General features: G+C 38.3%; 1 protein-coding gene across 1 annotated transcript; it reads left to right on the top strand.

Annotated features, from left to right (window-relative positions):
- The first annotated feature begins 21,208 nt into the window (after nucleotides 1–21,208).
- LOC149074166 (xaa-Arg dipeptidase-like) lies at nucleotides 21,209–46,628 on the top strand. Its single transcript, XM_089246632.1, has 6 exons — nucleotides 21,209–21,573; nucleotides 32,513–32,670; nucleotides 37,695–37,844; nucleotides 40,573–40,714; nucleotides 43,740–43,988; nucleotides 46,237–46,628. The coding sequence occupies exons 1-6, from the start codon at nucleotides 21,318–21,320 to the stop codon at nucleotides 46,524–46,526; spliced, it is 1,245 nt and encodes a 414-aa protein (XP_089102758.1). The 5' UTR covers nucleotides 21,209–21,317; the 3' UTR covers nucleotides 46,527–46,628.
- The last annotated feature ends 4,292 nt before the right edge of the window (nucleotides 46,629–50,920 follow it).

Here is a 50,920-nt window from a genome sequence, read left to right as displayed (position 1 = left end):
ATTAGATTTTACGTGAGCTTTCACGTTGTCGTGACGTCAATAACCGCCGTCGCCGTTATAGAAAACACCCATAGAGGACAGCTGTGGTCATTTCCATCGAGCAACCATAAAAAAAAGTCTTGGTGACCGCATTTAAGCAACTGGCAAAGACGTGACATTGTTTACGTAGCATTTATCGGCAATCATTTATCAGGGGCAAGACCTTGGTTGCCGAAATTCCATGGATAAAAGCAAGTTTTTTCGTCAGCAGGTTTGTATTTTGAAGTTTTTAAAATTGTTTCCTCCGATTAAAAATGTCTTTAGAAAGAAAATATAAAACTTTAAGCTATATAAAGCTAAATATATAAAGCTTTTAAGAGTTCATATATATCCAAGATCCTTATAGCATCCACGAAAGGAAGCACTTATGTTTTATGAACAGTATGTAGATGTAGATGTGATTTCTCTGTTCTGCATGGAAAGACTGACATGGAATTATATTCTGCTCAGGGGCAATGCAGAACCTACCTTGGGGTGGAACTTTTTCTTGTTTAAAAAAAAAAAAAAATCGATTTTTTTTTTTTTGATCTAGTCTGTGAGTGCCGGAGGGAGGGGTACCCCCCTCGGGAGAATCTCCGGATTCCAAAAGTTGGCACATCTGCGCTCCGGTTTCAATATTAGCACCAAGCCCGTTAGCCTGATTCGTAACATTGTTTTCCAATATATCTCGCGCAGTTCGCCGTTTTTAGGCGGGTTTTCTTCGAGCATAGAAGAGGAGAATATGTTACTGCATTATCAACGCTGAATTTTTTATTACAGTAAAACTTAGATTAACCGTCGCCGTCCGGACCAAGGCTGTGACGGATAACAGAAATTTCTTAATACATACGTACAGTAACGTACGTTTCACTGAGGCCTTGGGACGAAAATCAAATCCTTTAAAAGTGAATAATGCATACATATTGTATTTAATTATACACAAAACGATGAATATATACTTCAATATAAAGTTAGCCCAGCAGTGGCGACATTAAAGATAGCGTCCTCTTTGTTGTATCTCTTCCAAAATTCTTTGACAGTTATGGCATCAGTTGAAAGCAAGCCTTCGATAAAAGCTTTTCTGTAATGTCGCTTCATATTTTCAATTATGCCCTGGTGCATAGGCTGGACAGGTGGAGTTGTATTCCCTTGGAGAAAGAGGCATGTTATTTTGCCATCATCACTTTTGATTTCACAAGAGGGGTGTGTCGGGGCATTGTCCATAAACAGCAGTGCTTCCTGCGAACTAACTTGCTCCTGCTCTAACTTGAGGCACGAAAACGCTGTAGAAGCATTCTGAAAAAATTGTTTGGTCCATCCAAGCACTTTTTTGGGCATAATAGTTCACAGGCAATGCGTTCATATTTAAATTTTTGAAAGCATTTGGTCTTTTGGATTTACCAATTACAAGAAGGGGTGCTTACCGGTGGCATTTGCACAGACCATCATAGGCGTACGTAGAATTTTCTCAGGCGGGTTTTCAATTTTTTTTTCTTCTCGGGGGGGTGTTTACGTTTTTTCCTGCAAAATAACACTATAACCTCGGCTTGAGGGTGAAGGGGGTTAGAACCCGAACCCCTCCCCCTTTGCGTACGCCAATGCACACCATAGCAGTGATCCGATGTTTTTGGACCTTAAGACCTGGGACTATTTTGCCCGTATATTTTTTTCAGAAGATGACGGATAACAGAAACTGACGGTTAATCGAAGTTTTACTGTATTTATATGGGCTTTTATAATTAACTTCCAGTAATCCTGTGATTTCGCTAATTCGGCACACCCTAGTATGATATGTGCCAGATTAGCGCGAGTGTACGGTATTGGTCTGTCACGTGAAATACGGGACGATCCTATCTTTCGTGAATCCAGGGGGGGGGGGCAATTGCCCCCACCAAAAAATTAAGGAAAAATTTATCTTTCCTGTAAAATAAGGGACGACAAAACGAACCTGATTGTGTCTACCGCCACTACATCCGCAGCTGAAGGTGCTTGTCTTGGCTTCATTCACAGATGATGTCTGCCTCAGCTCCATTCACTGCTGAAGATGACTACCTCCGCTTCATCTGTAGCTAGAGATATCGCCTCGGGTTTATTTCCGCTGATAATGTCTGCCTCGGCTCCACTGAGTAGCTGGAAATATCTGCCTAGGTTTTATTCACAGATGAATATGTCTGCCTCTGCTCATGCGTGAATCCGAGGAGATCGTCAACGATTCGGCAACTGCCCCTTCAAGAGCCAAAAATGCGGGGAGATTTATCTGTCCCATAAAATACGTGACGATTCAACGAATAAAGAACTCAAACATTAAGTCACCCCTCCCAACGCATAACTAGATCCTCGCCTGGATCCTATGAACCTTCACAAATAATCGTCTCTCCCGACTTATCAACCTGGATCCTAGCCTGGCCGCGTAATTACAATTCCTACTTTCTTAGTAACACAGGAAGCATTAGCACGCCAGTGATTGGTTACTGCGAGCAAAAAAGATAGCAAGAAGTTACGAGAGGCGGAGTTTAGGGCGAAACTGAGTTTCAAGGTTCATTAACGAAAAATGAAAGGATTTTTTATTGAATCAGTAAATGTGTGTGTGTGATAGCTGAGCCCAGCTTCGCGAGCTATTATTATTGTCTTCTCGATGCACGCGAACCGCATTTGATTAAATCAGAAACAAAAATAGAAATATTGTTTGGTAAATCAGTAAATGACAGCAAAGATGAAAAAAAAAAAATTGGATGGGTTTCAGACCGGGGAATCGAACACAACTTTCGGTACGTGAGTCTCGTACTATAACCATTACTCCAACGGTGGTTGCCGGATTAAAGCACAATTAAATGTATCTATTGTTAAACGTCGAAAGCAAAAATTTCACCGGAACAGCTTTGGTATAAGGGACACGCCAAATTGGCGACTTTTTTTCAGGCGATAAGTTGCCATCGTTGGCGCACTCTGGTTTGTTGTTGTTCTGCTGGGTTGTCGTTGTTCCAGAATGTTCGTAGAATTCTGCCAGTCGGTGGCGCTGACTGTTGTTTTTCCATGTTCTTAGCGTCCTAGCGCGTCTTTCAAACGGGTTTCACTGCCATTTTCAAACTGGTTTTCTCTTTTTCTCATTCTATCCTCTCTCTTTTTTTCTTCCAAATGACGTCACTTAATAGCCGCGGCGTTTTGAAAAACCGTTGGGATAGTTCTTCATATTTTCTCTTCCTTCCGTATATATGATGTAGTGTGTGTGTCGGATTAATTGGAATTTTTTTGGATATCTTTTCCCTCAGGTTGTACCTTTAATATTTTCCAATATTTATTCTTTTCTACATGCAGGATGCCCCTGCATTCTTTTTATTTTATTTATTTATTTTATACCGTTGATTATTTATAAGAACCCGGATTCTCGGAAAGAGAGTCCGGGCTTTAATTTATAATACATAGAATATTTTTATTTATACAGCAGGACCGTTATTTATTCACAACGGTCCGGGTTTTATTTAAACCCTGATTTCATTTTTTTTTATCCAGTTTTATTTTTTAAATACTCCACAGCTTATTTTTGTTTATGCCATTTGTTTTTACTGTTTTCTATGCTGGCGACTTTTTTTTTCTGGCGCACATAGTGTCTGGCGGCTTTTTCTCGGGCCGTCTGACATATTTGGCGCCGGAAAAAAAAAGTCGCCGAAAATCGCCAACCTGTCCCTTATACCAAAGCTGTTCCATTTCACCATGTGTGACATAATGGTTCATCACTCATTTCGGCCAATCATGATGTGCTAAATTTCTACAATGTAGCTAGAAATGTAAGGATTGTTTATAAGCCGCCTGGCCCTCCCGTGATGTCACTGACGCACGTCAAATTTTATTTTTAAATACCAGAAATTGCAGAAAAGGACGTGTAAAATTTATATTCACCAACGCCAGTATATTCAACATTCAGCATACTATACTTTACCTCTTCAAGAGTTGAATTTTGTGATGATGTTGTGTTCTGGGAGATGTCACTTTATTGTGAACATCACCACCATGGGCGTACGCAAGATTTTCTCAAGGGGGGATTAAAATTTTTTTCTTTTTCTGAAGGAGGGTTTTTTAAGTTTTTTCATGAAAAATTAACACTATAATTTCGACTCGCGGTGAAACCACAACCACTCCCCCTGCAATGGACATCTCTGCAACCACGAAAAGACAGGAGGGGGTTGCGCAAAAATGCATGCACGCAGAGAAAATTTTTGTTTATAAAATGTTTTGAACTCTAGCTTAGATTCATTACGAGCAGGAATTTTAAGGAAATTCGAATAGACCAATCAAATAGCTTCATTTCACAAGCAATCAATCGGAACGTTGCATTAAGGCGGAAACACATTACACTGACGTGACGTGTAACTACGCCACGTCAGATGGCACGGGATCATATCGGACATTATATGGTGTGTACACTGGTCTGATGTTTTATGAGATGCATTAAGGCATGATGACGAATTTGTGAAATCTTATTTGTGGAAATTCTGTGACGTACAAATTATGCGACGTGGAATTTTCACGAATCAGAATTAACCACTCCTCTGGCATGATGGGAATTCACGTCACGTCAGTGTAGTCAGGGCCGATCTTAGATCTAGTGGCGCCCCTCCCCCCAGGCGCGAATCCAGAGTGATGTGTCGGAGGAGGCAATTTTTGGAAGAGTTGATGAAATTTTTGCTAGTTATTACTGTCCCGGATTCATTCGACCATATCACTCTTGGTGTCGGGAGTTTTCTCCATCGCCCCCACCTCTTGGTTGGATATTACGGGACGATGAAGTCGGAAAAGCTTTCTTCCTAGAATGGGATTACTGCTATTTAACTTGTAAACAAGCATAAAAACCCAACTTGTTTAAAAACATTAAAAAAGCAAAACGTCACACATTTATGCATAATTATTTTAATTGAATTTTATGGTAAAATGCGTGTGTGGGTGTACGTATCACGTACGGGCTAAGCGGCTAATAAAAGTGGTTAAATTAAAGTGACATTTTCGCATGATTTCTTTCATATTTATAAAACTCGTGAACTTCATTTGCAATTATCCCTTTCAGACCTAGTACTAAGAAATACAAGGGGCAGGCAAACACCAGCTAAGGGCCCTTTCACACGGAGCGGATGCGGGTCCGGAAGAAGTTTTAACAATTGGAATATACTGCGCCTTTCAGACGAGCCGAAAAATCTCCGCACCTAGGAAATGTTCATGCGGGTCCGGACGTCGTCCGCATGTGTCAAAACCTAAGTGCGGGCTCCGCATCCGCACATAGAAGTTTTGACAATAGGTTTATTCGGAGCTATTCAGACGATGCGGATGCGGAGCGAATTCGTCCGCATCTTTGGCTACTTTTTGAAGGTGATTTTTCACGGAATTTTTTTAATTATTTGCCATAAATACCCTTAAAAACACCATATGATGGTCCCTGCTCATTAATATAATGTACCTACATACGTGTATCCCTTCGTTTCCTTCTGAGATTGAGATATAGCAACTTTAACTGCCTTTTGTCCATATTTCACAATTTTATACAATAAAACCTGCCAACAACGGCCACTGACGGGACCAAAACTATAAGCCGTTCTGTTCATTACGAATATTTAATTGACTGCATACCTTAATAACTTTTAAATTTAATTTAAAAATTTTAATTTTTTTCTTTTTAAATTTTTAAAATTATTTAAAAATATCAATATCTGAAATATTATTTTAAATATTTGTTATGTTTTTAAATTTTTAATCTGTTAATTTTTTTAAACTTTAAAAAAAAATACTTTTATTAAACAACGTTATCCACGTACGGTGTTCACTCAGGGACGGATTAAGTCGTTTGAAGACCCTAGCGCTTGAATATTTTTGGTGGTTCCCCCGATACCTACAAGTATATTTTACTCAATATTCAGTCTATAAACTGAAAAAAAAATGAAATTTTCTATTTCAGAAGTGAGACTAATCTAATGATGGGATTTCACTCTAAAAGGTTTATGAAAGTTATTTTATAAAACTTGAAAAAAGCAACTAATAAATTTATCGGTAGCATTTGCTCGAATGCAACTGATAAATTTATTAGTTGCTTTTTTAAAAGAATTATTATAAAATTTTTATAGTGTAATCCGTACTTGAGGCCGGGATTATACTATAAAGTTTTGTAAAAGATCTTTTATAAAACTTTAAAAATTCAACCAGTAGGCGCATCGGTTGCATTCAAGCAAATGCAACCGGTGATCTTAATGGTTGAATTTTTCACGTTTTATCAAAGAGCTTTTACAAAACTTTTATAGTGTAATCCCGGCCTAAGACAGAATTGTGATGTAAATATTTCTAAGCACAGGCATTTTGAAAGTCCCAACCCCTCCCTTTTTTTATACTTGCAAATTCTTTGATATTTGCTGAATTTTTTTTTTTTTTTTGGAACATCGAATGTTTTGGATGTTTTTGGATTGGATTTTTCGAACATTGGATGTGTTTTTGGAATTTTCTTTCATATTTTTCGAAAATTTTTTGAAAATATTTTAAGATATTTTCTCCCATCGACTACTTGTGAGGATCGGAATGGAGGCATCTTTAGGCTCAATGATAAAAACCACCAAAGAATGCCTCTAGGCTGCCTATGGGCACTGAATCAGGGGTGAAGGAGAAAATAATTACAAAAATTGCGAAAAAACAGTTTTTATGCACGAATTTCGAACTAAAGATGCGGGCGATTCGTCCGCATCTTCAGTGCTCGTTTGAAAGGGTATGCGGATCCGCGTTCGCTCCGTGTGAAAGGGGCCTAAAGCACCGGGCCCTGCAACTTGGGCAGGCCCGTAATTATTCTGAGGCGAATGGGGGGGGGGCCCCCCTTGTAACTCCTCCTTTTTCTGGGCATAACCATTTCAAGGAGACTCCAAGAAAAAACTGCCCCCGAGAAAGCACGCTACGGCCCTGGGGAAGGGGCTCCCGAGCCAAGTGGTTTTTCTGAGGCCCTACCTAGTAAACTCTAGAAAATTTTAACTAGATCTCATTTTCGTGAGGCCCCTCTACTCTTGAAGTTTCCGGGCCACTCCTGGGTGGGCCCATGCGTTAAGACGGCACTGGGAAGGGGTTGTTTTTTTTTTCTCTGTAGATTTTTTTAAACCTCGGGGACTTTGGCTTTAATTTCCACGATAACGCACAATTCTTGAAGTTTGGGCTGAACATCACTGAGGTTAAAAAAATATCTAAAGTGAAAAGAAGCAACCCGCACGTTTGTGCATACATTGTCTAAAAGGATTATGCATAATCGCCGGTACAAATTATAAATGTTGCGAACTTTATCAAACTTACCGAGACAATTAATGATTATGCATTATCGATATGCTTTACGGATTCAACGCACATTTACCGTAACATACATTTAATTCTATATTTCTTCAGCTTCAAAAAATCTCATTTCAAATATACGAAGACACATGTCCGAAATTTCTCTAATTCGAAATGGATCTGCCGCCGCCCCCTCTTTGTTTTGGATGTGAGCTACATATTTCCATGGCAGTCCCAATTAACCTAACTATTCTGCTGCGTATAGTCCGTGGATTATACATTGAAATAAAAACAAAACTTCGGATCGATTGGTAAGAGACAATTCTAGGCTATGGTGTCGCAAGGAATTTTTCTCTAACAGGGTTGTTAATAAATGGAATAGCTTATCCCGCGGGTAGTAAATTCAAACACAATCGACAAGTTTAAAAAGAAATACGATAAACATATTGGGGTAAATCAAGAAGCTATCCATACTTAGAATAAGACAACCATAAATACATTTTTATGGGCATTGTATAATATTTTATCATGTATATATATTGTTTGTAATTGCATTTTTAATTGGGTTGCTGTACATGGGGCATCCATACTTGTTATGGGCCATCTTTTTCTCAGCCACCTCGTTGGGCATTTTGTCTGTTGTGGATTTGTATTTGTATATGAATTTCTTAGTGTGGATCAAAGCTACGAGTTTTAACTTCGAAGCGGCTTTAGCGTGGATAAACCACTGCATCTTATCTACACATTTTTTTTCTGAGAGAGAGGTTTCATTAGTTTACGTTAAAAATTTATTTTCAAAAACATATATTTTTTAAATATTTATAGATGGGGTAGATGTTAGTACAAAAATTGACATTTTCTCTACAAAACCGTATTAAACAACCCCCCTCCTCCTTGAGAGCGATTTTATATTGATAAATGAAATTTTCTCATGTGGGTTATATACCGCTGCGGTATATAACCCACGGTGCCTTTTTTCCTGAAACTAGCGAAGTTTGTATCTGCGGATTATAAGCAGCAAAATTCGATAGGTTTTGTTTAATTCTTATTCAAGACTAACGTCTAGGGACTGAGGAAAAAAGAAAGAAATAACTTACCTTCAAAATGACTCTTTAAGATAATTAAAATTCTTACAACTCTTATAGAAAAGTAATGCAACGAAAATTAAAATCGAAAATTTCACCAGGATCAACAGATTTTCATTTCGATGGAATTTATATAGACGTTTTTGGCCCTTCTTGAAAGTCGGTTGGCATATCTTGTCACGCAATTTCGGCATTTATTTGTGATTACTACCTTACTGCATCCTTCATGCTGACCGACCACTCCAAAGCAGGGCAGGACTGTCACCAAAATATCCCCTCCAATCAAGCATTTACGAATTTGAAGTGCTAACAGTCTCTCGCGATAGGGGGGTATATATTATTATACATATCTACACTATTGTTTTTTTAGATTTGAACAGCAACCGCAATGGCCCAACCCCACATAAAAATTCATAAAAAACGGAGAAATAACAATCGTTTTACATTCCTATCTTCTGACTCGACAGACATAGCTGTGTCCAGCTTCCTATAGTATTACACTGCTCAAAACAATTAGGGGAGCACATGGTTTTAACAAAATTACGCAAAGATGTATACCGATAAGTAACATAAAATGAATCATCTATAATTTAAAGCCCGCATTAGTTCGTGAAAGGTCACAATACAGACGAGCTGGTTGGATGGTATGGGGTGGAATCAGCATAGGCGGAAGTACGGACCTGCATATCATTCGGAATGGCATTTTGACGGCCCGAAGGTATGCAGACGAGATACTGCGACCTCATGTCATCCCTTACGCTGGAGCCATTGGAGATTCCTTTGTTTTCCAGGATGATAATGCCCGACCGCATAGAGCTCGTCTGGTGGAGAACATGCTTGAAGCTGAAACAATACAGCGTACGGAATGGCCAGCGTGCTCTCCTGACCTGAATCCAATCGAGCATGTTTGGGACATGCTCGGACGACGCATTGCTGCGCGACCAAGACCGCCTGTTACTGTCCGAGACTTGCAGATTGCACTTCTTGAGGAGTGGAACAGTATTTCCCAAAGTCTGATCGATAGCCTCATCGCATCCATGGCAAACAGGTGTGCAGCAGTCTTAGCTGTTCGAGGAGACCACACGCCCTATTAAAACTCATGCATCATGTCTAAACAGTACTTTTTTTTATCCTTTACATGTAACCAAATTGTTGCCCTAAATCATCTTTTCATGTTTTTTTCCATATTTTCAAAGAATTAAAGCTTAATTCCAAATTTTTTTACGTCTTTTTTCTGTATTGCGCATTGATACGCGTATACTATCCATTGTATGCCAATACGTGGCTGTCTCGCACGGTTTTCTTCACTTTTTTGCTTGCTCCCCTAATTGTTTTGAGTAGTGTATGTACCGTTTGTAGGTCTGTTGCTCTCTGTGGCGAGACTTTTTAACGGGGAGATCGGCTTGCATTCGCACCCCAAAGTTAGGAACCACAGAGTGGGTATATATATATATATATGTACTGAAATTTAATACTGAATTATTTCATATTTATGGCTTCAGCGAGTTGTTCGGCTCAGTGATACTTGTTCGATATAACGTTTGAACTCCCCACCTTTAGAAAAGGTTGAATTTTGAAAAAATCATTTCTCAGTGAGTGTCTACATTACAATATAAAAATACTGACCAAATTTCATGTTTATAGCTTCAGCGGTTCGGCTCGGCGTGATTTCTACATATGCCCCCTCCCCCCGCCCATTGAACCCTTTTATCATCCCCATAGAGGCCGAATTTCGAAAAAACACTTCTTACTTAGTGTTTACGTCATGAAGTAAAATTACGTCTGATCAAATTTCACGAATTTCAGTTGTTTCGGCTCTGGGTGATTTTTCTGTTACATTTGAACCCCCCCCCCCCCGTCCCCCTCTTTGACCTTTAGCGTTAGAATTTTCACAAATCCCCTTTTCTCTCTTATTCTTCACGTCATGAAATAAAACTTCTGGCCAAGTTTCATGAATATAGCTTCAGCGATTTCGGCCAGCACCTCCTAGAGATAGACCTCCGCACGGGTTGCCATAATCGTCATTCATACTACCTTTAGCTCATTTGAAACACATCATCCTATTTAATTTCTTCTTTTTTTTTTTTTTAAATAATAAATAGTTTATTAAGAAAGAAAAAAAAACAATATATACAGTGTATAAATACAGTATTCTACTCAAGAGATCGCTTGATCTGTCCAGAGTATACAAACAAATTTCTGTGGTGGCGAATACTTTCATACTAACAGGTACTAAACAAAATACAAGTATACAAATATTACAGAGGCCTTGGTGTGACAACACTGTATACTGGGGGCCGAGAAGTACCTTCCTATTGTAGTAAAATATTAATATAATTGATAATTAGTTTTTTGAAAGCTCTTAATTCATTTTCATATTTTATTTCATTTGGCAGGTTATTAAAATATAATGGAGCCAAATATATGAATTGCTTTTGGGTTAATGTTTTTTTAGGTTGTATAATATTATATCGAAAATCTCGACGGAGACGTGTGTTTGTTGGGCATTGCTTGATTTCAAACCAAGTAGGATTTTTATAAATAAACATTAGACTTCGGTATATATACAATATTAAATCTGTAGTCTGATTTATAATTATAGGCAGATGGTGTAGGGTTACGAGAGGAAATAATATTTATAGTTTTTTTCAGAGCACTTATTAAAACATTTAAATTGGACTCATAATCACCTCCCCAAACACACATAGCCTACTGAATAAGTGAGTAGAACCAAGCAATATAAAGTTTATGAATAAATTGAGGATATATATTTTTTAAGCAATATAAACGAACATTCGTGTATTTTATTTTCTTATTAAGAGCAGTTGCACGAGAGTTCCATTTCAAATTTTTGTTTATGCTCTGGTGCACGGCAAAGTCCTTTTTACTTTTTCCTTGCCTAGCTCCGGGGATTTTCATGCTACAGGTGCCATTCCAACGCTATTTAGTGTTTTTCAGTATGGAAATCGCATTCCAATACAAAAAACTTGGTGCTGCCATTTGATATTTTCGAAATTTTCTCACTGTAACCGTAACTGTTAGAGTGACACTGTTGTTTTCCATATCATTCTTGAGCGCATACCTCAAAATACCTTATGCCAAAATTTCATTCAGTTTCTGTGAATGGTATGATAGTTAGGGGCCCATATGTCGGGATAGTTTTTTTATAATCACCCCGTATTTAAACTCTTCAGTTTCCGAGACAATCGGACAAAAACATTGGTCATCAGAACATCCCAACTCATGGCATCGAATTATAAGTGTTCAAATATTTCTATTATATAATTGAAAATTTATATATTTAGTTTTGTTGAGATTCAAGGTTAACTTATTATGCTTCAACCAAGTGTTAATTTTTGTTAAATCTTCAGTATCAGATTTCAGCAGGGTATACGTTTGTTCTAACAAAACAATAGCTGTGTCATCGGCATAGCTAATCAAATCAGCATGTAGATCGAGATTATTGATATAATTAACAAAGATTAGAAATAAAATTGGTCCAAGAACAGATCCCTGTGGGACGCCATTTTTAATAATCCTGTACCTATTGTATCATTTATTTTAACTGCTTGAATTCTGTTTGACATAAGTTTTAAACCAGTGATAAGTGTTGCCTCTTAGACCTGAACAATATAACTTATGCATAAGAATTGGATGATCGACACTATCAAAGGCTTTTTTTAAGTCTAAAAACATAGCAAGGGTTCTATTACTGTCATTAGCACTTTCATATACTTTTTCTGAAAATTTCAAAATTGCCATCTCGGTATTTTTATTTTCAAGAAAACCGAACTGATTTCTCGAAAAAAAATTTAATTGATTTAGAAAATTTATAATTTTGTGTTTCATTATTTTTTCCACATTTTCGAAAAAACAGGCAAAATAGAGATCGGACGATAGTTTTTGAAATCATTGACATTACCTGATTTACGAATGGGTATGACGAGCTCATTTTAATTTATCAATAAAAACTCCACTGAGAATTTGAAGAGTTTATAATGTGGGTTATAAACTTTAAATGGTATTTACTGACAATTTTTATCATTTTTGGCGTGATTCCATCATAATCAACCCCTTTATTATTTTCAAGTTTTTTTTTTTTTTTTATTAAATTCTTTTTACATTCCTTTCCTCTATCTCAGTAACGACTATAGAATTATACTGGTTTCGTACTAAAAGCTCTATTTCATCAATTAATTCAGAATCTTCAGGTATTGCAGAATTAATAAAAAATTCATTTCATTCACTAATGTTTTAGAATCAGTATTTACTGGAAGTACTATTTTATTTATTTTTTTCGATTTATGATATCATTAGTAACTTTCCATTGTTTCTTGATGTTGTTACCATATTTTATAAATTTATTATAGTAAAAAGCATCCTTTGCAGCTTTTAGTTTTTTTTTAACTGTTTGTTATAGCTTTTGTAATTATTTTCCTTATCACGATCTGAAGGATTTCGTTTAAAAACTTTATAAAGTCTTTCTTTAGTATCGACCATACATTTCAATTCATATGTAATCCATTCACTTTTCAAATTATTTCCTGTTTTGCATTTAGACACTTTTGTCCAGAAATTACTATGCCTGAACACAATATCAAGAAATTTGTCATATAATACATTTGCATCAGCCTCATTGAAAATGTTTACATCAAATTCATAATTTTTTTACATATATTTCAAACTTGTCATAATCCACATTTTGACAAAACCGATTACTATTATTTTGATTATTATTTAAAAGTTCTGTATCAATTCCAAGATTACATTTAATAACCAGTGGTAAATGATCCGTTATCTCTAATTTTGATACTGCTGTTTCATATCGATAATTTAGCTTCGCGTTACGAATGAAAACGTGATCTAAACATGCTGACTTTCTTGTTGGTGTATTTATGTATGATAACCAAATTCAGACATGAGACTCATGTACACATCACAGTCCGTGTCCGACTTCAATATATCCATATTAATATCTCCAGTATAGATAATATTTTTATACCTTAAATTGCTAATAATTGATCTGAATTGACTCTCATTGGTATAATCCATTCGAGAAAAATCATGGGATCTGTAAATTAAAATTATGCATAGATCTAACATTTCACTGTACAAATATAAGCCTTCAGCTGTATTAATATTCAAGGCAGTACTTAAAAATGAATATTTGTTATTTACGTATGCAATAACACCGCCTGATCTATTTCTATTTCGACATTCAAAAAAGCTATTATAACCAGAAATATTGTACAGATCAATTTCATGATCTTTGATCCAAATTTCAGACAGTAATACAACATCACACAAATGGAACTACTAACCTTTCTAAATGCAATAATAAGTTGTTAAAATTTTCACGGACGCTTTTAATATTTACGTGCAGTATATTGAAAGTTTCAGAACTGTTTGAAAAACTCACTAAATCATCGAATGTTTCAAGGCAAGGTAAATTGATACGTACATTACTTATTCCTGGGAATTCTGCTGTTGAATAATTTTATCTAAGTCTATATATATATATATGTTACGAATATGATAAAGTTTTTCACCCTGCCTTTTCCTCAGTAAGACCTTGCCGTCTCTCACCCACGCAAAGTCAAAACTGTTATCCTTCTTGAACTTCCGAACATTATAAAAAGATCTTTGAGAGTCTTAGTAAGATTTTCATTTTATGAATAGCTTTGAATCACCATAACGCGTTCATCGATTTCACTTGCATTTAATCCTTTCTTGCTTCGGCTAGCTTCGATCCATTCATCTCGCACCCCGGAGTCTCTAAATCGGACAATAATTGGCCTAATCTTATTTTTGTTTACCGAATTTACCCTATGTAGCTTCATTATATCACTCGGTTTATACACGTGTAAAGTTTTATTAATTTCAGTCACTATTTTCATCACATCCTCCCCCTTTTCCTCCGGCATTCCTTGTATCTCTATGTTGCTTGATTTCGATCGTAACTCAATTTTATCCAGTTCATCGTAAATGTTCTTGATTTTTTCTTTCAAAACATTATTTTCACTTCGCAACACTTTTCATTCGATCTCTTTTTTTTTTTTCATTGTCTAATTCTTTCTTTACCTCCATCATTGAACTCGATTGATTTTCTCAATTCCATCATTTCGGCTTTCAACACACTGCATTCTTCAGAGAATTTTTTTTCCATCTGTTTAGTCATAATTCGACATTCTTCACGAATAATATCATGTATTTTTTCAAGCCCCAATTTTTCCCGTTTTTCGATCTTTGCTGATATTATGCAGTCAGTACACCGCCATTTTTATTTCATTTCAGCAGACTTTTTTTGAGTCTGTGGTTCCAACACATTTCGGATGAATAGAAGTGATTCACAACCAGAACATATGAAAATACCTTCTTCCCTTCCAGTACTTCGCCTTCACAAATTGAACATGTATCCACCATTGTTATAATTGATCAAAACAGATATATTAATATAAATATCAATTTGAGATTGGGGGAAAGGATTGCACTGAGTTAAATACATTCGTGACATATACAGGGTGATTATAAAAAAACTATCCCGACATATGGGCCCCTAACTATCATACCATTCACAGAAACTGAATGAAATTTTGGCATAAGGTATTTTGATGTATGCGCTCAAGAATGATATGGAAAACAACAGTGTCACTCTAACAGTTACGGTTACAGTGAGAAAATTTCGAAAATATCAAATGGCAACACCAAGTTTTTTGTATTGGAATGTGATCTCCATTGTGAAAAACCCTAAATAGCGTTCGAACGGCAACTGTAGCATGAAAATCACCGGCGGTAGATAGGCTAAAAGTGAGGACTACCAATAGGGACAGAGAAGCAGCATAAAATAAAGCATTTTATTGTGTTTCACAAATTTTCCACATGACCTTGTGGAGGACTAATCAGGCTGGGATCGAAGAAACGGTGTGACGAATGAAACGAACATTAATGCTCTGGTGCACGGCAAAGTCCTTTTTACTTTTTCCTTGCCTAGCTCCGGGGATTTTCGTGCTACAGGTGCCATTCCAACGCTATTTAGTGTTTTTCAGTATGGAGATCGCATTCCAATACAAAAAACTTGGTGTTGCCATTTGATATTTTCGAAATTTTCTCACTGTAACCGTAACTGTTAGAGTGACACTGTTGTTTTCCATATCATTCTTGAGCGCATACCTCAAAATACCTAATGCCAAAGTTTCATTCAGTTTCTGTGAATGGTATGATAGTTAGGGGCCCATATGTCGGGATAGTTTTTTTATAATCACCCCGTACATTACAAACAATACATTGAATAAAGTAAGAAAAATATACATAAAAATATTTTATTAGAAACATTAGAAAATTCTTTGAATAGGAAAAAAAAAAATACACATATATATATATCAAAGAGTGCATCAAAATATATTTATGTCTAGGATTCATTCGCACACTCGCTCTCCGCGAGAATAAAAATTTTTAGTCTTTCAGCAGCTACAATGAAATTGAAAATTGAGTGATATTGTTTATGAGATAATTTTTTAAGAGACATTCAAATCAAAATGACTTATGAGGTTAGACAGATATTTCCGTCTATATGAGCGAAGATTGAGCAATTGAAAAAAACATGGTGCCAGGTTTCGAGTTCGTTCAGATTACGCATATTGCAGAAATTGTGGGGAGATATTGCAAAAATTTTGCAATGAAAAAAAATTGAATTATGTTTCATTCTAAGTTGAAAAAAGGGACTCTTTCCACTGTGATAGAACACATGCTTGGGAGGAGAGTGAAGAGGTAGAAGCGAGCGTCGAAAACAAATGTATTGTCTTGTTCTGCTCCTCACATACTCGGGAAGCGAGAAAAGGAGGAGAAAGAGGCAAAATCAAACGCTATTTGAGGATTGGTCAGTTTTTTCTCCAATTGTTTTCCTCTCTTTCTCTTGAAAAAAAAAAATCTTTTGAGGGTGGGGGGGATCATCACACACACGCCCATTTTGGTTTGGAGGGAGTGTTTCGGATTCTTTTCCACTTTTGGAACTCTCTCTTCTTTTCAATTTCCACTATGATTAACCTAACCTATCCTAATTTAAAAGTTTGACGATTGTTGTGGTGGCAGGCATTTAACGGATTAATTCCTCCCGACGTCAATATTTTTCAAAATTTTACTGGGACTTCGAGATAATTCTCAAATTTCCACCCATACCATTGCGATTATTGCATGGAGAATTACACTATATGTGCAAGAGAACTTCTTTCTGACGAACGAACAGTGCTGCAACTATGAGGGGAGCAGGGGAATCTGGTTTCCCGGGTGCAGTATCAGAAGGGGAGCAAATTCCATCCTTTCAATTGTCTCTGAATAGCTTCTAATAAGAAACGTACTGCCATGGGACACAGGCACCAGAACCGGGGGGGGGGGCGAGGCTATTTCAGAACCCCCCAATAAATTTTGTTAGGGGCTGAGAACTCCCTTCCCCAATTAATTAATAAATAATGCGGGGCACTGCATTGTTCTACACACGGGCTCGAGGCTCGTCACGAGACGACTGGCAACTTTCAGTCCTCTCAATGTTTTTTCATGCCCACGCCCTGGGCTGCAAAATGTAGAGGGCGGCAAATTTCTGGCGGAAACTGAAAAACCGCTATAAAATCATAGGTTATATACCACTATAAATCATTATATACAGTCGTGGGACTGAAATACATTTATCATTTCTCCCCACAAACACATCAAAATGTTGTAGAAAGAAAACTTTATCTATATACTATCTATACGCGGCTCTCAACCAGTGCTCCATGTGCACTTCCCAGGGGCTCCGCGTCCACTCGATTAAAGTAAAGTGAATCAGTAAATTTTACAACCCAATGGGAAAAAAAGCGAAGCGTATGGGGCTTTGTCGTGAAATTATGTACTAAAAGGAGCTCCATGAGTCAGAAAAGGTTGAGAATTGCTGGTCGACGCTAATTTTCTACTCAATACTGAACATGTTCATAGAATTTCAACAAATTTGTAGGGATTTGTCAACACGTTGATAGATTAGCAGGGCTCTCAAACTGTGAGCGCCAACCTTTGTCAGAGGAGCAGCGGCGCAGCGCAGTGGTCCTGACAAGGTATTTCGAAAAAACGCTTTGCTTATAACTGCTCTTCATAAGGGAAAAGGGTGGCGCGGGTGGAAAATGTTTGAGAAACCCCTGGGTTTTAAGGAAACTGATAAATACCGTGACGATTACCCATCGCTTACTATCATTATCGAAACATGGTTTCTGTTTTTTTTCTCTTTTATTTTATTGTACTGAATATCTGTTATTTCCGTGGATTTGAATTGGAATACCGTGTGTTATGAAAGAGACATGAGATTTTTTTCTGATACATATGAACATCTCACAAACAATATACAGTATATCTCTGTATTTCTTACAAAATCGAAACCAGTTTACTTCAACCACCGTGCTTTCATTGAAATTTGTTATGCACAGAACATGCCGGATATAGGAGGAAGCTATAATTCTAGGATGTCATAAAAATAATGGATCCACACTGATAATTTGTGATTAACAACCACGTATACATTTGCCGACAATCATTATAGGTATTTGTATCATTTGTGTTGTGCGTGTGAGAAACTATTATACACAATTATTAAATACAAGTGAGTATTAAGAATAATGAGCATTTCATTGTCTTCTCGTACAAATGTCAAATGATCGGAATCCACTAGACTAGAGGTTCTAATGTTGTTTATTAGAGAGGAAATCACGGCAAAGCTTAAGGAATTTCGCGCTGCCTTTTACTGACATGTTTCGCTCTTTTCATTTCTGCCCAAACATTGCGTGTTCATAGTTCTTTTTTTAACGGGAATTTTTCCAAACATAGATGCATCTCTTTGGAACCAAAATTTTACAATTTGGAATTGATTCCAATTTACCAAGAAGTTTGACCATACTTTCAGGGAAGTCTAATTTTGAAATTTTTATTGTGATCAAAATTTGTTATGTTCAATTAAAAAAAGATTCCAAAAAAAAAAAAGGTGGCTCCGCAGCACAGGGCCCGGAACTAGAGGGGGACGAGGGAGGAGCAACTGCCCCGTGCAGTAACATTTTGGGGTGGGATTTTTAGCTGCGAACAAAGAACACAGTTCTAAAATGATAGAATTTTAAAGTTGTGGGGGTGAGAAAAGTCCTACTCACGACCATGCCGCAGCAGTCCATTCCAGGGCAGCGGCATACGCATGATTGACCTTTGGAAGAGGCCAAAAAAATTTCTTCCCGAGCAGTTTGAGTAACCAATCTTTAAAAAGCATTTAAATTAACAGAAATAGATTCAAATGGCTATATAAAAAGTATTTTCTTTCGATGTTTTATTTTCTTTCACCGATATATTGAAATTGTTCCTAATTCTTGGGTAGCCGAGGGCAGTGCGTGAGCCCCCTACACCCTTCTCTTGCTAACGCCTCTGCCCTAGGATGCCGTGCATAGCGATGAGTACTATCTGCAGCTTTTTTTCCCCTCTAAGAAGTTAGATGGAAATAAATGTTCCAAAAATTAATTTGCAATAACATAATTTTTTCACAGATTTACAGATAGATACATATTTAAAGGCAGCAACAGGCGAAATGCCCAACGATGGGGCTGAAACAGGATGCCCGTAAAAAAGTATGGATGTTAATGTATCTGCTATGCTGTAACTTCGTATGAGAGCAATGACCACGAGAAAAAAAAAATTATAAAATAATGATACACTGCCCATAAAAAAAATTACGGCTACCTCATCGAGGTGTATGAATAACTTCTCGTTTCATCTCATTAACGGTGATATTTTCTTTAGAAAATTTAGATATTTTCTTTAGAAAATATCGAAATTAGCTTCTGCGGATTGTAGGCATGCATTTTTATTTAGTATCTATATCTTGATTGAAGTATAATTATTTCAACCTTTATACATACTATGCAATAATATTCGAAACAACGGTTTGATACCAGAAGTCATTAAAAACATATACAACCTCTGACAATAAAGTTAGGTGAAGTCGGAACGGCCGATCTGGCAACACTGGCGAAGCAAAACGCTGCAAATGCGTAGCGGCAGGTGTTGACCATCTGCCGCCACCGTTGTTCAGTTGAGCGTCATTTGTGTTCCGTGAAAGACTTGTTTTACAAAGTGCTTGTTTAGTGCGTTGGTTCTTAACTGAGAACAGGAAAATGAACGAACAAAAGATCAATTTAAAGTTTTGTTTTAAGCTTGGCAAGACACCGAAAGAGAAACTCACGCGATGTTGATACGTGTTTATGAAGATCAAGCGCTGTCCATGAAGTGCGTGTACGAGTGGTTCGCCCGTTTTAGAGAAGGCCGGGAAGTGTTTCTGAAAGTGTATCCACAAGGAATTTCTACCTGAGGGAACGACGATGAATGCTGCAAGGTACATTGAAATTTTGACCCGTTTCATGAAACGTCTACGCAGGGTACGACCTCAGTACGCACAACAAGGTTCATGGTTTCTTGTTCACGACAATGCTCGCCCTCACACAGCCAATATCGTCAAACAGTTCCTGGCAAAAAAGGGGGTGGTGCAAATTGAACATCCACCATACTCGCCAGATCTCAATCCTCCAGACTTCTTCCTATTCCCATGACTCAAACTCGCTTTGAAAGGAAAGAGATTTGACGATATTCCTGACATCCAACGAAACGTGACGAGGCTTTCGAACTTCATCCCAAAAGAAGACTTCTTGCAAAGTTTCCAGGACATGTATAGGAGATCTCAACGGTGCATAGTAATGGGAGGTGACTATTTCGAAGGATAGTAAGGTAACTTTCGTTAACATTTCATCTACGTTAATGTTACAGGACTATTCACCGAACTTTATTGTCAGAGGTTGTTCATCAGGCCTTTTAATGTTTTGAGGATTAACGCGTTTATTGGAAGCCTCCAATATTGCCAAATTGGTTGATTTGGCATGAACAGGCTGGTAGGGTTACTAGTTGGCGGGATGTCACGTTTCCCACTCAAAGGCTTCCTTCAGAATCCCTGCGGTCATTTTCACTCTCCTTCTCCTCGTCAGTATGTGATGGCACCTCTACCTATTGACACTATAATAAGGTTTTTATCAAAACGCTTTACCTCTACTTAAAGCCCGATGCATTTCCTCTTTTGTAGTCGCACTCTTCGCTCTACTCCCGAATATGTGTGCAGCTTAGTGAGTTTTCACGTCATGAAGTAAAACTTCTGACCAAATTTCATGAAACAGCTTCAGCGGTTTTTCGGCTCGGCGATGATGAATCAATCAGTCAGTCAGGTCATGTTATTTTATATACTGTATATAGCTATTTGGCGATTTCAGCAACCTTTCGCAACATGCCTGACAATTGGGTTAATTGATCAGCGATGTCCCGTATTAATTAACCCAATTTACAATTTTTTTCTCGATCAACTTTGGTCACCCTGATCATAAAGAAATTAAAACAGTATTTGATGCCTCTGATTATATTTTTTTATCAAAATAGGTCTTAAAAATGTCAACCTTGGACAAAACGACAAAATTTCTTGGAGCCTTGAATGCCGTTATAGCCGAGTTTGGACTGTATAAACATATTTTATTCTGTAATGGAGACTTTTTTATTTTTTCCGCCAAATAATACTTTCCTTTTTCAAGGAAAATTTTGTCAGGTGGTTGGAAGCAGTAGAAAAAAGTCATTTTTCGTTTCCTGTTATCTTACAGCTGAACAAACCGAGACGCATGCACATACGTTATATGTGCAAGCAAAATTTACCTCGATTTTATCAAAAAAAAGAAAAGAAAAAACGGCGCTGTAATCGTTTTTATTTTTCATCTAAATGATCTTTGCTCAATCTGTTCTCCTTTGTTCTTAGATTATTATTTTGTTTTTTTAGTTGCTTAAAAATAAACTCACATTGATTGTGAGCCAACTAGCTCTTTTCTGGGTTGTACCATTTTGAACGAAATGACTTCCTCGTTCCTGCCAGCAATACCAGTAGAATATGAAGCGAATGATCTCTCGTTGATTAATTCTGCTTTAGAAGAAAATAAAAGCTTCCTCGAATCGTTGAGCAACGAAATATGGAGCAATCCCGAACTCAAGTTCAACGAGCATCGTGCTCACACGATTCTCACCGACGGCTTACAGAAATTCGGTTTTCAAGTTCAAAAGGGCTATGTACTTCCGACGGCATTTCGAGCGGAGTTCAAAACAAAGAGCGGTAAGAGATTTTAAAATTCAGTCAAATTCGGTTATAGCGACATCGAAGATTCCGCAAACGTTGGCGTTATAACCGAGGTTGATATTTTCATGACTTTTGACAAAAAAATATAATCAGATGCTGTGCATAAAATTGTTATTTTATTGTAATTTGATAAAGGAAAGTGTGCAGGAAATTGAGATCATAAATACGAGACATATTGCCAAAAAAGCTGCCAATTGCAGGCGAAATCACGAAATATTGCTCATAAACAACTCTTGGTGAGAAATATAGTGATGCAGAAAATTTGCAGCGATTTAGAATGCATTTCACGGAGGAAAATATTATGGCAAAATATGGCAAATAAGTGAGATGAATATTTAGTCATATTCATTATAGTATAATTTATAAATGACCATCTACGATTCTGGTAAAGATCAGAAATTTAAGTAAACTTCGTTGAAAAAAATTGGGAAAAAACGGGACATTTTTTTTGTCCTAACACAAAATTACGAGAAAATACGGTAATGTTTCTATACGGGTCACGTAAGTGAGGAGGAATTCGGAGTGTCAAACATGTAATAACTTTCTTTTTTCAACATTAAGCATCAATAGAACTGAGCTCTAATTCTAAAAATTTCTTTTGAAAAACGCCATAAACTCGGAAACAAAAGCGATGAAAAATGTATCGTTTTATCCGAGGTCATTGCGATTTTATCAACTTTATAAGCAAGATTCGTTAGAATAAGCCTATGAGAATAAGCCCGTACCGAAAGTTATTAACGTTATAACAGAGTTGTCGTTGTAACCGAGTTTGACTGAATATAATGATTATTTTGATATAATACTTATTTAGTAAATCTCGATCAATAATTTTGTAAACTCGCTATTTGAATTCAAGGCATCCGATTAACTGTCTTGTCACTTTTCTATAAAATGGTACTGGACTGAACCTTAATAATATTTTTTAGTGAAAAGTGTCCCAAAACAGTGAAAACAATAATAAATTTTGGACTGCCTGTGCCATTTTTATATCAAATTTTAAACGAAATTCATGTAATATTCCAAACACGATTGCAAAAAATTTTATGAATGGAATGTTTTGTTCTTTTTACAGTACATTTAACTAGTAATCAGGGCCGTAGCGTCCCTTCTCGGGGTAGACTTTTTCTTGAGGAGCCCCTTGAAAGGGTTATTATTATGCAAAAAAAATGTTTATTTTTCTGGTGGGCCCATTCAGCTTGGGGCCCTTGGGCAGCGCCCCGGTTGCCCCAGCCTAGTTACGGCCCTGCTAGTAATGGTGCAGGTTATGAACAAAAATTTTAAAGAATTGTATGGTATAAGTTACGCTCAAATCTGCTAATGTACGTGTGAATTTTTTGAAATTTCATTCTATATACAAATACAAATACAACGCCACAACAGGCAAATTGCCCAACGAGGTGGCTGACTTAAGAACATCATGGATCCCCGAGCCCCTACCTACTACTGCTACACCACACATGAACCCCCCCCCCCCGCGGAACCCCCCAACGAATCGGTACATGCGGGAATGTGCGTGTACGTGTAGTGCAACCTGACGTAAACTTTGTTTCTGTGTAATGCTTGTTATGTGTGTCATCTGCCCCCAGTTTTACTAACTATGAGTGAAGTGTTATGGTTGAATGATTTATCGTTGCAGGACTGTTGCTCTCTGTGGCGAGACTTTTTAACGGGGAGATCGGCTCGCATTTGCGCCTTGAAGTTGGGAACCACAGAAAACCAACTTCAGCCGACCACCACTGTGGGGTTCGAACCCGGATCCTCGCATCACGAGTCCGGCATTATAACCACTCGACCACCACACCGTGTATAAAACACTGTAATTAGACAAATACATACGACAGACCTTAGATTTTGGTTCATAACCTTAACAATGAATGGCAGAATATCATATTAAAATTTCTTGATGATAGAGTGAATAGATTTTGATAAATCATGTTTCAAACTCAGGTAAAATGTAGAAAAAATAATATTCTTCGTAAGACGCGTTTAAAGTTTTTATTCACAATTTACTTTTCTATGTAAAAACGCAACCCTAAAGTAGACGTAACTTCAGTTCTAAGTGTCATATAAAAAAAAACAAGTCCTGTTTGGGAATCGTGGGGAAAAATATATGACTTTCATGGAAAATAAAAAAAAAAATGAAAATCGATATTTTCTTCCAAAATGGCGTTTTCAACGTAGTCGGATACCTTAAATTTTGTAAAGTAATTTTTTCTTAAACTAATAATATAGAGTTCTTTGCGGACTAGGTCGATTGCGCTCGAAATGGGAGTGTTTCGATTTCCAATGTTTTTTCACCAACAGGTCGATTGCACACACAAACACCCCCAATAGATAATTATCTTATCTATAGGGGGTGTTGCCTACACCTGTTCCTTGGTTATATGCGAGAGTTTTCTTTCTAGATAACAAGTAATGCCTTTGTTTTTGCTCTTGAGAGCTAAGTATGCGCTAATAAGGCTTATCTTAAAAAATAAAATATAACGGTCGTGTTATCAATTTTACGAATTTATCATGCAAGGAGACATAGATATGATTGTCAGGGTCACAAGTTGAAAAATATAGAATTTGCGAGAAAATAATATATCTTTATATATAAAATAACATGTCCTGACTGAGACTTCACTGATTCATCATCGCCGAGGCAAAATTCGGGTTTTTCGAAATTCGATCCTTTAGAGGGATTATAAGGTTATATAGCCAAATCACGCCGAGCCGAAACCGCTGGAGCTATATTTATGAAATTTGGTCAATAGTTTTATTTCCTTATGTAAAGACTCACTAAGAAGAGTTTTTCCAAAATTTGACCCCTGGGGGGGGGGGGATTCATAGATAACACAGAAATCACACCGAGTCGACAAACCACTGAATCTATAGTCATGAACGGATGCATTTATAACTGCATCAGGGGCGTATGTCTTCGATAAATATTTTTTTTTCAACTTTTCATGTCAAAGTAGGTACAGTAGATACTTTCTTTAATAGAGACGATCCTTGAATGTATCAAGAAAAAAAATTAATCCACACCCCGACACACAAAAACAAAGTAGTTATCAATTAAGTATGTACTGCGGACAAACAGTGATAGTCCCTTACCCGTTTACCCGTAACGGGTTGCACTGCACTTGCGAAAAATGTATGTGACCGCTCAAACTTCAAATGGCCACATGCTATCAGGAAAAAACGCAAAAGCTACGCGGCGTAGCTTTTGCCCTCTCACATGTAGGGTTCATGACAAGACAGTTTTGGTTTCAGTACAGCACACGATAGTTTCAGATTTCGCGTGTCGCCGATGGGACCGGCCAAATGAGCTGCGTTTACATCTGTGAGGGACCCCAGGTCGGCCCCTCTGTGGTCTTTGCTTGTCTCGTTCGGTATTCCATTTATTTGCCGGCCGATATATGAGGGGGCCCTCAGTTGGCTCTGCTTGGCTCGTACTCTATTCATATCAGCTCAGTACTTGCCAGCTGGCACTGGACCTGATAAAAAGCATTTCCGTCTTAACGCATGGGCCTACCCGGGCACAGCCCGAGGCCTCAAGAGAAGAGAAGCCTCAGTAAAATGAGAAGTAGTTGAATTTTCCGAGAATTTGCTAGGTGCATCAGAAAAATTATTTGACCTGGGGACCCATGATTCATTTATTCATGCCTTATCGAAGCCTATACAAGGGAATGCAGTGGTAAAATTTGACAGAAAAAAGACGGTTGATGTTACAAATGAAATTGGAAACTGTTATGCAATGAAAAATGTTTGGTGGGAGGTTGTTCCAATCGGTTATTGTTCGAGAAAAGAAACTAAATTTGAAAGAATCAGTGGATGCAAAGATGGGTTTCAATTTATGGGAAGGGTTAATGCTATCGGAAAAGTATGAAGCTGGAGTTATAAAAAATTAGAAGTGTCGATATGTCTACGGGTGGAAAGCGGTTGAATATTGAGTTGGCGTTGAGTTCAGTAACGAAGACGGAGGATGACCAACAGTTTAAAATGAAGCGGGCGGATTTATTTTGAATAGATTCTAGTTTGTCTACATTGGAGAGATCATGGGAGTCCCAGATTTCACAGGCATATGAGAGTACAGTAAGGATATAGGTTTGTAAGCAGAGATGTCTGATGCGACGGATGGAGTTTTTAAGGTTTCGCCAAAGAAAGAAGAGTTTTTGGAGACACTTATATGAAAGACGTAATCAACGTGGAGGTTCCAACGGAGGTCGGCAGAAATAATTACACCCAGATATTTGTAATAGGAAATCTCGTTGATTAGAGAATTATTGATGGAGTAAGAAGAATCGAGAGGAAAAGTCTTTTGCAATTAAGTTTCATAAAAACTGTTTTTGAAGAATTAAGGGGCAATTGCCAGGACGAGCACCATTCCGAAATAATGTTGAGATTGTTTTGGAGAGATGTTTTTGGTCGGATCCGTTGTGCACTGTTTGGTACAGGGCCGCAACTAGGGGGAGCAGGCGGGTCTGCTGCCCCGGGCGCTGGACCAGAAGGGGCACAAATTTCACACTTTTACCTCTCTTTAATAACATTACAAGGGGGCGTCAAAATGCATGCTTGCCCCTGTTGACCAAGCTTCTAGTTGCGGCTCTGGTTTGGTAGATTACGCAATCGTCTGCAAAAAGTCTGATATGACAATTGATGGAATTAGGAAGATCGTTTATATAAATCAAAAATAATGTGGCGAGAGAACCAAACCCTGGGGCGTGCCAGACCTAGTGAAATGGGGAGTTCTGGTCCTTGAAGGAGACAAACTGATTGCGGTTGGTAAGGAAGGCTTCCACTCATTTAAGCAGTTGAACACGTAGGCCAAAGTTTTGGAGTTTAAGTAGAAATTTATTGTGGGGCACCCTGTCAAAAGCTTTAGAGAAATCCAAGAAAATTATATCTATTTGGACGTTTGTGTAAATACTGCTTGATAAATCATGTATGAAAAGAGCTAATTGGGTAGCAGTTACTGATAAAGATGATCGAAAGCCTTGTTGATTAGGGAAAAAGAAGTTTATTGAATCGAGGTGTAAGTGGATTTCCTTGGCACTATGTTCTCAAAAAATTTGCAGCATGTAGAGGTGATGGTGAATGGTCTGAAATTAAGGGATTTGAAAGAGAACCCGATTTATGAATTGAGATAATCTTATTAATTTTCCAGTCAAAGGGCAAGTTAGATGAGTTTAATGAGACGTTGAAGATAATTAAAAGATAATTAGAAATTTCATCAGCGCAAAATTTCAGAATATGATTGAGAATCCCATCGGGGCCAGTGTAGGGGTGCTTCAATTGTTTTAAACGATTTCAGGAGGTCTACTTTAGTGAAGAAGATAGGACAAGAATTGAATAATGAATCGGAAAAGGAGTACTGAGAGGGAGTGGGGTCAGGGGGGAAAAACAGAGGAAAAAGCCCGATTAAATTCTGAGACAGATATCAAGGTGAGAAGTCAGGTCAATGTTGTCAATTTTAAGGGAAGAAGGGCCAGCTGATTTAGGGCGCAGAAAATTTCAAAATTTTGAAGGGGTTAGTTTTAAGGTATTGAGGCAAGGTGTTAAATGATGCTCTTAAGATGGCCCTGATCAAAAGGGCTTTATTTCCACTATGGGGGGGGGGGCACACTTGAAATTTTTTTCGCTGGGCAGTGGGCACACACTATCGTTCAAATTTATTGTCCAATGGCTTTCTCAAATATTTTTATGACCATGAAATAGTAGTTTGATATTCATTATCGGGTTTCAATGTAAGCCTGGCGTGCAAAATACTTAAGCCCGTCCCTGTATACAACACAACACAAACAAGAACAAATTTTTCTAAATTAAAAATTATTTACAATTATAAAGTGGCGATTAAAACTATGGTAAATACGTTCTTGCTCCTCCAAAATACCACCATCTACGATACAAAATATAAACAGTAATATATGGATTCATATATATATAATTGATAAAATGTTCTTGTTTACCAACATATTGTGTATGTGATATACGTATATCTTTGTCAGGTTCACGATATCGATCTATATCTCTTGGGATAAATCTATCTTGATAACACAGTTTTATATCGTGAATCTGATATAGATTTTTGTCGGGTTCACGATATAGATCTACGTATTTCAAATTGTATTAAAATAATTTATTGTTCCAAGTTGCCTGACTCTCACTAGAACTTAATATGTGTGAAGGAGTAAGGAGATGCTGTTATATAACTATTCGGTTATCTAACATCTTCTTACAAGGTGCGAAAAAGGACCAAAATTGTTGTTGAATATCAATTTTAAGAGAAACGCGTTGGGAAATTGGTAGTTCCAATTCGTCAAATTGGGTAATCTCTTAGCCTGGCAGACAAAATGAAGAAAGAGTGGAAACTACTGACAATAGTAGATGACAATCAATTCATTATTGGCAATAGTTTCCATTCTTGGACGATGACCAAAATGAAGAAAGAATGGAAACTACTGAGGATAGTAGATGTTACTACCAATTCACTATTGCTAGTACTTTCCACTCTTGAACGCAGACAATACTATGCAGGGAGTTTCTTGTGCCAAGTAAACATATATATTTACTTAAGACGTGTCGAGTAAACATATAGTTTTACTTGACCAGATATGTTTACTTATCACAAGAACACCGGATGATGGATGAAAATACTTGCAGCTCTTGAGAGTTCAAATGTTCTTGAGAATGGATGGGGGGGGGGGGAAAGCGCGAGTTTTCTTGAAAGTCTTTACACACACACACACACAAAAAGGAGTTCGAGTTCCAAGTTCTTTCGAACAAAAACAAGTAAAAAAAAACACATTAATTATATAAATGTTTAATAGGGTATACATGAACAAAGGGGGAACGCGCACGTGAAGTCACTGCCACATTCAGTTCGAGTCACGTTAGACTTTACATCGAGTTCTTGAAACAGTTGACACTCGCCATTCAAGGAACTACGTTGATAAAAGTCTTGAATAAAAATGAATCTAGAGCCGCGACACAACTTGGATGATCACTATTCTTTGAAATACTCTATTAATTATAGTAAAGAAAAGTGTTAACTTTTCGCAACCGAACACAAGCTAAGTTCGCCATAAGAGAACGAGATTACGAGAATCGATATCCACAACGAGATTAACAGACCGCAAACAAGCTCAAATAGACCCGTTCATTTGAGACAAGCTCTTCAGAAAAAATAAAGAACCATCGAGCTTATATTACTAATACAAAAAGTAATATAAATAGTTATAGTAATATAAGTAAATTTGTTATATTAATTTTTGTAGTTATAGTAATATATGTAATTAAGTATAGTATTATAAGCTGGATGTAAAGAACGGATCACGATGATGACTCGGTTCTTAAACATTGTTGACCGGTCACGAGTAAACTCGTGTCGTCATGCCACAAAAGTTTCTGACCGGATTGCTGTTCAGCATACCGCAAGCTTCTTTAGTTAATATTTAGCTAATAAAACCCGACAAGTTAAAAATGAAAAAATTAAAAATTAAATATTTTTTGAATAAAATTCATTTATATATTAAACTATTATAAAAAAGTTTATTTACATTGTTTCACTTCCACATCCAATTTCGAAATAACAGCCGATGACATGAGATAAACTCTGAGAAAAATGGCGGTCAACAATGTGTTAAAATTTTAGATTCTTTGTTTTGGTTTGAATTCCCGTATTTTACAAGACAGTCCCGTTTTTTGAGAATCTGGCCATCCTGATATTTCTGCAAAAATGTCCCGTTTTTTAGTTAAATTTTTCATAAATTCGTTATTTTCATCAAACGCGTTGATACTGGCAGGGCGGACTTACGCAGGTGAGAAAAGGCAACTGCTTACATTTTGACTTAACCGTTCTTAACGTTTGACATTAACAAAGCAAATAGCTTAAAATTCTGTCCACGACACACAGCCTTCACAAGGGTGTGGCTGACAGGGCTTCAACACGGGCTAGTTCTTATCACTTTTTGTTTTTTCATACTAAAAATTCACTACGGTTGGTCCTTCCTATGCCATCGTCGAGGACCACAGATTGAGAAACGCTGTTCTACTGGGAGAGTGAAGTTGCAAAGAAACCCATCAACACTGAGGAATCAGCACGTTTATCAAATTTCTAAAACAATTATAATTATAAAAAAATCTTCCGATTGAATTTAAAGCAAATGTGTGTGTGATTCTGATGATTATCTTCTGTGATTCATATAAATCCTTGCGGAGCGATTTGCAGCTGGAATGATTCCCTTTTCCCTCTCTGATGGGCAACAACTCTGGTTTACCACCATTTAATTGCTACATATTCCGCACCTGAATATAGAAGTTATGACAGATTTGTGTTGGTGAATTCTAACGATGTGTTTTGTGTGTGTTCAGCGTTGTGAACGTTTTGTGTTCAATAGGTGGTGCTATCTATCCTCCAAATCGCTAATATGTGAATTTGCAAATTTAATGTATATAGTCAACCCTCGGTTTACGAACTTAATTCATTCCTGACGTCCGTTCGTATACACCGAATTTAGTTTTCCCATAGGAATCAATGTAAAATAAATTAATCCGTTCTTGGGACTCCAAAGATTTTAATGTATATTTTTACTTTTACACCAGCTCCCGTGAATAACCAATAGAAATCATTAAACCAACACTCAAATGTTACCATAATCTGAAAAAGATGAAATGTAAACGGAATGAAAAAAAATGATGCCATGGCAAAGTCTGGTTCGTGAACATGTATCATCTATAATCCCAGTGTCAAAGCCCTCAAAATCTTCGCAATACCCTCCAAGCCAAATATTCATAGTTCTGTAAAATATTTGCTGCTGCGCTTTGTCAATCGCGATATGAAACTGTCATGACCGTATCGCGTCTAGATGACGAAACTGTGGATGATTATAAGCTACAGTTTTTACATATTCGGTTTCTTTTTCCTCGGAAAAGTTTTTAAAATTTGAACGTGTATTGCAATCCTATACGATTTTTCAAAAAAGCGCATGTGTGATCTTGTGTTAACGAAGTGAATTCACGCCGTAAATATGCTGTCTTTGAATGCAGGTAGGTAGCCGCGAAAATATCGTAATTCACGGTATGTGACCCGAAGACAAAACACTCTGAAATTGGAAAATTCGTTATACAGTGCCTCATTCAGGGACGCAACTTTATATTTCATAAGCAAGTAATCGATCAGTCTCTCCGATAGGCAGCGGGTTATACAATCAAGTACAGTGCTTCCTTTGTACTTCAAAATAGTATAATTACTTTTCTAGGTCACGAGATAGCACGATCAATGATAGATGATGGAAAGGGTGAAAAAGATTTGCATGGATGTTTTTCACCCTCCGTACTTTTTTATTCTCAGAACTAGAAAAGAACGTGTCCCACTGGAGGCGTGAACAAAATATTTTATGCGTTCCTTTTTCCGAAATTCCGGGTATTTGACGGCATCCCTGCCTATATCCCGAAGGAAAAAAGAACCGTCTCTCTCCTTCTGTTATCAAACGTTGAAAAAAAAAGCTGACTCCGCCCAATGGCAGTTGTCCTTACAGGTTGGGGGCAATGGAAAACATGATCGCGAAAAAGAGCCTGCGTAAAAGGCCGGGATTATACTATAAAAGTTTGATAAAAGATATACAAATACAACGCCACAACAGGCTAATTGCCCAACGACGTGGCTGACTTAAGAACATCATGGATCCCCGAGCCATTTTTTGGAGGCCCTACCTACTACTGCTACACCACACATGCACCCCCCCCCCCGCGGAACCCCCAACGAATCGGTACATGCGGAAATGTGCGTGTACGTGTAGTGAAACCTGACGTGAATTTTTTTTTTGTTTCTCCGTAATGCTTGTTATGTGTAGTGCTGCCATCCGCCACCAGTTCCCCTAACTATGAGTGAAGTGTTATGATTGAATGATTCATCGTTGTAGGACTGTTGCTCTCTGTGGCGAGACTTTTTAACGGGGAGATCGGCTCGCATTTGCGCCTTGAAGTTGGGAACCACAGAAAACCACCTTCAGCCGACCACCACTGTGGGGTTCGAACCCGGATCCTCGCATCGCGAGTCCGTCACTATAACCACACGACCACCACAGCGGCGACCACCACATATTTCACAAAACTTGTAAAAAAACAACCAATAAGCCGATTGGTTACATTTGCTCTGGTGTAACTGATTCGCTTATTGGTTGCATTTTTCAAGTTTTATAAAATGACTTATCTAAAACTTTTATAGTGTAATGCCGGCCTAAGTATGAGCCTGATTTTATATTTAAACCCATAAGGATCTTACTAATATCAGTTAGGCCGGAATTACACTATGAAAGTTTGATACAAGATCTCGATTTCTTGTTTATTGTTTTACTGTTCTATCTTGACGTGCCAAAGACTGAAAAAAACAACCAATCCAATAAGCCTATTGGTTAAATTCACTTAAACGTAACCGATACGCGTATTGGTTGCATTTTTCAAGTTTTATAAAAACTTTTATAGTGTGATTCCAGCTTTATGAAGGTCTCTGAGATATCTTTCGCTTGGACGAAATAAGGAAGCGAGATATCTCATAATTGCCGAAATACAAAACTAAATACATTAGACGAGATATCTCGTTATTTTGCCACCGAGAGGGTTACAAAGAGGAGATAAACCACGGTTATAGCCCACGTACGAAAGAAATGTCTTTAGGTTTGAGTTCTTGGTGCGGTTACTACCTGCGGGGTTTAGAAATCATTGCTTATCAACGTCTCATTGCTTATCATTTCTGAAGTTCATTAATTTAGTAAATTGAAATTTTGAAAAAAATCTACTAATTTTTTTAGAATAAAACTTTCTGGTACCGTTTTTTTTGTAAAAGTTAATAATTATTCTGTTTAAAAAAAACAAGTTTTCAAAACTTTATTTAAAAATTCAAATATCTTAACTCACTCTTTACGTTATTTAGATGCAGCAGACATGCCGACAATAGCGTATTTATGTGAATATGACGCTTTACCAGGAATAGGTCATGCTTGTGGACACAATCTGATTGCTCAAGCAGGATTCGCTGCAGCAATAGCTCTCAAGAAAGTCCTTGAAGCTAACCCTAAGTTGGCAGCTAAAGTACGTATTGTCAATACTTTTTGGTTTCCTTTGTCATACCCCAAATACGGATGTGCAACCTATTCAGTCTCCCGGCCGCGTAATTACAAAGCTTACATTCTTAGTTCTACTAGTGCACGCAGTGATTGGTAAAGAAGATGGCAAAATGTCACGGGGGCGGAGCTTTAGGCGAAACCAACTTTGATACTGTGAAACTGAAAAATCTTGGGGTATAAATGGAACAATTTTTTTTCAAAAATATGTATGTGTTAACAAAAAATCTTCACTTACAGAAATAAACTTTTGTAAGTTAGATTAATCTCTGATTTTCTTGATGATGATTAAATTCCGCAATGCCTGTTTTTCTTCGCCGAGAGGTTGAAACAGAACAATCGTATCGAAAAAAAAGTTTATAAAGAATAATTATCAATGATTTCTAAACAAAAAAAATCAAATTTTTCCAGTGAGAAAAATCGACATTTTTCTCTATAAAAACATGACCAAAAACTCTTCCATTCCAAAAAATTGTATTGCTGGTGAAAGATATGCGGATATTATAATGAACATAGGCGTACGCAGAATTTTCTCGAGGGGGGGGGTGTCAGATTTTTTTCCTTCTGAGGAGGGTTTTCCTTTTTTTCCTGCAAAATAACACTATAATCTTCGCTCAAGGGGAGGGGGCATTAGAACCCCAAACCCCCCCCCCCCACTTTGCGTACGCCAATGATGATGAACAATTTTTTTTTCAATGTAGTGAATTTCATATCTCCGAACTTCATGCAACCGCGGATTCGCAGTAAATTACCGTTTCTATTAAAATTTGAAGTTATACAACTGTCGGCGCTGACCGCGTGTATAGCAGCTGGAAAAAGACAGCAAGAGTTTGAGAGGAAAAAAAAATTGTAGTTCGTTTTCCTCAAAGATAATAATTATATTTTTACATCAAAATACTCTCAAAGATTGCCTGATAAACTCTGAAAGAAAAGCATCGTTAGCCTTCTGTCAGTTTTAAAAGCACTTTTCTGTTTAAAAAACAAAAAATTACGATGAAGAAAACATAAATCAAAGATAGTCAAAAAATGAAGATGGAATGGAGAGATGAAAGTAACTTGAGCGAATTGAACGGGATTCGAACCTGCGACCATCGTAAGAGTCCCAATACACAACAGCAGAGATCGATGTCATTCAACTTAGACAAATGAGATTTCGCGAAGTACTTTTATATAAGTGACGTATCGGTTCATTGCGACCAATCACGAGAAGCTAAAAATTTCTGTTTTTCTTCCTTGTATGCATCTAGGAATATAAACTTTGTTATGTGCCTTCCGGCCAGTTATGAGTGTTTTTCACAATCGGGGCTACGTCATTGGTGTACCTGTCGTGTTCTGTGGATTAACGTTCGCCTTACGCCGACAGAAAGTACTGCAACCGTGCCCTAGAGCATAAGTTTCGACTGGGGCTCCGCAAGAGCTATTCAGGAGTTTCGCGATCGAGGGCAGATATTTGTAGAGTTGAGACGGGTGCACGATGATACAAATACAACGCCACAACAGGCAAAATGCCCAACGAGGTGGCTGATAAAAAGATGCCCATAAAAATATGGATGTCATATGTTAAAAAAATACAGCAACCCAATTAAAAATGCTGTTAATATACCCATATGACCTAAGCCCGAATTGTTCCCAGGCCCCATAATATTAAAGAGCCACGAGTTTAAACGGTATATGTTTGCTAATTAATCAAACATAGTTGATTCCAGTCGGGGGAAGACCTCTGATGTATACTTTACCCATGGTCCCCATCAAAACAAAATTGGGCCCTGCATACAACGCCGTGTGGGTGTATGGGCATCGTGCCAGCTCTGTGTCACGGGATCCTTGGTTCGATCCCAACATCAGCGCGGTCGTTGGACAGCTTGTTGCTGCGGTTTTCAACGTCGAGGCACAAATATATGCGAGTCGATCCCCACATTAAAAAGTCTCAACAAAGGAAGCAAAATACCCCACAATGGTACAAGTGTTCAATCACTACACTTAGCTCCGCGATTTATATTTAAAAAATTAACTTCGCACACATTACTAATTACGTACACTGCAGAAAAATCGCACGCATATATATACCCCCAGCACGACATATTTACCCCTGAAGGGAGTGAAAAGGGTAGTAAATTGCCATGGCGGGGGGGGGATAGACCAGTTTTACACGATTTAGCCTAATCAGCCCTTTTGGATGGCAATGTCTCTAATACACTTTGACCAGACATGGCTCTCACTCTATTTCTGATGAGATATAAGGAATTGAGCACAACCATACCGGAAAATTTTAGCAGTATCCAGGTCGGTCAAGGCACCTCGAGTGAGTCAAATCTGTTCGGGGTTTGGCCCCGAAAGAACCCCCCCATGTCCCCCGAAGCAGCAGCAACCACTCCCAGAAGCCCCGCAACCGAACACCAGAGGTCAGAGGATATCAGCTGTCCGGCATCACTCCCTTAAACATCCGACTCCCATCATCAATTAGAAAAACATTCACGACGATCGTCAGTGTCACCTTCATGCAAAGAAACGAATTTCCCCCATCAAAATCTTTCGTAGACATTCCGTTAATATGCTAAGTATTTTCATACTGAAATGCATGTATGCTTTTTCAGTATTACTAAATTGCACCATTATCCCGCACGTTACAACTGTTAGAACGGTTGCACGCTGGAATAACTTCACAGGGCTGGCGTCCGCACCTTTTATTCACTGTGACGCAGATTTGCATACGGTTTCTTCTTCCCCAGGTTACATTTGCATGCACGGTGTTCTTTTTCCTAACGATAAATTTCAACAGGAATGCCGTTTTAACATTTGCGGAGCGGCCGTTTCGAAACGCTCTAGCGCGTTTGCGTTCCATGTTAGACTATGCATTCTTTGATGACAATTATTTGTATTGGTGTGTACTGTCACCTCTTAAAGTTTTTCCCATCTTTTCTGAATCACCCTGTATACAGGACGACCACAGCAGCAACTTTCAGCCCCCCTCCCAATGTTTCCTTCATGTCAGTGTCTCTGCCGTGAAATAGTCTCGTAACCATCAAGACTTCCACACAAACTAAAAATTGGTAACCTCTGCCCTTGAGTGACCAGAGTAAACATGTCCAGTACAAATGACATTGCGCCCGAGGGGCGTGATGGTAAGATGCTTGTCTACCACCGTGATACACATGCTACTAAGTATAGTACTGTCTTGATATCCAATCCAGCCGTGAGCTAATCCAGTAATCCGGCGTTTTTCAGGCTAATTTTCTTCGAGCATAGAAGAGGAAAACATGCCACTGTATATCTTGTGAACAGAAGTTTATATAATTTAAAGGGGTTTTTCAATTGACTTCCAGTAATCTGGCGATTTCGATAATCTGGCACACCCTGATCAGATATGTGCCGTATTAGCGAGAGTCTATTGTAGCACGAAAGCACGCCACTTTTTAGCATATGCAACCAATGAAATTATTGGTAACATTTGCACATATGTTACCAATAATCTCATTGGTTTGCATGTGCTTGAAAGAGTGGCATGCTTTCGTGTTACTTAGTAGCATGTGTATCACAGGCCTGAAGGTTGCCGTCAGGTCCCAGGTTTGAATCGGGGGAAGAATATAAATAAAAATATGTCTTCCCTAACGAGCTTGAGGTGACTCATCAATTTTTAGTGACTCATCACACAAATATTGGGATCCCATGATGATACCGATACCAGTCAGATAAGTATATTTTGAGGAGGAGAATCAATTTCGTTCTATGATTAATCAAATTCACTATTTAAGACATCGCAGGCGAGAGACTCTCGGATCTGTTTCCTACGGTTGGAGGGTACGAAACAGATGTAGCCTTCTTAAAACCTTTTAGCCCGCATTTGAACCAGCTGCAGGAAATATAAGGCCATTCACCGGTGGAACATTGTTCATTTGCGTTTCGACGTGAATACGTCTTTTAAATCATCTGATGATACTGGGTGCATTCACAGAAAGTTACGTGACGAAATTATTTAAACTCTCATATATCTGAGGACGTACTCAGAATATATCAGTGTTTTTGATGTCTCCGGGTATATCTTATTAAGGCTAATCCAATGATACCACTCTTATTTTAATACCTCTTCCGGTCTGGGCACCAGGATCGCGGCCCACTTTCATAACGTAATTGTTTTAAGCTACATCTCAAAAGGTTCGCAACGCAAATAAATGCAAATTTTGTCATGTGATGGGCATTTTGAAGACAAATCTATTTTGATGCCCTTCTGGTTTTAATACCTGTTTCGGTCTGGGCACCAATTTTGAGGATCCGGGTTCGAACCTCACCGTCGCCACAGTGGTGGTCGTCTGAAGTTGGTTTCCTGTGGTTCCCAACTTCGAAGCGCAAATGCGAGCCGATCTCCCCATTAAAAAGTATTGCCACAGAGAGCAACCGGCCTACAACGATAAATTAATCAATCATTACACTTCACTCATAGTTAGAAAAACTGGTGGCAGATGGCAGCACTACTCATAACAAGCATTACACAGAAACAAACTTCACGTCAAGTTTCAGTACACGTACACGCACATTCCCGAATGTACCAATTCGTTAGAGGTTCCGGAGAGGAATATGGACGAGGTGCATGTGTGGTTTAGTAGTAGTAGTGGTCTGGGCACCAGGCTTCGCGGCCCGCTTTCGTAACGAAATTGTTTTACGCTATATCTCGGTATATTCACAACGCAAATAAAAGAGAATGGTATCGTCTGTTAGATATTCAAAAGACGAATCCGGTGATACATTACGGATTTGAATACATATTGTTTCTAGGCCCGAATTTGTGACGCGAAATTGTTTTACTCCATATCTCAAGAAAATCGCAATGCAAATAGCTATATACCCATTGGTATCGTCTATTAGCTATTCCGAAAAGAAATCCGATGATACCAATTTCATTACGTCAGTACCTGTCAAGGCAAGACCCCATTTTTTTTGCTTTGTTTTGTCATAACTTCAATAATGATGAGACATGGATTTTTTTTTTCTTATTAGATAGTGGTATTTGGAAGTCCAGCAGAAGAAGGAGGAGGCGGAAAAATACATCTGATTGAAAACAAAGCTTTTGAAGACATTGATGCAGCTCTAATGGTACATCCAGCGAGAGTTAGCTCAGCTTTTGCTCCCACTCTGGGTATTATTCGAGTAAGTCTAAAAAAAATCATATCAGAAAACACTTTATGAGAAAAAAAAAATTATCATGTCTGATGAAATGAAACGTGAAGAGACCAAAGTCGAATATGATATCATTCATTCATTTTCATGCCTTTCTGAGACATTTTTTATCATTCGTTTATTTTAGAAATGGAATCTTGGAATTCAAAATTGATACATTTCAAATACTGTGATTGAAGTTGGAGCAGATTTTCGTTTCTTGTGAATGCGTAACCAGATTATGAGCTGAAGTTTTTCCATGAACTAATTTTTTGTTATACAGGGTGTCCAGTAATACAAATACAAATGCCACAACAGACAAAATACAGGCCCGTCATTTAGAAGGGGGCAGGGGGGGCCGTTGCCCCCCCCCCCCGGCTTTTATACCCCCCCCCGGAAAATACACTAAAAATGGTATATATATATATATATATATATATATATATACAGTGAAACCTCGTTAATGAGTCACTCTTGGGAGAGCAAAAATATGACTTGATAAGCGGAGTGACTTGTTAAACGGAGTAAGCCATAGCTGTGCTAATTCCTGCATGAGGATAATTGGGACTTCCAAAAAGTGATCCGGTAAGCGGAGTGACGTGTTAACCGGGTGACGCACTAACGAGGTTTGACTGTACATGCATTGAGTACATGTGCTTTGCCCGCCCCGGAAAAAGTTGAAAATGACGGCCCTACAAAATACCCAATGAAGTGGCTGAGGAAAGATGCCCATAAAAGTATGGATGTCGAATGTACAGGAGGCATAGCAAACAAGTTTCCAAATAACGTGCAGTACTCAGTGTATGTCGTTCATGTTTCAAGGGGTTGTATAATTATTAAAAAAAATTAACTTTTTATACAGTCCCCGGGTGCCCCAAAACCCAGTTAGAAAGTTGTAGTTCTGTTTCTCCTGATGCCACAAACACATTCCACGTTTCTAAATACAATATTCACTGAGATATTCGAATTCAAAAAACGAAAGAAAATTGTTGAAAAAAAACAGCATTGAATGTGGGAATACCGTTTTACCCGCTTTTAATGCTGTTTTTTTATCTGATCAACCGTTTGTCGCAGAGGTATGGTTTCAATTTAAAAAATGCTTAAAATTATTAAATACGTTCAAAAATGACTCTCTGCACTAGTTTTGAAAGTGAAGATACAGTTGCCCTGCATTTTCCGAGTCCAACAAATACAAATACAAATACAAAAACAACGCCACAACAGGCAAAATGCCCAACGAGGTGGCTGATAAAAAGATGCCCATAAAAATATGGTTGTCATATGTTTCAAAAATACAGCAACCCAATTAAAAATGCAATTAACACAAATTACAAACAATATATACACATGATAAAATATTATACAATGCCCATAAAGAATACTTATGGTTGTCTTATTCTAAGAATGGATAGCTTCTCGATTTACCCCAACATGTTTATCGTATTTCTTTTTAAACGTGTCAATTGTGTTACAATTTACTACCTCCGGGGGTAAGCTATTCCATTTATTAACAACCCTATTAGAGAAAAATTCCCTGCGACACCATAACCTTGCATTGTCCCTCACCAATCGATACTGGTGTCCCCTTGTAAAAGCAGTCGATTGGCGGTGTACTAAAAGTTCATGGTCCATCCTATCCATCCCATTGAAAATTTTGAACACTTCGATCATATCTCCTCGACACCTGCGTTCATCCAATGTAAACATATTCAAAAAATGAAGTCTTTCTTCATAACTCAAGCCCTGTGTGCCAATAAGGACACGCGTAGCTCTTCTCTGCACCCCTTCAACCAAGTCTATGTCCCTCTGTATGTATGGTCTCCAAAACCTTACAGCATACTCCAGTTCAGGACGAACTAAGCCTCGAAAAAGCGGAAGAATGACTTTAAGAGAACGCGAAGAGACCTTTTTGAAAATGAGACCAAGCATTCTATTCGCTTTTTTGACCACCGCTGAACAATGTTCAGAAAACCTAAGCCGCTCGTCAATGAGAATTCCCAAATCGGTGACCCTAGTTGCATCCGGGATATTGACACCATTCAACTCGTAAGAGAACCGTGGGTTGTTCGAACCAAAATGAGCGACCATGCACTTATCAACGCTAAACGTCATGCTCCATTCATTTGCCCATGCTGCAATCTTGTTTAAGGTGGTCTGGAGCAACTCCCTATCGCTTTCATTTCCGATTACCCCCATTAGCTTCACATCATCTGCGAATTTGCAAAAGAGATCCTATGATTTCAATTCCAATATTCGCAGAGATATTCGAAATCAAAAATCGGAGAAAAGTTGGGTAAGGACAGCATAAATGAGGGAAAGGAGAGATGTCCGTTAGTTTTTGCTGTTATTTCCCAACTGTTCTCCGGTTTTTGAATTACGATATCTCAGTGAATATTATAGTTAAAAAAACATGGGCTTTTTTTGGGCTCAGGAAAGAGAATGCAAAAACTTTCTAATTGGGGGGAAGTTGGAGGACAAGGGGACAGTATAAAATTTCGACTTTTTTTTTATTTTGTGATACTGTATTCTCACTCATAAAGATGGTGCAGGGTAATTTTTGAACGCCTATTGAGCATTTCTTAAATTAGAATCATACTTCTACGACAGACGGTTGGTGAGATAAAAGTCGCATTAGCACCTACAGGACACCATGTAAAAATGTTATTATAATAAAGTGAAACTAATTCCTATGCACTCTTGATTATATTTCACTGCACAGGCACAGGTGACATTCAAAGGCGTCGAAGCTCATGCAGCGGCATATCCTTGGGAAGGTAAAAATGCTCTTGATGCAGCTGTGGCTTGCTATGTTAGTATTGGTCTTCTACGACAACAAGTGAAGCCAACTTGCCGAGTACATGGTAAGTAATGAGATGAAAGTCGCATTACTGCGTTGGTTAAGAGATAGGTCGCAACGAGTTATGGTGAACGGGGAATTCTCTGGTTGGACAGACGTCACAAGTGGAGTTCCTCAGGGAAGTGTCCTTGGCCCCATACTTTTTTCACTTTTTATCGATAAACTCGATCAGGGTATCGATGGGATTACTAGGAAATTCGCAGATGATGTGAAGCTAATGGGGGTAATCGGGAATGAAAGCGATAGGGAGTTGCTCCAGACCAACTTAAACAGAATTGTAGCATGGGCAAATGAATGGAGCATGACGTTTAGCGTTGATAAGTGCATGGTCGCTCATTTTGGTTCGAACAACCCACGGTTCTCTTACGAGTTGAATGGTGTCAATATCCCGGATGCAACTAGGGTCACCGATTTGGGAATTCTCATTGACGAGCGGCTTAGGTTTTCTGAACATTGTTCAGCGGTGGTCAAAAAAGCGAATAGAATGCTTGGTCTCATTTTCAAAAAGGTCTCTTCGCGTTCTCTTAAAGTCATTCTTCCGCTTTTTCGAGGCTTAGTTCGTCCTGAACTGGAGTATGCTGTAAGGTTTTGGAGACCATACATACAGAGGGACATAGACTTGGTTGAAGGGGTGCAGAGAAGAGCTACGCGTGTCCTTATTGGCACACAGGGCTTGAGTTACGAAGAGAGACTTCATTTTTTGAATATGTTTACATTGGATGAACGCAGGTGTCGAGGAGATATGATCGAAGTGTTCAAAATTTTCAATGGGATGGATGGGATGGACCATGAACTTTTAGTACACCGCCAATCGACTGCTTTTACAAGGGGACACCAGTATCGATTGGTGAGGGACAATGCAAGGTTATGGTGTCGCAGGGAATTTTTCTCTAATAGGGTTGTTAATAAATGGAATAGCTTACCCCCGGAGGTAGTAAATTGTAACACAATTGACACGTTTAAAAAGAAATACGATAAACATGTTGGGGTAAATCGAGAAGCAATCCATTCTTTATGGGCATTGTATAATATTTTATCATGTGTATATATTGTTTATAATTTGTGTTAATTGCATCTTTAATTGGGTTGCTGTGTTTTTGAAATATACGACATCCATATCTTTATGGGAATTTTTTTATCAGCCACCTCGTTGGGTATTTTGTCTGTTGTGGCGTTGTATTTGTATTTTTAAATGTAACATTTCTTCTGCAAGAGAGATATTTGATGAATTTTAACCTAAGCTTGTTTCACGTAATTTACTAAGCAAAAAGATTAGGCAAGATTGGATGGAACCGGTGGATTGGAGATACCGTCATGGTCGCTGATATGTTCCGAGAAAAACAAGCATTTGAACTAGGGCACTGATAGGGATAACAGCAAAGCTGTATGACCCCGGTAATCAAACCTGGGGACCGACTGAACTTTAGGGGAATTTAAGATATCCGGGGGTCAACCTGTTTCGATTTGACCTTTTGTCACCGCATCATAAGATAACCGGTGTGGTCCCACCGACCAGTGAATACGAGAACCTACTGGGTCCGCAGACATCATGACTGGTCCACTAAAAGAAATCTTTTCTAAATGATAATAATTTCCCCAAATATATTAGCATTTAGAAGATTGATATACCACCAAGGGGTTGCAAAAAGCCATAAAAAATCCACTGCGGACTAGGAATTATCGTATAGGAGATTATTCCACAATCAACGTATCACCGCGCGGAGGGGAGCGCGAAGTTTTTCGCTACTGGTCCCGTGGACCACCACAATTAGGTGGTCGTCCATACGTTAATCATTCCTGAAACTCAAGGTGTGGCCCTGTATATATACCAGCAATATACGAACCAGGTGTTCACAAACCTGTGGTGGTCGAGTGGTTATAGTGACGGACTCGCGATGCGAGGATCCGGGTTCGAACCCCACAGTGGTGGTCGGCTGAAGTTGGTTTTCTGTGGTTCCCAACTTCAAGGCGCAAATGCGAGCCGATCTCCCCGTTAAAAAGTCTCGCCACAGAGAGCAACAGTCCTACAACGGTAAATCATTCAACCATAACACTTCACTCATAGTTAGTAAAAACTGGGGGCAGATTACAGCACTACACATAACAAGCATAACAGAGTAACAAAAAACTTCACGTCAGGTTTCACTACACGTACACGCACATTCCCGCATGTACCGATTCGTTGGGGGTTCCGCGGGGGGGGGGGTTGTGGGCGGGGTGCATGTGTGGTGTAGCAGTAGTAGGTAGGGCCTCCAAAAAAAAAATGGCTCGGGGATCCATGATACAAATACAAATACAACGCCACAACAGGCACATTGCCCAACGAGGTGGCTGACTTAAGAACATCATGGATCCCCTACCTACTACTGCTACACCACACATGCACCTCCCCCCCCGCGGAACCCCCCAACGAATCGGTACATGCGGGAATGTGCGTGTACGTGGAGTGCAACCTGACGTAAAGTTTGTTTCTGTGTAATGCTTGTTATGTGTAGTGCTGTCATCTGCCCCCAGTTTTACTAACTATGAGTGAAGTGTTATGGTTGAATGATTTACCGTTGTAGGACTGTTGCTCTCTGTGGCGAGACTTTTTAACGGGGAGATCGGCTCGCATTTGCGCCTTGAAGTTGGGAACCACAGAAAACCAACTTCAGCCGACCACCACTGTGGGGTTCGAACCCGGATCCTCGCATCACGAGTCCGGCACTATAACCACTCGACCACCACAGCGGCAAACGTTCTTAAGTCAGCCACCTCGTTGGGCAATTTGCCTGTTGTGGCGTTGTATTTGTATAAACCAAAGCCCTCCAACAGCTATTATAAATGGAGAACCAAGAACTATCATATAAACAACTTATCAAACAAATATGGATTGTTATGATTTTGCGATTGAGTTGTGGAATCAATTTCTTGTGTAAAATGAATTTCTTTCGAGTGAATTCTTCAATAAGCAACAGGAAAATTTTATCAATATCTTTTCCTCTCATTTTCTCTGATAATAATAATCGTATATATATATATAAAAACAGGTATAATAACGAAAGGTGGATCAGCCCCAAACATCATCCCTGGTGAAACAGCTATGGAATTCTATGTCCGAGCACCTTCAATGAGAGACCTAAAGGATTTGAAAGAACGAGTGAGACAATGTTTTTTGAGTGCTGCAAGTTCTACAGGTTGTACAGTCGAGTATGACTTCAACGACAGAGAGGTGTATAGTAGCGTTATCCACAACAGCGTACTTGCATCTTTATATCAAGGTTATTCGCAGATGCTTGGTGAGTATTAGTCTTTGTGTCCCATTTCTGTCTCCTTCTGTCTCCATTTTTTAGTAATATACAGGGTGATTCATTTACAACCGGCTCCACAAATGAGGTACAGTCAACCCTCGGTTTACGAATTTAATTATTTCCTGAAGTTAGTTCGTAAACCGAAACAATTTTTTCCATAAGAATCAATATAAAATGAATTAGTCCGTTCCTGGCATCCCGAAATTTTCCAGTGTGAATTTTTGCAGCAGCTCCTACGCATAACGCGGAACTAATGAAAATCATTAAAATAATAAATTGCTGAAAAAATAACCACCGTATGAAAGAGACGAAATGAAAAGGGCCGTGTCTGATGGTTTCATTAATATCATCACATCCCAGTGTCAAAGAACTCGAAATCTCTGCCCGCAACACAATCTGGCTACAATATCCTCCAAGTTAAATTCATAGTTCTGTAAAATATTTGCTGCTAAGCTTTGTCAATGATAGCAAATGCAATACAAAAAATTTGCTATATGCAAAGTAGAAATATTGAAATAATGTTTTGAAAGAGAAGTCATTGAGACTTATTTTACGCCAAAAATGATTGTAAAACGTTTTTGAAAACGTCTGATTTAGAGCTTCTTATATTTTGAATGATCTGCTGATCCATGGATCAGAGTGGATAATCGGAGTCGTATTTGGGGGGGGGGAAGGGGTGAATACATTACTCTCTCAGATGAAATCAAATTATTCAACTTACTCTTTCTGAAATTAGAAAAAAATTGCCAAACGTGATCTCACAGGCATCTGAAATATCCTTTCCTCGAGGAATGCTTTGATACCTCTTTGAGATGTGAAGCAGGGTATCTCCGGTCCTTCAATGTTAAATGTGTATTCACCGTTCTCATGGCGTGCATAACGCAAAAATGCAATTTTCTGAGTCATTGCCTTTCTGAACTATAATATTAGGTTGTTAGAGTATGGTAACACGGTTTCCTCTACCAATTTTTCTACATGTGGAAAACCTACCATAGACGGATTTATATGTCATGGAAACAGTCTATTGCCGTTTTATACTTAGAAGCCCTTGCGCTATGTTGCTCACAATGAGAAATTCCATTTCATGATCATCTTCATAGAGTATCACTTCGGTTGTGTGTATGTATATATATAAAATTGGCTCCGTAGAAATGTGTGTGATGTCCTTTTAACTAGTGATGGGCAACTACGGCCAACGGGCCAGATCCGGCGAACCGAGGGGTTCCATCCAGTCCGCCTAAGGTGTTCCGGTAGAAAAGTATCAATACACATACTAGCACAATAAATACTTAGGTTGACCATATTTCCTTGATAAAAATACGGGAAACAGAAAATCGGGATCCATACGGGATCACAAATTATCGCCACAAAATTATCAAATGCAGGTTAAGTTGCTAATTACAGCCAAGAAACTAATTAAAGGCTAGTGAAATCGCCAGATATCACTAAAATTGATGAAAAATCACCAATGGTGAGAAATGCGGAGCTTCCACAAGAATCAATGGGTGAAAATTTATAATTACCAAACAAAACGTATATGTTTGAAAAATATGTGAGATGAATATGTTTCTATATGATACACATATGACTGTGATAATTATGACTTGCTCATAAAAAAAAATCTCAACTCTTGATTCCAAAAAATTTCAAGTAAGCCTCGTTGAAAATAAGAGAGAAAACGAGAAATTTAATATAAACGTTGGGACGTCCAAAATTACGGAAATGTCCCTTAAATACAGATCAAATGGTCAGACTATACATACAACTTTCTGACCTGCGAGCTACAGAAACACTGCATATCTGGCCCGCGGTCTGATAAGTTTGTGCACCCCTGGTTTAAATTAATCCAGGAAAAATGTTTTCTTATTCGCAGCTTTTCTATTGTTCATAATTAAAATTTTGTTCCGATACGAAAATTAGCACTGTAATATAGTGTTTTCTAGAAAACTGCGAAAGAGACCGCGAATACTGAGGGCCGACTGTACTTCCAAATGTTTTGTCCATATTTGAGGCAAAAATTCACTGAAGATTGCATCGACTCTACTCCCGTCTCCATTGAATTTGTGTGCCCCACAGATGTAGGCGAAACGTTTGGAAGATATAACTCGTCTGGAATCACTAATATTTTTACCTTGAATTGATGACATGAGTCCACGTAAGAATGGAAATGAATACCTGTTTCAAATGCAGAATATGATATTTTTTTACGACCTTTAATGGGGTTGTTTTCTTCTAGGTGTAAAGTACATAAATAAGGTGCTGGATGGAACAGAAGGAACAGGTTCTACTGATATGGGCAATGTGTCGAGGGTTGTTCCGTCTATCCATCCTTTCTATGCGATATGCGATGATGCTGCAAACCATACGAAAGAGTTCACCAAAGTATCTGGTGATCGTGCTGCGCAACCTCCTACAGTTGCAGCCGCCACTGCACTTGCTCTGGTGGGTATCCGTATCATTAGATCCCCAGAAGTACGGAAATCAATGAGGGAATCGTTCCAGTTGGAAGTTGCCAAAGATAGTTGACATATATATAGTGCGTATTTTGTATTATATATATATACACATATATATATATATATATTTTATACAATAATATTTGGAGAAAATAAAGATTGAAGCAACTGTTTCCTTCTCATGTTTCTTGGACTACCAACTTTCTCGCTGAATTAGCAGTTATTTTTCATTTATTTATTTTTTATTTTCTTTGGGTCACTCTCTCTGCGATGTTTTCTTTATTTTTCTACATTGTATGTTTAATTTACTCTTTGGTTTGATTTTGTCACCGGATTTTTGGGGCTGCACATTGTTGGCTTGGCGAGTAAGTGCTTTTTTTATTGCTCTCAACTTTTTTAATTTTCGTTGTGTATTTTCGATTGACTTAAACTTTTTTCTCGCTCTCATTTCATTTTCATTGTACTTTCACCAGATTTGTGACAGGTTTTTTTTTGCCGATAATCAATTTCTTTGCCCACGCGCTAGTATAGGAGGGATTATCTCGTTTTTTGTTTAGCGCCATTTTGGTGTTTTCCCGCTTCTTTGATTTTGATTTCGTGTGTTTTTTGGGCGTTAGTGTTAGCTAACAGTGTATACTTTTTCCCGGATATTCTCAGTAATTTTTATTTTTTTCATTTGTTTTAGTCTTAGTGAATAGATAGTTAGCTAGGGGCCATTCAAGTATTATGTAAGTAGATTTTCAGCTATTTTTGACCCCTCCCCCCTTGTCAGCAAAAGTCAGCAAAACACTGACTCCCCCCCCCCCCACCGTCAGGAAAATTTCGTCAGCAGCTTAGACTATTTCATATCTTCAAAAAGGGGTTTTTGATGACGTAAGTAACCTTCAAACCCTCCCCCCCCGTCATCAAAAGTCAGCACATCCGAAAACCCCCCTCGATGCTGACGTAATACTTGAATGACCCCCCCTAATACTAATAAGTATAAATTGTACTTTGCATCTTAATACTTTTTAGGGGTGTGTTGTATAAACAGGGTGGGCAAAAAGTCAGTAGAAACATTAAAAATTCATAAAAACCGGAAAAGTAACCGAAATAAAAAACGGTTTGCAGGGTTAGCATCGCTAAGGTCACGGTAATTTTTTTAAGACAGGAAAAAAACAGCTGATAGGTGGCGCTGACGTACACAAGTCAAAGAAAAGATACGAAATCATCGTAAAAAATCAAAGATCCAAATCGTTTATTACAGCAGTATGTGTTCAACATAACCACCACAGGGGATAACACATAATGTGTATAATGTGTGATAATGTGTTATCCCCTGTGGTAGTGGTCATGTGGAACACATACTGCTGTAATAAACGATTTGGAGGCATTCTGTTCATTATTTGCGTATCTCTTATTTGACTTGTGTACGTCAGCACCCCCCTCAGCTGTTTTTAGAGTTATTTTTTTCACTGTCTTACAAAAATTCCTGTGACCTAGCGATGCTAAACCTGCAAACAGTTTTTTATTTCGGTAATTTTTCCAGTTTTTATTCATTTATAAAGTTTCTACGGACTTTTTGCCCACCCTGTATGTATATTTCTTCTTCGTGATTTAGTGTTGTTCATTTTTATTTTACTTAATGTTTTCGTACACTCGTACATTTTGCATTGTAATGTATTTTACGTTATTTTATTTTCCTGCTAACGTTTCTGTATTTTTTTAAGTGTTAGTATCGTTTTCTACAATAGTGTTAGTATGCCTCGATTAGTATTGTGTAGACTTTGTGACGGGAGCTTTCCCTGATCTAGGGGGGATAGTAGCCGATAGTGTTTGGATAGGGCAAGGTTGCAACACGAGGCCGAAACGTTAATGAATAGAGTTACGGTTTTAGAAGGCCCAGTTATAACGGAGCCATCTGTCGATGAAGAAGCAATCTCCACGAACAACCAGACAGTTTAGAAGGTGAATGGGTGGTTGTGGATCAGGTAGAGGGTGACAGTGATAGGGGTTCAATCATCAGCGATTCTATGGATAAGGAACAGAGTGTGTAGGGATTTTCGAGGTTTCAAGCGCTGCTGTCTTACTGGAGGGGTAGAAGCAAATATACTTGAGTCTCTGTCAGAGTACCAGGACTTATTATTATCCGCTCGGGAGTGGGTTCAGATGTGGCAGCGATTCCAGTACTGCCAGAGGGTAGTAGGGGCTACATACAAGTAGGATACACCAATTCAATTTAGCCCTGAAGGACATTTGCTCCTCACTTGGGGTCACGTTCTTGGAGCTTCACGCATTTACCGACAGGTGGCTTCGTTGCGATGGGATTCATCCGAATAGGAGTGAAGTCTGGGAGGTTTATGATAGACTCACAGGTCAGGTTTTTTTACTCCCAGACCCCGTAGACGGAGATCCGGTTTAGTTATTGTTAATAACAACAATATGGGACGTGAATTACCCACCTCTGACTTGAATGATTTCTTGATTGACACTAAATCACAGGGCAAATTAAAATGTGTGCCAATAAATGCCAGGAGCTTGGGTAATAAAAATTTATTAGAAACTATGATAGATGTGGAGGGCCTGGATCTTATAGCCATTGCAGAATCTTGGGCAAAAGATGAGGGATGGATCTTTCTTACACATCTCAGGATACGACACTTTTTTGAGAAATAGATAGGAAAGGGGTGGAGTGTTGATATACGTGAGATCATGTTTGAAGGCTAGAGAGTGTAACATGCACAGAAGTGATATTGAAACTATATGGGTTGAGAGTGAGATAGATGGCTTTTTTCTCAGCCCGAGATATCAAGGAAACAGTTATTTTCCGGATATTATGCTGAGGTGAATTCGGAAAAAAAAGTCATCAAGTCTCCGCCGGGACACGAACCCAGGCCCTCTTGCATACCATGGGTTGAGCTTGAAAACAAAAGACGTCATAAACTTATTGTTGGGGTTTGTTACAATCCACCGAATAGTGATCCAAACTACATCGCCAAACTTCATGATGAAATTTCCTACATGTGTAAGCGTAAGAGGGTTGTAATAATAGGGGATTTAAATTACCCGGGTATAGATTGGGAGAATGTTTCAGCTAGAGATCAATATGAAAGAGACTTTCTTAAGTTGGTGCTCGATAAATTTTTGTATCAGAAGCCACTAGGGGTACCGGTATTTTGGATTTAGTTCTTACTAGTTTCGAGGATCTTGTTGAACATGTTTCAGTGGGGGACAAGTTTTCTTCCAGTGATCATCGTGTCGCCAGTTTTCACTAACTTTTCTCCAGGTAAGGTTGATAACAAAAGACTGGTTCCTTGTTTTCGGAGAACTTTGATGTTTTGAGAGAACGGTTAGTGTAAGTCTTTAAAGACCGGTGGAATCTGTCGGGGTGGCACGTCAATGGTAAAAATTTAATACGAAGCTATCCTCTATTTTGCACGACGTCATACCCTTTGTTCAAAAAAAGCGTGTTGTACATCACACCCTCTATGGTTCACGGATAGCGTGCGTAACCTTTATCTTGAAAAGAAAAGAGCATCCAGAGAGTATAAAAGTGGACGAGTTGACCTGTCATTGTTTACTGATAAAAGAAGGGCATTGAAGAAAACTATAAAGGATAGTAAAAAGGAAGTTGAATCTAGGTTGGCAGATAACATTGGCTCTGACACAAAAATATTTTTTAGATACGTCAGTAATGGATGTAAAGGGACAGTTGGCCCCCTCTCGATATTAAGGTATAGGGTTGAGAGCAATGTAGGCATGTGTAGTACTTTCAATGGCTTTTCGCGTCGGTTTTTATCTAAATACGAGTGTTGCATGGGTTAATATAATCCTCAATGATATTCAAGTGGAAGACGTGGAGGTCCTAAATCTTCTAAAAAATGTATGTGTAAGCAATGCACCAGGACCAGATGATATCTATCCCACGGTCCTCAGGGAATGTGCTAATGAATTGTTATTGCTAGTCACACAGATTTACAAGAGTAGTGTTGCTGAGGGTATCGTCCGAAACGATTGGAAGCTTGGTAATGTTGTTCCGATATTTAAAAAGAGTAGAGGAGAAGCTGTATCTAATTATCGTCCAGTGAGTTTGACGGCGAGCCGATCTCCCCGTTGGAAAGTCTCGCAGCAGAGAGCAACAGGCCTACGCACTTAATATTCATTCTATAATTATTCATTCATTACACTTCACTCAATATGATTTGAGAAAAAACTCATAGTTAAAAAAATTGATTGCAGATGGCAGCACTACACATAACCATTACACAGAAAGAAACTTCACGGAAGGTTCATACTCTACACGTACACACACATTCCAACATGTACCAATTCGTTAGAAGTTCCGCAGAGGAATATGGACGAGGTGCATGTCTGGTTCAGTAGTAGTAGTAGTGAGTTTGACGAGCTCCCACTCGAAAATCTTCGAAACTATTATCAACAGGCAATAGGTGAGGTGGATAGACGAGAATAATGTATTGTCGGATA

This window comes from Pholcus phalangioides, unplaced genomic scaffold (genome assembly GCF_987345545.1).
Source record: "Pholcus phalangioides strain wild (caught in Gottingen) unplaced genomic scaffold, Ppha-v1.0 ptg000017l_1, whole genome shotgun sequence".
NCBI lineage: Eukaryota > Metazoa > Arthropoda > Arachnida > Araneae > Pholcidae > Pholcus > Pholcus phalangioides.
Note: the sequence above shows the minus strand (reverse complement) of the source record. Positions and strands in the feature narration are given on the sequence as shown.

Bases quoted from the DNA above. Each gene is read 5' to 3' on its own strand.
- LOC149074166 (XM_089246632.1), top strand. From the start codon at position 21,318: ATGACTTCCTCGTTCCTGCCAGCAATACCAGTAGAATATGAAGCGAAT. The intron at 37,845-40,572 runs GTAAGTCTAAAA...TTCACTGCACAG, and splicing joins CCACTCTGGGTATTATTCGA to GCACAGGTGACATTCAAAGG. The intron at 43,989-46,236 runs GTGAGTATTAGT...GTTTTCTTCTAG, and splicing joins AGGTTATTCGCAGATGCTTG to GTGTAAAGTACATAAATAAG.